General features: G+C 39.6%; 1 protein-coding gene across 1 annotated transcript; it reads right to left on the reverse strand.

The window, feature by feature from the left end:
* Positions 1 to 11059: 11059 nt before the first annotated feature.
* Positions 11060 to 42177, reverse strand: LOC137287840 (uncharacterized). Its single transcript, XM_067820254.1, has 7 exons — positions 42149 to 42177; positions 18397 to 18694; positions 16183 to 16196; positions 13049 to 13350; positions 12637 to 12758; positions 12057 to 12131; positions 11060 to 11149 (listed from the first exon to the last, which is right to left on the reverse strand). Exons 1-7 carry the CDS (start codon positions 42175 to 42177, stop codon positions 11060 to 11062), a joined length of 930 nt encoding a protein of 309 aa, XP_067676355.1.
* Between the last annotated feature and the right edge of the window lie 12415 nt (positions 42178 to 54592).

Consider the following 54592-nt stretch of genomic DNA (forward strand, 5'->3'; position numbering starts at 1 on the left):
TATTCGTTCAGTGGCCATCCTCACAATTTGCCTCATATTCTGACGTATCCCTTTTGAATACAACAGTGAAACGGTGAAATCCTCTGTTTGACTCAAGTGATGTCTAACCAGTGTATGCGTACCCAACCGACGTCTTTCGAGAGACCCTACCAACGTTGCGAGATGGTGTCAAATGTAAAACATTGAACTGCTTCCCTGTTCAAGTCATGCTCACATCTGAGTTGCAACAAACATGAACATAATGGCGGAAGGGAGGTAACTCTTCGGAATAGAGCATGTTACAGAAATACAGCTATTTTTTGAAGGGGTAACGGATTCTAAAGTACAGAATACAATCAACTGAATCAATCAGTACCGCTCATGATTTGTCTCCCATATCAATACAATTTTATGCCTTGCACGAAGAGCAACTGTTGCGAGTGTGTGCACCTGCAGTCTTGTGCAAAGTACACCCTTAAACTTGCCACCAAGTCATCACCTAAATGAATAGCCAGATTGGTGGATTGGACACGACAGAGAAAGTTTGCAAATTATCCCTCAATGAAACGCCCAAACACAATAACGTTTCACTCCGAAACCGGCACTTCGCAATAAAGTGTTGATATCTGCCCCTATAATCAATGCATAATTTATTACTCTAGCATGAGTTGGAATTTCGTCGCATAGCCGTACATACAGTCTCTGTGGCTTGCTTGGCAACACCCTTAGAAGACACGTGTCAATTACATTACATCATGATTACGGATTACTTTGCCCCAAATGAAAATGGCTACTTTGGTCACGTTTGTAGCATTCAGTCGTAGTGTAATGTGGATCACAGAGGCATCTTGCCCCCTCACAGTCATGCGAAGTTTTCAGAAACGCGCAATTAACTACCGGAAACGCTATCCACGAATATTTCACTTGACTAATAAAATCTACCATAAGCTGAAAAAACTAACACCAATAATGGGAGACGTATAATTATTGACAGGCTTCTACATCCGTTATGAGCAAAACGTACTGTACTCTCAGTTTTGAATTTCAAAATTAAATTACTTATATGGTTACACCGATCCTCATAATGTGACAAAAACGGATCCAGAATAAAATTGAGCTCTTTGTCTATGTTGTGATAAGAAAAGCATCATTGGCTGACAAGAGGCATGTAAATGCTGCATGAATAATGATTGCGTGATTTCTGTCAAGGCAGCAGAAATCCGGCAAGCGACTGCAACACGCCACACCTGCTGTGTTAATGCATGCGTATGCCAAACGCCAACTGAAGCGTTAGCCTCCAACCCTATTGAATTTCTGAAAACTATCATCCATGCAGGTAGCAAAAGCAATGTAAGTCCCCATGGTCCCTAGTATGGTGATCTACCCTCACTCTGGTGACCTATAGCCCGTGTTCTACATTGTCTTGTCTTCTCTGATTACTGTGTTTTAGTTTTACGTGCTAGTTTTATGTTGATATCTGTGATAGTCTAGTACTTTACTGTCCTTCGATGGCAGGTTTTTATGTTCCAAATTTATTACTTCTAATCTTGATATAAATGAAATTGGTCTCGTCACGATATGGCTGCAATATTACCAATGGGACGCTAAATATTAACTCACTCATTCACTCACTACTGAAAACTATCAAATATATGTTAGAAGTTAAAAGCTGAACAATACAGTTTTATGCAAATCATAAAAAAATCTCAAAAACATCCTCCTTGAGGTGACGTACACCTTTTTCAGAAGTGTTAAATTGTCCTATTTTCAGGGTATCGTTTCTTCTTGGCGTTTAGTGAATATGAATTAATATAACGATTGAATGTTGTTTCTTTCAGTGAATGCCGTAAAGTGCTATTCCATACAACACTTAAACAATTGTACTTGCAGTATTGCAATACAATAATTTGCATCTCACATTTTTATAATTCAGGGATTGTCACCATGCCATACGATGAAAGAGTATGTGTTCATGATGTTGCCAGTGTGTATTTCCTGTATGTTTTATTATTAATTCAGTAATACTTATTATTGGGTCACAATGTTTAGTGTTTTGAATAGTAAATATTATGGTTCACATTTCGTGAACACTTTTAGCATTCTGGTTTTTCGGAATTTATCTGCTCCTAGTTTTCGATGATCACTTCCGGGATACTGTTTGAGAGTGTTCTACAGTGTTGACGACGTTTGTGCCCGAACATTCGGGAAATGACTTTGTAAATATATAGAAAGGCTCGCTGCCGTGCGGAGGGGAACACTCACACTTATTTACATCACTGCCACGCTTGATAATCGAAACCCATCAACGCCAGACCTACATTATCTGCTGTCACACCGATCGCTGTGTTGACGTTCTGCCATAGTTGATTCTCTCTCACACCAAGACTTTGGTGAGTTTCCTATATTTTGTGACCCACTGACTTAGATTTTGTCTCTCTTAAATTGTATTTGTAATCAGCATTCTTATATTGACATGTGACTTTGTATACCTTGCTCTCGTTGTATAACAATATAGAATTTGAAAGTAAACTGCTTGTCTTTGTTCTGTTTTGCTGGTTCACAGGGGATTTTTTACATAGTTTGTCATGGGAAATTCTTAACCGTAACAAAATTGGGGGCTCGTCTGGGATAGAATTCATTTGACATTTGAGAATTTTTTGTGAAATATATTCCAAATTTCTGCAATTTTGCAACAAGTTAATTGTGAAACCAGCAAAATGGTGTTTGAACTTGAGACGTTTGTATTGTCCCCTGACTCTGAGACAATTAGCCAGTTGAGGAAGTCAGATTTATGGTGCCAGAGGCAGGTTCAAACAGTTGGAAATGAAAAAAATAGAAATAGAACTCAAAAGGATGGAAATAGAAAAAAGAAAGGAAATAGAAAAAGAAATAGAAAGACACAGAAATAGAAAGGAATTAGAACTGAAGAAATTGCAAATTGATAAAGAAATTGCTCTGAAAAGACCTCACATTCGTCCTCATTTGACATTGCAAAGCATGCTAGGCTTGTACCTCCTAAAAAATTTTAATGAGAAAGAAGTTGACAAATATTTTCTACATTTTGAGAAAGTTGCTGAAAATTTCAAGTGGCCTAGGGAGTCATGGACTGTGCTATTGCAAACTGTTTTGAAGGGTAAAGCTCAGGATGCTTATTCAAGTTTGTCAGTACAGCAAAGCTCAGATTATGATCTTGTCAAGAAAACACTTTTGAAGCTTATGAGTTATTGCCTGAGGCTTATCGTCTGAAATTCCGAAATGCTCACAAAAGGGACAATGAGACTTTTGTAGAATTTGCCAGAGAAAAAGAAACGTTGTTTAATAGGTGGTGTGGGTCTAAGGAGGTCACAGATTTTGATGCGTTGAGACAGTTAGTGTTGATGGAAAATTTCAAGCAGAGTGTTCATGCTGACCTTAAGACTTATTTGGATGAACAAAAGGTAGATGACGTACGTAAGGCAGCAATGTTGGCAGATGATTATTGTTTGACTCACTGAGGTCTTTTAAGTCTCAGGGTAATACAAAGGTTTCTGTCCAAAAGGGCTTTTCCCCGCTTAAGACTTCAGACCATGCAGGTTACAGTGGTGTTAAAACAGGTTGAAATTCTAGTAGGAAGCAGTCACATACTTTTCAATCTAAGCCTAAGACGACCGGTGGTTCTGATCCTGTTTGTGCGTCACATACTTTTCAATCTAAGCCTAAGACGACCGGTGGTTCTGATCCTGTTTGTGCGTATTGTAAGAAGCCAGGTCATTTGGTGTTTGCATGTTACAAACTCCAGTTTAAAAATAAGCCTGCAGGTTTCCCAAATGCTTTTGTGTCCATCGCACCTAAGCCTTTCTTTCCAGGCGGTTCTGAGGAGAGTTTTGTCTTTGAGAGTAAGTCTCCAGATTCTGTTGTTCGGAAGGAGTTTTTGCCCTTTGTGTATAAGGGTTCTGTGTCACTTATGGGATATAATTCTACCCACGACACGTTATTATCTTGAGGGATACTGGAGCTTTTCAATCTCTGATTTTGCAGAATATTTTGCCTTTTTGTGTTGCTTCTTCATCTGACTCAGATGTTTTGCTTCAGGTTATAAGTGGCAATTCTTCTGCTCCCCTCCATTTTGTTAATTTGACCTCAGATCTGATTTCAGGTGAGGTGAAAGTTGGTGTTCTTGACTCTCTCGCAGTTCCGGGTGTCGATTTATTTATCGGTAATGATCTTACAGGGTACAAAGTTGACTCTGATCCTATTGTCACTGTTTTTCCGGAGAGTTCAGTTAGTACAGAAAAAGTGGAGGATGAATTTCTGGGTATTTTTCCCTCTTGTGCAGTGACTCAATCAATGTCGAAACTCAGTTTCTTCCAAGACTTCTTTGCAGAATGATACCATTTATGATTTGTCAGGTACATTCATGGATCATTCTTTGTGTGAGGTGGAGATGTATGACTTATCTTCAGAGAGTAGTAGCTCTTCAGGACTTCTTGATCAGTAAGATAGTTTGTCAGGTGGTGAACATGTTCTTTGCAGAGAGCAGCTTATTAGTGCACAGGGTGAGGATGTTGACGTGAAGAAGTTGGCTAGTAAGGCTGTTTCTTTTGAAGAGGTTAGCAAGGTTCCAGTTTGTTATTACTACAAGGATGGTGTTCTGATTAGGAAATATAGGTCGCCGGATGTTCATGGGAGGATGAATGGAAATTGTACCATCAAATATTTCAAAAACATGTACTTTCACTGGCACTTGAAAATCCCATGTCAGGTCATTTGGGTGCAAACAAAACTTGTGAGAAACTTTGGCACATTTCTTTTGGTCCAGTTTGAGACAAGATGTGGCTGAATTTTGTAAGACCTGTGATGCATGCCAAATTGTTGGAAAACCAAATCAGAAAATTTCGACTGCTCCCTTGAAACCTATACCAGCTTTTGAGGAACCTTTCAGTAGAGTTTTAATTGATTGTGTTGGTCCACTACCTAAGACTAAGTCTGGTAATCAGTATTTGCTCACTGTTATTACGAGTGTGTATTTCCTGTTAATTAATTCAGTATTAATTATTATTGGGTCACAATGTTTAGTGTTTTGAATAGTAAATATTATGGGTCACATTTCGTTTTAATATCTGGTCAACACTTTTAGTATTCTGGCATTCCGGAATTTACCTGCTCCTAGTTTTCAATGTTTCACTTCCGGAATACTGCTTCGAGACCATTCTACAGTGTTGACGATGTTAGATTGTGCCCGAACTTTCGGGAAGTGGCTTAGTTTATGTATAAATAGGCTGGATGCCTTGTAGATTGCGACACTCTCATTGATATTCATATCTGCTGGATTTACACCTCTGCCACGCTTGAAATCCTGTCTACATTATCTGCTGTCGCACCGATCGCTTTGTTTACATTTTGCCATAGCTGTTCCCTCTCACATCAAGACTTTGGTGAGTTTGATACATTGTATTTTTGTGACCCACTGACTTAGATTTTGTCTCCCTTGAAATGTATTTGTAATCAGTATTGATATATTGACTTGTGACTCTGTATATCTCGCTCTCGTGGTTTAACAATATATTATTTGAACGTAAACAACTTGTCTTTGTTCTGTTTTGCTGGTTTACAAGGGGATTTCGTAAATAGTTTGTCACGGTAAATTCTTCACCGTAACACTATCATGTGTGCTTCTACCACGTTTACTGAAGCAATTCCGCTTTGTAGGATTGTTGCTCCTGAGATTGTCAAGGCTTTGATCAAGTTTTTCACCTTAGTTGGTTTGCTAGATGTTGTTCAGTCTGATCAGGGCTCAAATTTTATGTCTAAGGTATTTCAACAAGCTATGTACCAGTTAGGTATTAAGCAAGTTAAGTCTAGTGCTTATCATCCAGAGTCACAGGGAGCTTTCGAGAGGTTTCATAAAACTTTGAAAAATATGATCAAGACTTATTGTTTTGAGACAGAGAGAGATTGGGATGAGGGTGTGCATTTGTTGTTGTTTGCTGTCAGAGAGTCAGTTCAGGAAAGTCTAGGGTTTAGCCCCTTTGAACTTATTTGGTCACAGTGTGCATGGGCCACTAAAACACTTAAAAGACTATGTGTCTACATTTAGGGACAGACTATCAAATGCACGGAGTTGGCTAGAAGAAACTTGAAAGTTTCACAAGGTAAATGAAGCTAAACTATGACAAAAAGAGGTGAGAAAGTGTCAGTTTTGCTTCCCATACCTGGTCAACCAGATATCAAGGTCCATATGTTGCTGACAAAGAGGTTTGTGACACAGACTATGTCGTCTTGATGCCTGGTCGTAAGCAAAAGAGATTATGTCATGTCAACATGATTAAAAAATATCATGACAGGTTAGAAACCAAACATTGTATTGCCACACTCTCCCCAGTTGCTGATTGTACTAAAGACAATTGTGAAAATGTTGACAACATTGATGATTGTGTTAACAATGTGAAGTTTGATGATCTTAGTGAAAATGTTTCACCAAAGCAGAGAAATTCTGATGTGTTAGCTCACCTTGATGAGAAACTATCACATTTATCTCCTGAACAGAAAGTTCAAATGTCAGATTTGTCAGAGTTCTCTCACTTATTTCCTGATGTGGCTGGCCGAACTGATGTTGTTAGCCATGATATAGATGTAGGCGATGCTGTGCCTGTAAAACAGCACCCTTATCGAATGAATCCAGTGAAGCATGAAATTCTACGGAAAGAGGTGAAATACATGCTGGACAATGACATTATTGAACCCAGTGACAGTCCGTGGAGTTTACCATGTATTCTTGTGCCGAAGAGAGAAGGAAAGCTGTCAATGCGCTCTCACGAACTGACTGGTATCCTATTCCGAGAGTGGACGATTGCATTGATCGCATTGGTCAAGCCAAGTACATAAGTAAGTTTGAATAACTGAAGGGCTTCTCGCAGATTCACTCACAGACCCTGCAAAGAAAATATTGGCATTCGCTATAGCCAGAGGGACTGTATCAGTACAAGGTGATGCCGTTTGGTCTGAAGAATGCTCCAGCTGCGCTCCAGTGACTCGTCAACAATGTCACATCAGGCCTTGATCATGTCGAGGCACGGCCAGGTACAACCAGTTCATGGTGAAGTTCAAGCAATTGTACATTTTCCAGTACCTCAATCTAAGAGAGAATTCATGAGATTCTTGGGTATGGCTGGCACAAAGTTTTGTCAAAACTTCTCAGATGTTGTATTTCCACTTACCAAAATCTTGGGGAAAAAGGTAAAATTTCAGTGGGATAGCAGTTGTCAGACTGCATTTGAAAAAGTCAAAGCGATACTCATGAATTCTCCAGTATTACAGGCACCAAATTTTGAGACAGCATTTAAAATGCAAATAGATGCAAGTGATGTTGGTGCAGGTGCTGTCCTTATTCAAGAGGATGATTCAGGGATTCAACATCCAGTTTGTTACTTTTCAAAGAAATTTGACAAGCACCAAAGAAATTATTCAACAATTGAGAAAGAGACATTAGGTCTTTTGTTAGCTTTACATTTTGAAGTGTACCTTGGTACTACCACTTTGCCAATAGAAGTTTTTACTGATCACAATCCCTTGACTTTTCTTCACAACATGAAGAACCAAAATCAAAGACTTATGAGGTGGAGTTTGACGTTGCAAGGTCAAACACATTAAAGGCAAAGACAATGTTTGTGCTGATGCACTTTCCAGGGTATAAATGTATGATGACTTGATGATGCTGTATGTACGAGGGGGATGTCAATAAGTTTTGAGCCTTGCATAGAACAACACAAAATATTTGTATGAACCATATTTATTTTTCAACATAGTCCCCTTATGAGTCAAGACATTTGTTCCATCATTTCTGCCAGGCGCTGATGCCATCTCTGTAGAAGGCGCCATTTTGGTCCTCAAACCAAGCCTCAGTAGCAGCAATAAGCTCATTATCATCCTGAAATCTACGACCACGCAAGTAGTCTCTTGAGATTTGGGAACAGATGGTAATCACAGGTCTGGAGAGTAGGGGGATGCGTCAAGATTTCGTACCCGCATTCCTGGACAGCAGCAGCTGCAACGCGAGGTGTTTGTACTGGAGCACTGTCTTGATGCAGAAGCGTACCACGTTTGACCTTGCCCCGGCGCTTCTTGATTGACTGTCGCACTTCCCTCAACAAGCTGATTCTCTCCCTCTCTCTCTCTCTCTCTCTGAGTTTGCTATATTGTATTTTGTGACCCACTCACTTAGATTTTGGCTCTCGTGAATTGTATTTGTAATCAGCATTCTTATATTGACTTGTGACTTTGTATACCTTGCTCTCGTTACATAACAATAACATAATTTGAACGTAAACAGCTTGTCTTTGTTCTGTTTTGCTGGTTCACAGGGGATTTCTTAAATTATTGTGACAGCAAATTCTTAACCATAACAATAGGACAAGTACTTAATATAAAAGATGCTTTGTAAATGGCATGCCTGTTTGCAAATGGCACAGGTATTTGGTCATGCACACTGTAGGTCCTAAATGGAAATTCCGTTGTGCGTGTATAATGGCAAAAAAGTGGCAGTAGTAGGACACGTTTCTTTATCAGGTATGGTTAGATACCAGCACACGGGCACTTACTGAAGTTGGCAATGTCAGATTATATACTGCTTACTCCATAAAGCGCAGCAAATTTGAATGTTAACTATAAAAACAACTGATTTAAAAGTGAGGCGTCGTTTTCAAGGGGAAGGTTTTATTTTCGCCGTTTAATGTAGGAAATGCTGGGTAACCATCATATTGATAGAGGTCCGTCAAAACGTCCAAGAAAATATACTGTCATTTGATCCAGAACAATATCTTCTAGATTACCAGACAACAGTTCTATTTTTACAGCTGAAGCTAATGCCATGCTAACGGCTCTTAAATATGTTCAAAGACACCCTAAACATAAACAGTATATAATCTATTCAGACTCTCTTTCTTGCCTTCAGGCTATTTCTTGTAAACATCCAATTTTAATTGAAATTATTGAATTATATAATAATCTTGCTACTGGCCAGTACGACATCGTCTTTTGTTGCTTACCCAGCCATGTAGGCATTTCTGGTAACGCAATGGCCGATCTTGTTGCTAAGGCAGCACTCAACAAATCTGTGAAACCACTTCTTATTCCCTACACTGATTATAAAGCTACCATTAGATCTTATGTCCGTGATCTGATGCAGAAGAAGTGGGACACCTAAGTGGGTGTAAATAAATTACATGAAATGAAACCATATATCGGGTATATCCACTTGGGTTGTCAGTCCAGATTTGAAGAGGTAATTTTGCGGCGATGTCGTATTGGCCATACACGATATACTTTTGAAAGGTGAGGATCCTCCGTTCTGCATCCCTTGTGATGAAAGAATCACAGTCAAGCATATCCTGCATGACTGTGTTGAGTATTCCATCACAAGGGATCAGTATTTTAATTCACGAACTATGAAGGATCCTTTTCCTAATACCAGCTCTCATTTAATTATTGCATTTTTAAAAAGAATTACATTTGTTTTCAGAAATGTAAAGAGATAAATATTTTATTATTGGTAGTCTAGATTAATAAGTGAGATTGTTAGTGGCTGTGCCCTTGAGGGGGTTGAAGTATTGTAAATCTATTGTCCTCCTGAGAGGATACGTAAGTCCAAAACATTCTATGTAAATTAAGTACGACCAAACTTTTAATCGTAGTATATTCGGTGTTCTTAATAATGGCTAACTTTCAGTATAATAGCCAATGGCTGAGGGGATGGTGTAAATCCATCTGGGGTCCATGCAGGTAGCAAAGGTAACAATGGTCCCTAGTATGGTGATCTACATTCAGTTGTTGGCGATCTACAGCCCGTATTTTATGTTGTATTGTCCAAATAGTGGTATTTGTTTTAACTCTCCACACTAGTTTTAATTGTAAATGTGATCTCCTGGTGGTTTTACTGTCCTTTGACGACAGGTTTTTATATTGTATTCATATTTCATTTCAGTATCAAAAATGGTCTCGTCGCGATATGGCTGAAATACTGCCAATGTGACGTTAAATATTAACTCACTCACTCACTCCAAGAAAATATCAATTATATTCTAAATATAGGTATTTCAAATCAGTCACCACGTCACAGTGCATCTACTATCATTATATAACGTATTTAGACTAATTTGAAAATACACAGTCAATATGCAGTATTTTAGGGCATAGACACAACTCTTCCTGCAACTTGAATGTGAGACTGATATCAAGCAAAGGAGCGAAACTGAAGAGGCACTGGATTGACAGAATCACGAACGAAACTGCAATGCAAATATACTTTCGGAGTACAACAGGATTAAACCGATGATTGTGGTTTCTATTTGATTTACCTAAACAGTGCATACTATGCTGATCCTGAGAAAGAGGACAGAAAGCGCCTCGTACATAGTAATGTGCAGTGTGTCTAGTGTGAGGATCATTTCCTCATGCAGTGTAAGCGTCCCTGTGTCCTTGACACTGGTGACATCGCACCAGGGATTCTTCGAACTTTTCCACGTCAAAACTTCTGTCAAAGCAAACAAGAACTTTTTAAGTTTCTGAGAGCAAGTAATTAAAAAACAACACTCGACAGGGACAAGATGTGTATTGGCCGGGTAGTCAAACTAGGAGTGGTCATATTGGGAACAAACCGATGTCACGACACACCTAGCAAGGGAAAGCTTAAGATATCGACTTTTCGCACGTTTAATTTTTCAGGGAAACACTCGGAGTATATACCTCATGTGTATTTACTTCTGTATTGAATGGGCTTCGTACACATACGCATGCTTGTCCAACAATAAAAGGTGGTCACGTGATCTGATATACATTTGTCGAACAAAGTACTGTTGTAACACACTGGAGGTTTTCACCCTTGTCTACTGCACATTATATCGTTTCAGTATGGTCTTTGTTTTACATATTATATTGTAATTATTATTGATTTTGGTAATAAGTCTAAATCGCAATGTTTTTCAAGATGTTTGTAATGTTTTTCGCACAAAGGCGAGAATGTGTTCATATGCAAAGTCAAATTGCAGTATATGGTGTCCTCGTAGACTTTTAACGCTTCACATATTGGATGTCTGTTCGTATGTTGTCAGAGGTTCGTATATGTTTGAAGGTTGGACAGCACTTCTATCCAGAGCCGTATATTATCCCCCAGCTTCAGGATGCAGGTAATCACCGCCTGAAACAGTTAATGAAATTAGCAAAGTCTATTTGTTTCTGAAAATCTAATATTAGCACATAGACTCAAGACGAACGACTGACTGAGTTAAAATATATGGTCACATTGGCAATATTTTAGCCATATCGTCACTTGACAAGACAAACGAATGAAGTGATAAAACCAAGCTGAAATTATGTGATTCATATATTCATCTACGATGTATTTCAGGTAGAACGAAATGGCTGATATGAATGGTGTGGTGTCCTAGAACAACGGAGCGATTGTAGAACAAAACCATTTTGGACAAAAAACCCTTAAGGCAAAACCAATTAGGAAACATGTACCCCCAAAATAAATAAGAACCTTTGGGCAAAATCCCCAAACATTGAGATATGTACACAGAAGAGTGATATACAGCATGTGAAGTGATAATTAGATTTACTGGAAACCCTGTATGTATATAATCAGTCAATGAGGCCAGATAAAAAGAACTTGTAAAACCAATTATGATGTGAACACAACAGTGTGATATAAACCTTCATTAGTGACAATATAGGTGGCTTTTGTGATATTCCAGGAACTAGAGAGGCATACCCCTTGATACCATAACGTAAAGGTTGTCATCTGTCTGTGTGTCTGTCTCGTATTGAATTACAAATCCAAGTTTTGCTATTGTTCATTGGAAGTGTGATGCCGGCTAAATAGTTTTTTCCTTCATTATTAATTCGGTTTTGTTGTTCTACGTGTTGTTTTTTTTGTCCTAAGGGGGTCCAAGGTTGTTTTTCCCAGGGATGATTTTGTCAACAGGGGATTTGTCTGCAGACCGATTGAACATATATATTTCTGTGACCTATCGCGTGTGATGATTCTACAATACTACAATACCCAAAACGAACATGCAGTGCATGGACGCATTGGCCATTACCAGAGGCAGATCCTCCCGAGTTGACTGCAACATTGTGCACAGGTTGCTGCTCACTTCCTCCAGAAGGGGGGCGTACTGTTAATTCAGATACCTGTTAACCCAACAAGAAACAAGAATAGAAACATTCAGCTTCCTGAAGTTGCTAATTTATGCACATTTAAGGAGTGATACCATTATATGGATAAACAGTGAGCGTCAGTTGTCATTTACAAAACAACTAATTTATACACCCACACCTACCACCTGCACCGAAAATTGTGGTTTGCACCAATTTTAGTGTAAGCAGCAGCAAGTGCAGGTTATGGATATATTCCCATGTCACATATTCAGCGTGTAATTACAAAGCAATCCTACAGAGTCGTTATCATTCAAATTAGGATCAACATGTGTATGGAAAGTTTCATATCTCATAGTGACATTTTAATATTAGGTATTTTCGGATATATCCTTCCTCATTAAATGTTGTAAACATGTGACCGCTCATTCGCTTGCATTGTCGCACATGTGTTGTGGCATACCCCACACTCTCAAATGCATATTAGGATGATAAGAAGAGTGACTCTTGTTCAAATCAGTTTACCTTTCTTTTGTCGACAAGGAAAATGATGATGGCGAGGACGAGGAGACACAATGCGGCACCAACAACTCCAGCAATAATAACTGTACTTGAGCTTGTGGCTATTTGTCCAATTGCTTTAATTTCTGCAAATGAAGTATTCAGACAAGGTCAGACAATACTTCAGAAAACAGACATATGTTGGTTTACTTTGAACAAAACAAACAGAACGAAGACTCAGCTGCAATGCAGTGTGGAACGTCAGTGTAAAAGAAAACTCAATACTGATCCAAACTGCACGCAGTCTAAAAGGCGTAATAGGGTGAAAAACATTCCCTGCATTATAGGTTGTACTGCTACGTATTGCGGATCGCAATCAAAGAAGTACTTGTGATAACATACTCCTCGTTAGCATTTGAGTTTTAATGTAACTCACTGTTGTTGAGTCGGGTCACACCGCCGCAGCTGAGATTCCAGTGTTGCACTTGACAGTTGAATACCAGCCTTACCCCACCCAAGTGTGTTTCAGTCATATTGAATGTTATTGGTGAAAGTCCTTGATCTCCAACATGTAATAATTGCGAGGCGTCACCTGTCTGCAGAGTGAAGTTTGAATCTGCAGAACAGTGGGAGCTCCGGATATCGTAATACGCAGTAATGTCCACGGTCAGTGTCACCGCTTCATGCAGGGTTAGAATCTCTGTGTCCTTGTCACCGGTGATGTTGCATGCTGGTGTCCTGGGAACTGAAAGGACTGCATTTATATTTTTTATTTATTTATTATTATTATTTTTTACCAGAAGGGTGTCAGTATGTTCGAAATTGTTTAAGTGTACTCACTCTGATGTCAAGTTTAGAAATGCATATACATCTAATCGTTAATCGATAATCTGTTTAACTTTCGTTACATAACGCAGTCTAGGGTTAGTATCAGAATTCAAGCATTCTCAGTTGTAAAAATAGGAACAAAGCATTAGGGCTGAAATATAAGTTTACCACAACATATGAATGACCGTGTGTGTTTTCATGCCTAACCTCACCTCAAAGAAAATATCACATACGCATAACATTGTTGACGGGTTTATATAAATTCCCAATTTTGACAGTGAAATTTCACATGTCTGTAATTAGTCAAGTCAATTCAAACAGTGAGCTAAATGGTCCTCCCAATTTTGAAAGTCCACGGCTCACACATGTTAATTAGTCCTACTATCTACTGGTAAAATTGTGCCTTTCACAGTGGATTACATTACCAGTCTCCCTAGCTTTCACTGTAATCATCTTACAACCACGTCAAATAATCACTAGACCCTTATTTTATCATCCCCAAGCGTTATTAGTGTTAAAAAATGCTACTTGTCCTGTATTTCACTCACCTGATTTCATTCACCTCATTATTCTAAATTACTACAACTAGTTTCTGTTAGTCCCAGTATTGACAGCGAAACTTCATAAAGTAACGGATTCGACACATGAGCCTTGTGTGAGTTTATTGTGAACACAGAACTCTTGGTTAATGTGGAAAATTCGAATCTAAATAACGCAAAGTATATAGTTTTACGTACTTAGCAAACACTTTTAATAATGAAAATACAAAAACTAAAAGGCCAATTCCTAATAACAGTAGATATATGCGATGACCAGAAAACAAGACTAGATAGGAGACATGTTAAGTTTCAAGAAATCTTGACAAAGCTACTTTTTTCTAAAGCTGTGTGTCATGTTGTCGCATTTTCATCCCTATGTTACCACTGGCTTCTTAGAGAGGGGGGCCAAGCGTGATCGTATGGTCTGCGCTACATACGTGCACCAAGACCCATCATGAGATAAAGGAGGAAATACATGTAGTGATTCGACAGGTATAGAACAATTCACTCCCTATGCGTATGCGCCATTCCGTCTTGGTTTGAGAGTGACAAACAGTTATATTGAATGTTACACGATGAGAGGTCAGTGTTGGACTTAGGTCGATGTTGACAATCAGAAGAGGAAGTATACATATGCAGATAGGCTGAATGATGACAACTCAAGTAAATCCCTGTGTCCGTGTGTGTGTCGTCAACACAGTAACTTGTCTTATATGCCAGCCACTTAAACTGTGCACTGTCACAATATTATCCCAGTTGATAAGTAGGGTAACTATGTCAAAAGTACATATACACTTTAATGGAGGGATAATGTGACCATAACAAGTAGGGAGAATTTCAATTGAAAAGTCAATCATAACGAGTCCACAAGCGAGAAAGGGGTCAAACGACCATGTCACATGCTCAATAATGCCTCCATCGGCGTTGAGAACTGCAGTGCATCGACGACGCACAGAGCCTATCAAACGTGCAAGGAAGGCTTTTCGGGATGTAACGCCAAACTATGCTAAAGGTCAAGGACGTTATCTGAGGTAGACAGCGTAGACGTCGATACAGCTCATCCCAAACATGCTCTATCAGGGAGGAATCAGGTGAATTTGCAGGGTACGACAGTAGGTCAACGTTGTGGTGTTGCAAGAAATACATGCAAACCCTTGCTGTATGAGGGAGGATGAAGAAGTTGGTGTAGACGTCGATCTGTCTCGTCCCAAACATGCTGGGCAACGTCAGCGTTGTGGTGTTGTAAGAAATCCATAGCAACCTTTACCGTATGAGGGTGGGCATTGTCCTGTTGGAATGTTAACCCACGGTCATGACGTTGCAGAAAAGGAATTGCCACAGGTCAAGTAATCTGATCCCTTTAGCCCACACCGATTACGTTGCCCTGAAAAATCACAAAAGGGGTTCTTTGACATGTTGTTATTCCACCCCAAATCATCATGGAATCATCGCAAAAGCGATTGATATCCAAGACACAGGCTTGTGCATTACGTTCTCGCACCCTTCTACAGGCACGTTGACGTCCATCACTAATGGTAATGTTAAACCTGCACTCATCTGTAAAAACGACACTTCCCCACCAAACCACAGTTGCAGACATGATTTAGACACCACAATCGGCGAGCTTGTCGACGACGTTCTGTCAGGATAGTTCTGACGTAACACATTTACACCCTGGAACGTGCCTCAGGACACACTTTGTCTTTGCCTTTAACGTGTCTAATAAAAAAATTGAACCCTGGCAAGGTTAAACTCCATTCCGTAAGTCTTTGATTCTTAATGAAGAAAAGTCAATGGATTGTGATCTGTAAACGCTGCAGTTGATAATGCAGTGGTACCTAGATACACTTCAAAATACTGTAAAACTATGAAAAGACCTAATGTCTCTTTCTCAATGGAAGAATAATTCCTTTGCTGCTTGTCAAATGTCTTGGAAAAGAATTTAAAAATGACGTTCAATTCCTGAGTCTTCCTCTTGAATCGGGACAGCACCTGCACCTACATCACTGGCATCAACTATATCAAATTTTGGTGCCTGCAATATTGCTAAATTCATAAGCATGGCTTTGACTTTTTCAAGAGCAATCTGACAACTGATATCCCCTGCAATTTTACCTTTACCTCAAAAAGGTTTGTAAGTGGTGATACAACATCTGAGAAATTTTATGTTAAGTTATGTTTCGTCTTAGTTTCTTTTTTTCACTTTATATGTGTTACCTAGATCTGGTTCGTGGCCACAGTTCAAGAAATTTTGGTTTCAGGTTTTGTATTTGATAAAAAGAAACACGTCGTGAAAACGCGGTTACTAAAGTAATTATTGGACGAGATTTTTGGTGTGCATTTCATGAAAATGACAATGCACTTGCATCATGAGATGTCATCCCTATAAGTAGAGTCACCGAACATACACCGACTCATTCACTTTTCGACAGTAGCAACAGGCCACCATTATCAAGGAAGCAGAGAGACCAAACTTGAATACTGAATGCTGACCAGATTGAAAGACACGTTGGAAATCATAGTTCTGTTCATGTTCGAACAATATACCGCCTGCAGCAACGAGTCCAATCCACTGAATGCACAGCCGACCGTCCTCGCAGTGGAAGACCGCCCGTGACAATGCTGAGGCAAAACCAGCAGATTATCTATCCTCACCTGCAAAATGGTTCTACTAGGTTTATGGAAACTGCACAGACAAGCACTGGAAATCACCATAGACCAAACACTACCGACACAGTGCAGAGGCGTTTGAGGCAGAGAAACGTCAGATGTGACAGGCCTTACTTGGGTCCGATCCTGACTGTTCGACATTGCCGCAAGCGACTCGCACATCACTGGAATTTTTCGTCCCCGGGAGTGTCGAACTGTAATCTTCTCCGCCGAAAGCCGGTATTGCCTCTCGACGGCTGATAGCAGAGTGAGGGTATGGCGATGACGCGGGAGCGTTTTGCAGATAATTGTGTCCTGGAAAGAGACTCGTGGTGAGGTCTGAACACAACTGCGTGGGATGCTATTGCTCTCAGTCCCAAACTAGGCCCTTTTGTGCTCCAGAATATTAGTCCCGGTAGAGGAAATGGTGTAACACCTGCCCCCTATATTGTTCAAGCTCTGAGACCTTCCTCGTGCCATAATTTGGTGACCCGTGAAGGTCCCGGGGTAGAAGAGGCCTTCAGCAACCCATGCTTGCCATAAACGGTGACTGTGCTTGTTGTAAGAGGCGACTAACGGGATCGGGTGGTCAGGCTTGCTGTCTTGGTTGACACATGTCATCGACTCCCAATTGCACAGATCGATGCTCATGTTGTTGGTCACTGAATTGCCTGGTCCAGACTCGATTATTTACAGACCGCCGCCATATGGCTGGAATATTGCTGAGTGCTGCGTAAAACTTCACTCACTCACTCACTCATTCACTCCACCATACTTTGGTCATCGTTGAAACCATGTCTTCCAGCAGGACAACTCGCGTCCCCATACTGCCAGAGCAACTAGAGACTTTCTGAGTCAACATAGCATACACAGTCTTCAATGGCCTACTCTCAGTGCAGACTTAAACCCGATAGCACACACGTGGAACGAGATCCAGAGGAGACTCAGAGATGTGCGACCAAGGTCGACAACTTGCACTGAACACTCTCAGGCGTACCACCAAGTCTGGGCCCGATGTTCACGTCGTCTTCATCAGCCGTCTCATCCACTCCATATACAGACGAGGCAACGCTCAAGGAGGCCATACACGATATTACCTTTCGGACTGCACTGTCGCGCCACCTGCCGTCATTTTGACTTGTAATTGTCTTCATGATGAAATTCGTCTTGATGATCACACATGTTAATTTTGAAAATTGTCCGACACTTAGTACGTTAAACACATGTGTTTGAATTAAACTGATTACCAGTTTCCAAAAAGAGTGACGTTTCTTTGCGGTTCAGTGTGTGTGTACATATATATATAAAGAGAGAGAGAGATATGATTACATCGAAAATAAATTTCTCCAAAATTAAGTGCAAATTTTAGTAAGATGAACTACACGAGGATGGTCCATCAAACTGCTAAAACACATGCGCAGATATTGTGCATGTGAACAACTGTGTTTGGGTCTACAGTTTTGGGAAACGTTTCACTAATTTTCATCATTTACTGAACTCATGACAATAATCTTTTCACCCTTCCGAATTTGTTTTGCAATACACCAGTCCATGCTTTAACAGTACCTTTAAACAGTATGGACTGTTTTGCACAATCTAGTATAGAACAGTTGACTGGAGTTAGAGGCTGGTAACTTTCGATGGGTACTGTATTATTTTCCAACGATATTCTATTTTATATATCATATTTGGAGGCTACATCAACATCAGCTTGTACACTTGGTATGTGCTTCATTTGGATGCGGTAAAACTAACCGAATTTAGTCACACCAGCACACTCTATATTCCACTGATTGCTGTCACATCTAAACACCAGTCCTACTTTGCCAAGATGGGAGTCCGTCACATTTAGTGTTACTGATGAGCTGTTATCTGTGACGCTTGGTACAGAGTCGGCTTCCGTCAGCAGGGTTGTCACATTTCCGGTCTGGATGGAGATGCTGTGGGCGGTGGAGCAGTAGTAGTCTCGTACGTCCACCGTGAGGGACAGATAATGGTACTGGACAAGTGAGTTAGTGTCCTGCTTACTGGTGATGCTACATGTTGGTGTCTCTGAAGCATTCAGACTTTAGAATCAAACCAAAAGTCAGTGAGAGAGCGATGTGAGGAGAGAAGGAAGAAGAACATAGTTTGAATTAATGAGAGTAGAGTAAACAAATCAAATCTTTCATTGACATTTCTCACCGACGATGTATATGAACTATGCATTCAGAAGTATTTAAATATATGCTTTGCAAAACCCATGCTCCAACTTTCGCTTGTTCAGTTGTATGACGCCATAGGCAATAACATTTATGTTAAAAGAACGCAAGTTTTTTGGTTTTTTAATATTAGTTTGGGAAAGGTAGATCAGTGATTTACACAAGTAGCGTCATCAATCAAGACATGTCGGGTAGTGTCGGGTACGTCACAGAGTTTAACGAATCGATTCGGTTGGTCGGGATCGTCTGTTCAGACAAGAAACTATGTTCCTGAGGACTTACCGAGTACATGGATGAATGTTTTAAACCCTAACGTCGGATTCATGTACATGTATTTGAGTTCATTTCAAATTCACTAAACCTTATACTAAACAATCGACTTCGGAACAAGAATAGATATATGCGATGGCCTGCTCTTTTAATAAAAGACAGACTATATGACTTGACAGGCCACAACTTAAGCTTTAAGAAATTCTGACAACGCTACTTTTCTTAAAAGCTGTCGTGGTTTCGCATTTTCATCCCTATGCTTCCTGCTTCCCCGAGAAAGGAGCACATGATCGTATGGTTATTGCGTCACAGAACAGCGCCAGGAGCTATCATTAGATGAGGGAGTGAGTGAGTTAAGATTTATAGTCACATAGGCAGTATTCCAGCCATATCGTACCTCAAACTAGTTCTAAAATACGAATAGATATATATCATACATAAAATCCTGTCAGCGAAGGGCAGTACAACTACTAGAGTATCACACCTTGATTAAAACTTAGCTAGCGTATGTCTGGAGATTAGAATAGAACCCTATTTTTAAGCATTTCAAAGTAGAAATGGGCTAGTATTCGCCACCAGCTGAACGCAGATCACCATACCAGGGTCCAGGGGGATTACTTTACTTTAGCTAACTGCATGGACCCTAGCTGGATTTACACCATCCCCTCTGCCATTGACTTTTATGCAGAATATTAGCAATACATTAACATGACAAAATACTACGATTAAAAGCGTGGAAAACTTAAATTTACATCAAATGGTTTGGGACTTATGTACCATACTACTTGTACCCTTTCAGGAGGACACTAATTTCACAGTTGTATAACCATCGTTGAGGATACAGCCACTAATGATTTGAGATAACTAATTTAAACTCCCAATAATAAAATATTATCTATTTACAAATCAGTTAACAAATCTAATGCTTTTCGGAATGCAACAATGAAATGAGAACTGGTATTGTTAAAAAGATCCTTCATAGGTCATGATTTGAAATAGTTGTCAACTTTGATGGAAATACTCAACTCAGTCAAGCAAGATATAATTGACCGTGATTCTTTATTCACAAGGGATACAAAACGGAGGATCCTCACCTTTTAGTATATATCATCTTACGCGTATGGGTCGTTTGTGGCCAATGTGGCGTCATCGCATAATGGCCGCCTTGAATCTGGACTGACAACCCAAGTAAGTGTAACCAATATTGGGTTTTATTGCATGCAATTTATTGATACTCGCTTGAGTGTCCCACTTCTTTTGCATCAGATCACCAATATAAGACCCAATGGTAGCTTTATAATCAGCGTATGGAATAAGAAGTGGTGTCACAGATTTGTTGAGTGCTGCCTTAGCAGTAAAATCAGCCATTATGCTCAGAGAAATGCCAAGGTGGTTGGGCAATCAACAAAAGACGACGTAGAATTGGCCAGTAGCAAGATCATTACTGAACGATTTCTATTAAACGTGGATGTTTACAATAAGGTTTTTAATAGCCTGAAGGCACGAAAGAAAGTCCTAACAGACAAACATATACTGTTTGTACTTAGGGTGTTGTTAAACATAATTAAAGGCAGTTAGGATAGAATGTGTTTCTGCTGTGAAAAGATCTGTTATGTGGTTATCGAGACGATATTGTTTACCAATACCAATGGCCCAAGTCACTGAGCCACCATCCTTGCACCCATCTTTAAACAGGCATTTATATGCATTAAATTGACTGTTCAAATTATTATATTCTTGCTTATACTGTAATTCATTGGCTCCTGATATTCTTTAAAATATTGTGAGAGTTATGTCGACTTGTGGAAGAGCCAGTCGCCAAGGCGCAGAAGAAAAAAAAAACACTACAGAAGTATATTTTCCAGCACAATGCCGGTAGTAGAAAAGAATGCATTTATGTGCCCAATAGGGGGACCAATAGATTTCCTGTTGTATAAATCGTCCTGAAGGGGATTGAAGACACAGTTATAAGCAGGGTTAGATTCATTGGAGATTCGAGTAAAGTTTGTTAATATAAATAATATAAATATTAACTAAGATTGGTAATGTTAAGATAAATATACAGCGGTTTGTAAAAGATGGTTCGTCGGCCTCGAAGGAGAGACTATCTTCAGGAGAGGTTCTCAAGGACCGAAGACAATGTCTTAGACATTGATACTGGACAGAATCAAGTAGTTGTAGGCTGCTTTTGCGGGCTCCACCATATAAGATGGAGCCATATCAAGTTTCGAGAGGACCAGTGACATAGGTGGAGGGCGGAGGTGGCATGATCCCCTCGCTACTTTTGAGTTGAAAATAACTTTCAACAAACCTAGTGCATTCAGGAATTTCGCTTTAAGGGATTTAATTTTTGGCAGAAAGGTTAATGGGAGGCTTCCTTTGTAGCCTTGATATGGTGCCATTTAACAGTTCAGGGTCCTTTTGTCGTATGTATTTATGATTAAACGTATACAATTTGTTTTTAATTTGGAAACTTTAAAACCTTTTTCAAGACACCATTCCTTCCGCTATTTAAACACAACTGCATTTGCCGTTCAGTGGTATCCATAATTTTGCCACGACAAAAGAATATTAACATCATCAAGAAATAACGAACCATCAATTAAATCGTTTAAAACCTTTAATAAACTATTAATCTTTACACTAAACAATGTGACAGGGATAAAAGAAAATGAAATACGCGTGGTAATTCGACAGGCATAAAACAATTGACTTCCTGTGCGTATCCGCTACTGGTGAAAATGGGACGTTAATAATACATCACACAATCTCACTGGTGTGCATCTTTAACAACTGATCGTGCTACATCATTGATGGAGGGTAATGCAAGAATGAGACAATGATAATTACAAGACAATGACTGTGTGTTCATAATAACTAGCCTGGCCTCATAACACACAGCTCCATACAAACCGTTGGCATCTTTTGAAATTATATCTCTTCTGTGGGAAATATGAAACTGAAATATACTCACGCACAACGGTCAGAATACACTTGCCGCCACCATCAAGTCCAGAAGTACATAACCATTCTCCAGCATCTGTTGTTTCTACACGAGAAATGTTGAGGACTGAGTGAGTGCTGTTGATGACAGAGGCCGATACGTTCCGAGTCGTACATGATCCATTTGACAATTTACAATGTGCAACGGCAATTTCACTGGGGTTGTTATACACGTGTAGCAGACTTGCCCCGACACAGATCAGCTGTCCAGACGACCCCAGACAATTGGAATGTGAGCAGATGAGTACAGCAGAAACTGTGGAGAATATTTCAGAAGTGTGAAGTGCTGTTTTTTTGTTTCTCAACTCTTTTGGAATTTCTCAAGTATTACATTATCGTAAATACAAAATAACCTTTGCATCGATTTTCATTTAAAATGAGTCGTTAGTATGTCATTTACTGAAATGATTTCCCTAAATGTGTTGAACTGACCGCAAAGTGATTGTGTCAGCAACAGTAACGTCTTGTGTACGGCTGTGTTGGTTGCCATCCTGGAAATGGAAAATTCACAAATTATTCAAATGAACTATTAAATAAGGGGGCGTATCATATATGCCCGTTATGAAAGTAAATGCGTATCATATAGGAACGTTGTGAGTGAGTGAGTGATTGAGTGAGTTAATATTTAATGTCACATCGGCAATATCTCAGCCATATCGTGACAAGAACATTTAATACTGAAATGAAATATGTAACTATTATAAAACCTGTCAACGAAGGACAGTAAAACAACTAGAATATCAAGATGAGAATATAAAACTAGTAACTATACCTGAAACAATTTATCTATAGAGGACAATACAAGATAAAAATGGGCTATAGATTGCTAACAACTGAAGGTAGATCGGCATACTAGGGACCATGGGGACTTACCGTACCTTTGCTATCTGCATGGACCCTAGCTGGATTTACACCATCCCCTCAGCCGTCAGCAATTTGGGAAATCTAGCAGTGCAAATAAAAAGACATTTATGCTACGATTAAAAACGTGGAAAGTTTGAATTTACTTTGAATGTTTGTGAACTTACGCACCCTCTCAGGAGGACAATAGTTTTACAGTACTTCAACCCCCTTTGCGGATACAGCCACTAACAAGCACAGTTATGAATTTAAACTTCCAATAATAAAATATTTAAAAGCCTGAAGGCAAGAAAGAGAGTCTGAATAGATTATATACTGTTTACGTTTCGGGTGTCTTTGAATATATTTAAGAGCTGTTAATATGGCATTAGCTTCGGCTGCAAAAATAGAACTATTGTCCGGTAATCTAGAAGATATTGTACTGGATCCAATGACAGTGGCACAAGCAACTGCGCCAGCGTCCTTGGACCCATCTGTAAATAAGGATTTTTATTTTTTTATGTATTTTCAATTGATTATATTCTTGTTTATACTGTAATTCATTCGTTTCTGATGTTTTAAATGTAGTTAATGTTAGGTCAACCTGTGGTCTAACCAACTGCCAAGATGGAGAGGAAAGAAGACGGAAGGGAGCTATATTGTTCAGCTCAATACCAGCTGCAGCAATAAACGGCTTTATTCTGAGCCCAAGAGGTAGAACAAGAGAAGACTTTTTGCTATATAAATCCTCATAAGGAGGATTGAAGACACAGTTATATGCAGGGTTAGATTCCTTAGAGTATAGTTTTGCGATATATTGTAAAGATAGTTTGATACGGCATTGTGCAAGAGATGGTTCATCAGCCTCAACGTACAGACTGTCAGTTGGTGAGGTTCTGAAGGACCCAAGACAAAGTCTTAGACCGTGGCGATGGACAGGATCAAGAATTTTAAGATTGCTTTTGCAGGCTCCACCATAGACGATAGAACCATAATCAAGTTTAGAACGAACCAGTGATCGATATAGATGTAGAAGGGTAGCTTGATCCCCTCCCCATTTTGAATTTGAGACAACTTCAAGTGCTGTCAAGTACTTTCAGACATTTAGTTTTAAGTGATTTAATATGTGGTAAATACGTTAAATGTGAATCAAAGATTATACCCAAGAATTTGGCTTCCTTCACAACTTTAATCCGCGTCCCATCTAGAGATAGTTCAGGGTCTTTATGTGGCTTGTATTTACGACAAAAATCTATGCAGTTAGTTTTCGATTTGGAAAATTTAAAGCCGTTTTCAAGACACCATTTATTCATCCTGTTTAAACACAACTACATTTGCCGTTCAATGGTATGCATATTTTTACCACGACAAGAAATATTAAAATCATCCACAAATAACGATCCATCAATTGAATCATTTAAAACTTTTGATAAACTGTTGATCTTGATGCTAAAAATAGGGACAGACAAAATACTGCCTTGTGGAACACCCTGATCCTGATTGTAATGATCAGACAGGGTAGAACCCATGCGGACCTGGAAATGTCTGTCATTTAAAATGTTGGCAATAAATTAAGGCAAACGACCTCGCAAGCGAAAGTCATGTAAATCTCTCAGAATGCCATATTTCCAGGTTGTGTCATATGCTTTTTCGAGATCAAAAAAGATAGACACAGCGTGTTGTTTATTAATTAGTGCGTTTTTCACAAATGATTCTAAACGCATTAAGTGGTCGACAGTACTTCTGTTTTTACGGAAACCACACTGTATATCTGTTATGAGATTATTTGTTTCCAAGTACCAAACAAGTCGATTATTTAACATGCGTTCCATGGTCTTGCAAACACAGCTAGTCAATGAAATCGGACGATAATTGGAGGGATCCCTATGATCACGTCCAGGTTTAGGTATTGGTACTACTATGGCGTCACACCATGAAGAAGGAAAGGTACCCGATGTCCAAATATCATCAAAAATATTTAGGAGAGTTTCCAGGCAGGATTCTTGTAAATGTTTCAGGAGTTGATAATGTATGTTATTAGCTCCTGTAGCAGTGTCATGAGCTTGATCAAGAGCAGTACGGAGTTCATGAATAGAAAACGTTTCATTATAATCTTCCCCATTATCAGAATTGAAATTAATAGTTTTCTTTTCTTCTTGTTTTTGATATTGCTGGAATTTTGCTACATAATTTGAAGAGGAAGAATGTTTAGCAAGGGTTTCACCCAGTTTATCATCAATATCTGATTTATCAGTAAGCAATTGATCTCAATGTTTAAGATGATGGACGGTAGATTTAGTACCCTTACCTTTAATTTTCTGGACCATGTTCCATACCTTGGACATGGGTGTCCGAGAATTTATTTTGGATACATAATTTTGCCAAGATTGGCGTTTGTTCTGTTTAAAAGTACGCCGTGCTTTAGCATTTAAAATTTATTTAAATTATGCACCATGGGATGGCGACGGAAATAATGTTCTGCTTTTTTCCTTGCCTTCCTAGCCTGTTTGCACTCATCGTTGAACCACGGTTTTCTTAGGTGTGGAACTGCAGAGGACTTTGGTATACACTCATCAGCTATGGAATTGAGTTGATCAGAAAAGCATTTAATAGCACCAGGAACGTCAATAAAACGTTCAGGTTTAAGTTTTTCAGCACACAGTGTTTCATATAAAGCCCAGTTAGCCTTTTTAAAATTACGCCTTGATGATGGAGGAACATCAGATGGAGTTACAGCTTTTAATACAGTAGGAAAATGGTCACTTCCACAGAGGTCATTGTGGACTGACCATTCAAATTCATTTAGTAGTTCTGAATTTGTCAATGACAAGTCAAGAGCAGAATAGGTCCCTGTACCAGGGTGTAAATATGTGCTGGAACCATCATTATAAATACATAAATCATTGTCAGAACAAAAGTCCTCCAACAACTTACCTTTAGTGTTTGCAGTTACACTACCCCAGTGTGGGTTGTGCCCATTTAAATCTCCCATTATAATACAGGGCTTCGGGAGTTGGTCATATAAAGCTTGAAAATCAGTTTTGGTAAACGTCGAAGACGGCGAAATATACAGCGAGCATAGCGTAAACGCTACATGTAAACGCTAAGTGAAACAGGGCTTTGAATAACGTTTTGTCTGACCAGAATGGATGACCCGCCAGTGGCCCTATCACCCGGAGGTGCAAAACAATGATATGCATTAAAATGACGCAGGTCAAATGTATCTATTTGTTTTACATATGTCTCTTGGAGACATATCGCTGAAGGTGTGAAATCTTGGACTAATAGCTGTAATTCATGTAAATTAGTCCTCAATCCTTTGCAGTTCCACTGTACAATATTATTGAATAAACTATCTTTTGGGGGGATTTATTGGGGATCTACCCCGCACTCTTTTAGAGGGCGACAAGCCATGTGCCCTAGAATGGACGTTTTCAGAAATGTTCATGTCTTCAAGAGACCCAATTTTATCAAACAGTTGAATTTTGTTCTGTGACCCTTTAGGAGCTCTGCCACTCTGTTGCCTTGAAGCATCAGGCTTTGGCTTAGGTTTACTTTTCATAATTTGTTGACTATCAGCTGTCGATTGAGACTTTGAGTGTGACTGAGATGATGATGATTTGTGATCAGAAGAAGACTTTGATGTACTAGGAAGTGATTCCTCAGCCTGAGATGATATAGCAGGGTACAAAAGCTGTGGAGAATCACAATTTACCCAAGTCAAGGTAGTTTGGCAGCCTGTGGATGATTTTGTTATTTTAGGGGTTGAGTCCAATGATGTTTTTGCTACTGTAACATAACTTTCTGGAAGATCAGACCTCTTTACAATTTTTTTTGCCTCAGAAAAGGAGATATTTTGAGTAAACTTTATTCTGTTTATCTCCATTTGCTCTTTCCAAATATGACACTGTTTTGAAAATGAGGAGTGGTCGCCTGAGCAGTTGGTGCATTTTTTGACGTTACTGTCACAATCTTCTGTTGTGTGTGTCTTTTCACTGCAGTGAGCACACACAACAGACAATGTGCAAGTATTGACACCGTGGCCGAACTTTTGGCATTTGAAACACCGAAGGGGATTCGGTATGTACTTTTCCACACTGATATTACAGTATCCAGCTTTAAGTGATGTTGGAGCAGTAGGTGATGAGAAAGAAAACAGATAGGTATTAGTTTGAATGGTTGTGTTGTTTTTACGGATTCACATATAATACACCCTGATCTTTCATTTCAGAAGCGATATCAAGTTCAGACATGTCTGCCAGTAAGCGATCTCGATCACGTACGCTTCCCTTACTCGTGTTCAGTGTTTTGTGACAGTAACCGGAGTGCCAACGAAAGTGTCAGTGTTCAAAAGGTTCGTTGACTGTTGCCTTTTGGCGGACTCGATCAACAGTGCACCAGAACGTAATTTCCTAATGTTCTTTACATCACCGGCAATGCCTTGGATACCCTTAGACACCGCAAAAGGGTTTAACTTTAAAGGTGCATTATCTTTGGTCTCAATGACAATAAAACGTGGCCAGTAGTCAACGTGTTTAGACGGTCTGAGGTCATCAACAGGGTCATTTTCAAGAGGACATTTGCTCTTTTTAGTCGGGGTTTCGTAAGCCATGGTGAGTTATTTAGGTTTCATCATCCGAGCTCCCCACCCACCACGGAGTATCACAAGGACAATGCTAAAGCAAGCGGGCCTCCAGCCTGCAGCACCAAGGATACCTGGATGATATACTCCAACAGAAGAATTATGAATAATTGATCCACCAGACTGGCCCATGAGCCATCGCCTTCTGGGCATAAGACTCTAGGCAAAGTTTTAAATTTCAGAATTCAAATCAAACACGTTTATAAAAATAAAACCAAGACCAAAATTACATCAATTTCAAATTATACTTGTGCAAATATATATAGATTCCATGCACAGGGCTTGGCATGACCAGCCGATTGGTCGAACCGGGCCCATTCGACCACCCGTCTAGGCGAAGTCAGGGCCAAAGTGGTGTATTGAGCAACAGGAACACGGTTGCAAGCTCCTATTGCCCTCAACAACCAGGATCCCTTCCTCCGCCGACACGGGCCGCAACCCACGGCAAACGGGTTGGTGGACCAAATATCCCCCCGGGTCCACTACGGGGGTGTCGGCGAGCTCTTGGCGTTACCCAGCACCCACCACGAGGAGGTGGCTCGCCACGGGTGCCATATGGCCGTGGACATGAAATACGTAGTGGCAAGCAAATCCACGTTGGACAAAGGGCGAACGTCGCATGTGCAAGGAATAACAATTGATGCAAGATAGCATTCAGAGAGTGCGTCCCAAATCCACGTTGACAAACGGCACAGCTTTATGTTAATCATTGGATTTACTTGTTGGATTACTATTCCTTCTTAACCAAGAACAGGAATTACATTTGCAGTACAAGCTGTCCAGGCCGCACACTTGAAGTCCACCTTTGCAATTGGTCAGACACAACGTTGGAGTTCTTACAACATTTTCATAAGTATATATAACCAGTGATAATGTACAACAGAGTCTCCCTAATAAAGCTTATCGAATACATTCAACACCAATTAAAATGTTGATAAAATCCATAATAATAGTAAACACTTCAATAAAGCAATCCTACACGCGATTGGTGCATATTTAGCATCAATATGGCTCACCACCTGCAACAATGTGTACGTAATGGCTACTGGAAGGAATGTGTGTTCACTCTGCAAGTCGAGTGGTCCTACGAATATTCTTAGCTTACTTTAGTTAGAAAATCAAAAATCCTAAAGTGAATCGAATCCCATTTGTGCCATGAAGTTGATAACTTGTGGCAGAGTGTATGGGGGCAGTAATTTGTAGTAAACTGTTCCTGTGTAATGGGCTATTTTTAACGGTCAGCTGTGAAAAGAATGGTCTTTTCAACACATGATGTTACGGCTATGAATTTGCCTTGACAAACGATGTAAGAAACCCACTGTGAACAAGTCTAAAGCATTCAAATATTATTATTATCAAAGAGAGGAAGTTATACAAAGTCAAAAGTCAATTTCACAATAACGATTTCAAATACAATGCAAATGAGACAAAATCTTAGGCCATGGATCACAAAATATACTATAGCAAACTCACCAAAGTCTCAGCGCGAGAGAAAAACAGTTATGCAGAATGTAACACAGCGAGAGGTCAGGCAACAGTAGATCAGGCGTTGACAGATGCAGAAAGATATTACTCCAGTTAAACTCTGTGCCCGAGTCTCAACACGGCAACTATAACTATATATTCAGTGTTTTCCCGAAAGTTCGGGCACATACGACCATCGCCAACACTGTAGAAATCTCTAGCAGTCTCCCGGAAATAAGAAATAGAAAACCAATGGCAGATAATTTCCAGTCTGCCTGCTACCAAAATCTTTAAAATGCTGACCATCTATTACACGGAATGTGACCCATCTCATAATGATTTTTCCAAACACTAAACGTTGTGACCCAATAACAGTAATTATTACTTAATTAATAACAAAATATACAGAAAATACACTCTCGTAAAAGTGAGCACATTAGTTTGTAAAAAACCTCTGAATGAATACATTTGAAAAAGGAAATATCGTCTAGATTTTTCTTTAAGTTCTGGCGACACGTGTGCCAAGTGAACAACGTTCAAGTTCGTGAGACGGCATGTGTAATTGTTCTGTGTGGTATGAAGGTATCATGAAATAAGGATAAAATGGTTGGACGAATACCTTCTGTATTAACCCGTGAAGGTCCCGGGTTAGAATAAGCCTTCACCAACCAATGCTTGCCATAAAAGGCGACTATGCTTGTCGTAAGAGGAGACTAACGGGATCGGGTGGTCAGGCTGACTTGGTTGACACGTCATCGGCTCCCAATTATGCAGATCGATGCTCATGTTGTTGATCACTGGATTGTCTGGTCCAGACTCGATTATTTACAGACCGCCGCCATATAGCTGGAATATTGCTGAGTGCGGCGTAAAACTAAACTCACTCACTCACCTTCTTTATTTATCCTGAAAGATTCTCCTTCTCTGACTAATAATCTTAAGGAATATTGGGGTATTGGGCTTATATGAATACCGCTACGGTCATAATCATGTGAAGTAGCCTGTTCCAATACTTAACACGTGTTGTATGATGTACTGTTAAGTGTTTCATACTGGATTATGTTTTGCAGTGTTTGTGTCCATAACTGGACAAAGTAATAATTTATATGATGAAAACTATATTTACTCAAAAGGAAACCATGTGGATTTCAAAGAAATATCTATCCAAGATTATCCGAGCCATACACAAAGTAGTCTTCCATATAACCTAGCAAGAAGAATATGTGCAATAGTTTCAAACAAGGACAATTAAAGACTGAATGACCTTAGAATACTTTTACTATTACGGGAATATCCACAATCTCTTGAAGAAGATTTACAGCTTAACAGAGATCTTTAGACAGGAACGATGAAACAAACTAATGAGCAAAATGTAACTGCTTTTTGCATCAACTTAAAATCCGTTGAACCCAAATGTGTTCTATACGATTAAAGAAACATGTGCGAATGTGTTCCATACGATTAAAGAAACAAGGTGACAGACAATGCTAAAATCTGTAAACATAATTAGTAGCAAAAAGGCAAGCTCAGAATCTTAAAAAGATCCTAGCAAAGCAAAATTTACTTCTAAAAACAGAATGTACTAACTCCTACTGTGTCCAGATGTAAGAGAAGTAACTGTGGAACGTGTCAACATATTGTTGGTGGACACTCTGTAACTTTCACGAGAAACTGTGATTTCTTTGTAAAACAGAACTTTGACTGTTCTTCCATAAATATCATATATGTCACACCATGCAGAAGCAGCAATGAACAGTGTATTGGTCAATCAGAAAATCCGAGAGCCCGGGTTTGTGTCCATAAACAACTAATACAGTGTCCTGAAACCGATGTATCCCACTAAGTGAGCATCAAAATATAGATAAGTTCACAATATCGTTAACAAGTACAATACTCGGACAAACTAAAAAGAATTTTAAAAGAGCCCTACTTGATAGATAAGTTCAAACCAATGTTAAACCACTGTAACCTTGATCTTGCCACTCTAGAACTTTGTTCAGTTGGTCGGGATCTATAGCCTAAAATGTTTCAGATTTAAGTACGAGAGAGAGAGAGAGAGAGAGAGAGAGAGAGAGAGAGAGAGAGAGAGAGAGGTCTGGAAAAATACTACGGTGATTGTAAATATTGCCACATTATAAAAAGTTAACATACTCTAGTTTTGTAACGGGCATAGACACATGTACATGAAATCTAAATAACTGTGTTATTTCAGAAGATAAGTCAAGGGTCCAGAAGGAAAGAAAATATATGCAAGCAAGAATCTATCGAAACAGAGGTATGTTAGAGGGTATTTATAAATGCGCAACCATCAATAAAGACCAACCAATAATGCAACGCAAGCTTTCTACCATTTGATCATATATTAAGTAAGTAAATACTCACTTTCTTAATTATCACTGAAATTTTGTTCAAGTAAAATATACATTTTAACCCACAGTGCTCAGTTAGATGTTGAAAATAAAATAAATAGTGTTTTACTTACACTGTGTTAGTAAAATTGTCAAAATAGTTACTTCATGCCACCATGCTGACCGGAACGTGTTATAGGTGCTGTTGTGGTTTAGGTTATTTCATCCTCATACCTACTTAATAGCTGACAACCTGCGGGGTATTACAGCAGACGCACGTTTGAGTACATGTGACCATTCGTGTTACATTGTTTTTTTTCAACAGACATGTTGGAAAAGTCGAGGAGAACGACAAATGATAGTTTGTTTCTTACTTTATTTCTGAATCGCATCGCTTGTCTTCATGCTGTCAGATATGTGTCTAGAAGCGAAAACGCCAGACTTTTATTTCTTACAAGGGCAAACTCACTGCTGTCTAGACATTTAAACAATACTCAAGATCATTTACTCAGAAATGATTATCATGATATTCGTCCATGGGTGTGTAATTGTAGGCGATGTCATTTGAGACACATCACATTTTATTGTTTTCTGGTGAAGGTATTTTATTAGTTAAAATTATGCAAATACAACTACTAAACACCAAAAATTTATTTAAGGCTTTCATTGGTGAAGGGTTATTTGATGAACATCGCGGTTGTCTGAAATGTGATCTACGAAGTTCATAGAAGGTTTTGATGAGGGTTTGGTGTTAAAATTATATATGGTTGAGGGGCATCTGAATTATGCTTCTTTGTGGAATATTTACATCACTAAGGAAGTGAGGTGGTTCATTCTGGTCTCATTTTCATATTAGGTGTAATGTGAAAAGAGATAAAGTCTCTGATTGGGTACAAGTTCTTTGAGGCATATTAAATACCCTGGGTGTCCAAGCACATGGCACTTATCACCCGGCCTTGTACAGAACAGCATAACACAACAGTAGCATTATTACTTGCCACAGGTTAGTTTTAATTGATAGTTTCTTTTGTTTAAATACAGCCAAGTTAGACATTATTGTTGATACTATGCTTAAACAGAATTTTTTAAAAACATCACTACGAATAAATAATAAGCAAGTTCTTTCAACAAAACATGTAACTGAAGTGTATGCACTTGTGCATACCTTTGAAATGGTGTTTTGCAGGTGCCAAATGGTAGAAATTGTAAACACCCATTTCATTGCATAGATGGGTAAGGTGTATATTTCTTCAATAGACTGTTATTCCTCAGTACATTGTGTGAATGTTTTTACTGTGTATTTGTGTATCATGTCTTTATTTTAACTGACTTAATGCAACCTGCACAATGTTAAGCTATTTGTTATACACAACATTTTCCTAGAATGATATATTTTATGTGTATTTGATGTTTTGTGAAATGTTGCGGGATGGTTTCTTGTGGAATCTAATGTGGATTAGATTCTACCCTAGACAACTGCCCTAGAAATAAAATGTCCTCACCACTACCATCTTGTTTTGATGAAGAGTGCTGGTCACAGGTGGAGACGATATTTGAAAAAAATAATATACTTACCCTAGTCACGCCATGCACAATATTTATCCTCTCTGATAACTATCCCTTCAGTGGCCACCCGCACATTTTGCCTCATGCCTTGTATTCGTTTTGTATACACCCTCGAAACTGTCTTATTCTCTTTTCACCTCACTTGACGTCACACCAGCGTATAGCAAATGTATCCTGCTTCCTCTTTCAGTTCATGACTTGTCACAAACACAAAAAATATAAGATACTAGAAGGGAGATAACTCTTCGGGTCTAGTATGGGACGTAAATACGATTCCATCAGATGCTTAACAATATCGTTTGGGAAGGGGTTGCGGATTTAAAATGTATAATAAGATCAACTGAATCAATCAGGAATACTCACAATTTGTCAATTTGTTTGACTATGTACTATCAGGAACACATCATCTAAAGAAAGTCCGTAATAAGGTATCCAAAGATGCTCTCTAATTATATTAAATTAAAATAATTCTGGTAGTGAAATTACAAATTTTGCGAGGAAAAACATTCTGCCAGAAATTTCTACAGAAATGCAATTTCAGAGCCAGTTTGTGAGGTTATTAACCCGTGAACACACTGGCGCATGAACGTTTTGGGTTCATCTCCTCGAGATCTTTCCAGTGATATAAAATATGTCCTTGTAGCTTGCTCCCTTCTGTGTGTCAAGATAGGACTTGCTGGCCATTCCTAAGTTGTTCAACCCGGCCTTGTGGTTACAGTATGTTGATAATCTGGCCCTCAATCAGCTACAGACCACAGTCAGTAGAAGCTGAGTGTTATAAGAACGTACATCTAAAAACTAAAAGCTAATACTATAAACTGTCAGTGTCCAATCGTTTCTGTACCAATCATGCTATCTTTTAATGAAAACTTGTAAAACGTAAAACGTAAAACGCAAAGTGGTGGCAATCAGCTGAGATCTCAACAAGGTCTTGAAGTAGGAAGTAAGAATGAAGTGTCCGGATAGCTTCTGAAACTACTACAGATATTGCCCTTGAAAATGCTGAATCAAATGTCATGCATTGCAAGGTAAGTTGATAAGGGCTTAACTGCGAACGTGTTAAATATTTCCTCATTTACATATTGACGTGACTGCACGCTGATTTATTGCGTCTATAGCTGAAGGGAAGTAACTCATAGGACATCGGACAATATATCCGTATGTATACTTGAATTCTAATTTCTTCAACATCGACTGTTTCAGTACAAGTATATTGAAGGTTCCGACTCATTTCTGATGACAAATACATGAGCCCATAGACAAGATATTGTGCTCACATTTTGTGAGCAAGATGTTGGTGGGCTGTTCTCGAGTTCACATGGATGTCAAAAACTGTGCCTATTGTCATGCCACCTGGATAGTTGCTCTACGTTTGGGAAAACCGACAACTGGTCTGACCATAATACACCTTTCATCTCACACTCCAGTGACCATTTCTTAGACAATAGCTGACAGTGAAAGTATTTTGCAATGTAGAACAGCATTGTATTGTATTGCATTTCCATATTCACTTTAAAAAAAATCTGAAACTAGCAAATCATCCACTGCTGACATCTACTGCATAAACAATAAATGTAGCAATGTCTTTTCATACTTATTTTTATACTCCCTCTCCCTACATTACAGTATAGCATAAAACTAACAAGAATAAGGGCAAGAGTTTGGTTTTACGCCGCATTCAGGAATAGTCCAGCAGGGGGGCACCTGACAACTGGTCTGATTCAGATTCTCACAATGTCGAACTGCGGCCTCCTACTCTTGTCTGTCCTTCCGTAACCTCAATACTAAGCCTCCTACTCTTGTCTGTCCTTGAGTCACCTCAACACTAAGCCTCCTACTCTTCTCTGTCCTCGAGTCACCTCAATACTAAGCCTCCTACTCTTGTCTGTCTTTGAGTCACCTCATTACTAAGCCTCCTACTCTTGTCTGTCCTTGAGTAACCTCAGTACTAAGCCTCCTACTCTTGTCTGTCCTTGAGTAACCTCAATACTAAACCTCAGTACTAAGCCTCCTACTCTTGTTTGTCCTTGGGTCACCTCAGTACTAAGCCTCCTACTCTTGTCTGTCCTTGAGTCACCTCAATACTAAGCCTCCTACTCTTGTTATCCTTGCGGCACCTCAATACTTCGTATTTTTGTATATAAGTTGGAGAAAACCATGTCCTTCCTCAGTCATGGCCAATGCACAAGTACAGTATCGTTTCATAGCTTCTCGTAAAGGTGGCAAGCTGTTGTGCCTGCATGGTTTCCGATTAGAGCCAACAAGAAAAAGGAAAAGTGGATTGTGCATCGTCACCAATGGAACCATCACTCGACATCGGGGTCGCGAACGAACATCCACCTGGAAGGGGGGCACCTCAAGCTGAGGACTGTCGTGTCCAAGGCGTATCTCTCACTCTTTCAGTTCCTTGATTTTCTGAAGAAGGAGCAACACACCAACGAAACGCTGACTGTGCAATATGACGCTGGGCAGCACAGGCCACACAAGAAGAGGAAATATCGTCACATTGACTCCCGGCTGCATGTGCTCAAACAAAGACTGGCGGACAACATAATACACCCGGAAGAGTATGCTGACGAGTGCGTGAAATTGATACGTGTGAGACTGAGTGATGCTTTGTGATATGGTGACAATCAATTTAATAGCTGCCAGTCATTGAGGTGTGAACACTGCTAATTTTATTGTTGATTTAACTTACCTGAGTCTGTGTATCGCTAAATAAAAATTCTCACTATGTCGAACTGAGATTTCCAGTTTTCTCTTATTATTATCAAAAGGTCGACATAGTGAGAAGTAACCGACCAAACAGCCCTTTAAATTACACTCCAGTGACCACTTCACCGACCTCGACGTCGCCAGCCACTGTCAACATTGGATCACCTTACGAATGCTCTCTGAGTTGTTTCTGACAATATTCAGCAGCGAGTATTGGTATTATAGTTACCTGATTTAGTCCATGGTTACTTGTGATCTATGGTGTATATCCGACGAGGGTCCATGCAGGTAGCATGAAGAGCCACTTCCTCGTGGTGGGTGCTGGGTAACGCTAAGTGCTCTTCTCCAGTGTGGACCCGGGACAGAATGTGTCCACAGCACCCCATTGCTTGTCGTAAGAGGCGACTAAATTGGGCAACCTGTTTGCCGTGGGTTGCGTCCCGTGTCGGTGGAGGACGGGAACCTGGTGGTTGAGGGCATTTGGGCTTTAAACTGTTTTCCATTTACCCAACACACCACTTTGGCCCTTACTTCACCTAGACGGGTGGTAGAACTGGCCCAGTTCTATCAATCGGCTGGTCACGCCATGCCCAGAGCTGCAACTGTGTATGCTCACAATTTTTGAAATTGTTAATTTAATGTTTAATGCTTAGTCCTTGAGACTGCTATTTCAAATGCATCATGTTATGTATGTTTTTGCCTAGAGTCGTAAGCCCAGAAGGCGGTGGCTCATGGGCCAATCAGGTCGAATAATTACTTTTATATTATTCTGCTTGAGTATATCATCCGGGTATCCTTGGTGCTGCAAGCTGGAGATCCGCTTGTTTTTAGCATTGACCTTGTCATACTCCGTGGTGGGTGGGGAGCTCGGATGATGAAATCTCAACCCTAAACATGGCTTATGAAATCCCCACCAAAAAAAACAAACGTCCTCTTGAAAGTGATGTTGATGATGATGACCTTCGACTGTCCAGAGCAATTGACTTTTGGCCACGTTTTCTTGTGATTGAAACTGTTGACAAAACACCTCTAAAACTGATCCCGTTTGCAGTTGCCAAAGGTATTCAAGGTATTGCCGGGGAAGTTAAGAACATTAAACGGTTACGTTCAGGTGCACTGCAGGTTGAGTGCGGGAAACGGCAGCAATCAGTCAATTTGTTGAGTACAGAATCGTTCGTTTGTTGGCATTCCAGTTACTGTTTCTGCTCACAAGACGTTAAACACGAGCAAAGGTATCATCAGAGACCGTGACCGGTTGTTTTCTGACATGACATAACTTGACATCGCGACTGAAATGAAAGACCAAGGTGTACTCTATGTAAAACGCTTTTCAACACGTAAAAACAATGAAACTGTTCCAACAAATACCTACCTGTTTTCCTTTTCGTCACCAGCTGCTCCCAAGTTCTTGAAGGCAGGTTACTGTAATATCACTGTTGACACCTACATTCCCAATCCGCTGAGATGCTTTAAATGTCAGAAGTATGGCCATGGTGTGAATACGTGTACATTGTCTGTTGTGTGTGCTCACTGTGGTGAGAAGACACACACAACTGAAGATTGTACAAGTATTTTTAAGAAATGCACCAACTGTTCAGGTGATCATTCTTCTTTCTCTAAAGAATGTCCAATTTGGAAAGAACAAATGCAGATCAACAAGATCAAATTTACTCAGAACATAAGTTTCTCTGATGCCAAGAAACTTGTACAGAGATCTGAGCTGACAGAAAGTTATGCTTCAGTAACCAAAACACCAATCGAGCTAAGCCCTAAAGTATCTAAATCAACCACAAGCTGCCAAACAAACTTGACTTGGATAAAAAGCAACTCTCCACAGAATCTATATCCTGCTACATCATCTCAAACTGCGGAATCAATACCTAGTACATCAGAGGAAGTTTCCCAACCGTCATCTAATCATACGTCGTCTTCTCAATCACGTTCACAGTCTCAGTCATCATCTGATAGTCAGCAAGCTGTGAAAAGCAAAACTAAACTGAAGTACGATGCTCCCAAAAAGCAAAGTGGCAGAGCCCCAAAAGGCTCGGAAAATAGAATTCAGCTATATAACAAATATGGATCCCTCGAGGACATGGACGTCTCTAAAAACGTCCATTCTAGGGCTCACAATTTGTCGCCCTCAAAAAAAGTTCGGGGTAGATCCCCAATCAACCCACCTAAAGATAATGTCTTCTAACAATATAGTACAGTGGAATTGTAGAGGATTAAGGAATTGTTTTCATGAATTACAGCTATTAGTCCAAGACTTTGCACCATCAGCTGTCTGTCTACAGGAAACGTACCTCAAACAGACAGATACTTTTACTTTACGTCAGTTTGATGCATATCATTCCTTCTCACCTCCGGGTGATCGAGCCACCGGTGGATCATCGATTATTGTTAAGCAGAATGTTATTCACAGCCCAGTAACACTAAAAACTAACCTCCAAGCCGTTGCAGTGAGACTAACTCATCATATTGCTTTTACAATATGCTCACTGTATATTCCACCTTCTTCCACACTTCATTTGTCTGATCTTCAAGCTCAGTATGATCAACTTCCGAAACCCTGCATTATAATGGGTGATCTTAATGGCCATAATCCACTTTGGGGTGGTACAAATACCAACATTAAAGGTAAAACACTGGAAGATTTTATCTCCAATAACGATTTGTGTATATACAACGATGGTTCGAGTACTTACCTGCATCCTGCAACCGGCACCTGCTCTTTGTCTCTTGCAGACTCTATTGTACTTAATGAATTTGAATAGTCAGTCCACAATGACCTTTGTGGAAGTGATCACTTTCCTACGATACTATCAGGAACTTCTCCAACTGATTCTGTATCTTACACACGATGGAATTTTTCCAAAGCAGATTGGTCCTTATTTCAAACCTTATGCACATCTAGACTAAGACCCGAATGTTTCTTGGATATTACTGATCCTATTCAGGTGTTTTCTGATGCCTTAAATATAATTGCTGATGAGTGTATACCAAGGTCCTCTACAGCTCCACATGTACGGAACCCATGGTTTAATGCAGACTGCAAAAATGCTAGGAAAGCAAGGAAAAAGGCAGAGAAATATTTTCGTCATCATCCAACTGTCCATAACTTAAATAAATTTAAAATACTAAATGCGAAGGCACGTCGTACCTTCAAGCAAAACAAACGGCAATCCTGGAGGAACTATATTTCCAAAATTAATTCACGCACGCCTATGTCCAAAGTATGGAACATGATTCAGAGAATAAAAGGCAAATGCACAAAATCGGCTGTTCACCATCTTAAAGACGGTGAGAATTTAATTACGGATAAACGTAAAATTGCAATTACAATTGGCGAAACACCAGCAAATTATGTTCCTGAGTTTCAGAGATATCAGAAACAACAGGAAAAAACAAAACTTAATTTTGAATCAAATAACAGTGAAGATTATAATGAAGTGTTTTCATTACATGAGCTACATACTGCTCTTGAGCAAGCTCATGACACTGCAACGGGTGATGATAATATACATTACCAGTTACTAAAACACTTACCTGAGCCATGCCTGGTCACACTTTTAAACATATTTGATAAAATATGGACGTCTGGAAAATTTCCTCCTTCATGGCGTAATGCCATTGTAGTCCCAATACCCAAACCTGGCCGGGATCATGCAGATCCATCGAATTATAGACCGATATCTCTCACTAGCTGTGTCTGTAAAACCATGGAACGTATGGTTAATAATAGACTAACTTGGTATCTTGAAACCAATAACCTGATCACAAATATTCAATGTGGTTTCAGAAAAAATCGAAGTACCATTGATCATTTGGTACGTTAAGAATCCTTCGTGACAAATGCTATGGTTAATAAACAACATGCAGTATCGATTTTCTTTGATCTCGAAAAAGCTTATGATACGACCTGGAAACGTGGTATTTTGAAGGATTTACATGACTTTGGGTTGAGAGGCCGTCTGCCTCTTTTTATATCAGAGTTTTTAAAAGACAGGCAATTTCAAGTCCGAGTAGGTTCAACCCTGTCTGACCATTATAATCAGGATCAGGGTGTTCCACAAGGCAGCATTTTGTCTGTTACATTATTTAGTATTAAGATCAACAGTTTGTCGAGGGTTTTAAACGATTCCATTGATGGATCACTTTTTGTGGATGATTTTAATATTTCTTGTCGCGGTAAAAATATGCATACTATTGAACGGCAACTACAGTTGTGTCTAAATAAAATAAACAAATGGTGTCTTGAAAATGGCTTTAAATTTTCGAAGTCCAAAACAAATTGTATACATTTTTGTAGAAAATATAAGCCGCATAAGGACCCTGAATTATCTTTAAATGGCTCTCTCATCAGAGTTGTCAAGGAGGCCAGGTTCTTTCGATTCTCATTTAACCTTCTTACCGCACATTAAATCCCTCAAAGCTAAATGCCTGAAGGCACTAGATTTGTTGAAAGTTGTTTCCAACTCAAAGTGGGGAGGGGATCAAACTACCCTCTTACACCTGTATCGATCACTGGTCCGTTCAAAACTCGACTATGGCTCAATCGTATATGGTGGAGCCTGCAAAAGCAACCTTAAACTTCTTGATTCTGTCCACCATCAAGGCTTAAGACTTTGTCTGGGGTCTTTCAGATCTTCACCTATTGAAAGTCTTTACAATACATTACTAAATTATATTCTAATGAATCTAATCCTGCGTATAACTGTGTGTTCAATCCCCTTTATGAGGATTTGTATCACAAAATGTCTTCTGTTGTTCCGTCTCTCGGGCACAGAATTATACCCTTTCTTTCTTCTGCGGGCGTTGAGCTGGAAAGTATATCGCCTTCCCGTCTTCTTTCTTCTCCTCCTTGGCAATTGGTTAGGCCACAAGTTGACCTAACATTAACATCATTTAAAAAATCAGAAACAAACGACTTACAATATAAACAAGAATATCATGAGTTAAAAAACAAACATGACAATTACAAATCCTTATTATCAGACGGGTCCAAGAACGGTGACGCAGTATCTTGTGCCACGGTAATTGGATCCAGAACAATATCTTCTAGACTACCGGATAGTAGCTCTATTTTCACAGCAGAAGCGAACGCCATATTAACGGCTCTTAAATATATTGAAACACACCCTAAATATAAACAGTGCATCAGGCGATTAAAAATTTATCTTGTAAACATCCACTTTTAATTGAAATTATTGAACTGTATACTGATCTTGCTACTCGCCAATACGACATCGTTTTTTGTTGGTTACCAAGCCACGTAGGCATTTCTGGTAACATGATGGCCGATCTTGCTGCCAAGGCAGCACTCAACAAATCTGTGACACCACTTCTTCTTCCATACTCTGATTACAAAGCGAACATTAGAACTTACATCCGTGATCTGATGCAAAAGAAGTGGGACACCCAAGTAGGTATCAATAAACTACATGAAATAAAACCCTACATTGGTTATACCCACTTGGGTTGTCAGTCCAGATTTGAAGAGGTAATCATGCGACGATGTCGTATTGGCCATACAAGATATACCCATAAGTATCTGTTAAAAGGTGAGGATCCTCCGTTTCGTATCCCTTGTGATGACAGAGTTACGGTCAAGCATATTCTGCTTGACTGTGTTGAATTCTCCATCACAAGGGATAAGTATTTCAATGTCAAAACTATCAAGGATCTTTTTACAACTGCTAGTTCTCATTTAATCATTGGTTTTTTAAAGGAAATTGATTTCATGGTAGAAATTTGAGCACTGCGATTCTGTAGATATATGTATTTTAATAATTGGTAGTTTAGATTAGTAACTAGAATTGTTAGTGGCTGTATCATCAAAGGGGGTTGAAGTACTGTAAAATTATTGTCCTCCTGAGAGGGTACGTAAGTCCACAAACGTTCAAAGTAAATTCTAAATTTCCAGGTTTTTAATCGTAGTATAATTGTTTTTTTGTTTTATGGCTAGATTTCCCAAATTGCTGACGGTTGAGGGGATGATGTAAATCCAGCTAGGGTCCATGAAGGTAGCAAAGGTACTGTAAGTCCCCATGGTCCCTAGTATGGCGATCAACCTTCAGTTGTTAGGAATCTATAGCCCATTTTTATGTTGTATTGTCCTCTATAGATAAATTGTTTTAGGCATAGGTACTAGTTTTACATTCTTTTCTGTGATGTTCTAGTTGTTTTACTGTCCTTCGTCGACAGGTTTTTATAATACTCATATATATCATTTTAATGTTACGTTCCCATCACGATATGGCTGAAATATTGCCGATGTGACGTTAAATTTTAACTCACTCACTCACTCCATGCAGGTAGCAAAGGTAGTCCCATGGTCCCTAGTACGGTGATCTACCGTCAGCTGTTTTATCTGTCTGTAGCCAGTTTTATTACACTTTCTTGTATAGTACTAATTCTAGCACATTTTTGGTTCAGTCCCATACAGCGTCAGGCATCTAATCGCCATCTCACAAAGTCAGCTGCCTAGCCCGCTCAGCCATCGTGACTTCAACAAAGATGGAAGTCGGACAACTGGTAGTCTAGACTGCGTACTTTGTGTTACTCATCTGATAAGTATAAATTGCCACGGCTCCCACGACCGAAAGCTGTCATTACACAATGCCATTTAGAAAGTGGTCAAATGTAAGATATGTCTTCTTTTGGACTACACTTGGACACTAAAGTATTCTAGTACTTGAAGGTGTGTTCTCTCCTGATGAAGGAGTAAAATTTCCCCCCAAACGTCCTGTTCCTAACAAACATAGTTTTAGATGCGAAAATTACAGACCTAGCATTGCAGCTAGAAGGCCAGCCGGTCAGTGCCATCATGTGCAATTGGTACTGAGGAGTATTGCATGTGAGTTTCACTCATTCATTGATGCACGGTGACTACATATACACTATACACCGACGTATGAAGATCCATTCATTGTGGATCCATTAACGGACCGTTATCGGGAAAATTGTCAGTCTACTGTTGCTGGCATAGATTGTCCTGGGTATGTTCATATTCAAATAAGACCGTACTCACTGCATCAGTCGTGTTATGGAAAAGACACGAGGATTCAGAAACAGTTCTGCTATTACTGCAACGAGTTCTGGGACGGCCGTATTAATACCAATAGTGGGTACTTCACACATTTTCTCTCCTATCTGATTTGCTATAATTGTTCTTTTCCAAATACTGAAATGCTGTTATCGTGGCTTTCTGACCGATGTCCAGTCGGCGTGGTTTCTTAATCTAAACCTTGTGTATCATTCAAAGAAGGTTTGGCAAATGAATACCACTGCAAGTTTCATTTTACCGCATTAATGAAAGTAGATAGACAGACAGACAGACATTTCTTGTAATGGAATTACATGAACTGCAAAGTAAGATGGATTTCGTATCTGCCCAGTAATTTTGACAACAGAATATCTACAGGGTCTCATATTACCGTGTTAATAGAATTAGACAGATAGCTAGCTAGATAGATATTAATTAATGGAATCCTGTCAAATGCAAAGTAAGATGGATTTAATATTTGCCCGGTGGACTATATAATCCATTTTTTTTCTTTTTATATTTTGACTTGTGCATTTTTATATATTATTTTGTTGTTGCTTATTAATGACAAACACACGTTCTGTTTATGATTACAGGAAGTAACACAACATTTGGTTGTTACACGGAAACACTATATTAAAACCCGGGGCATGATGAGCGAAATACCAGGCCCAAGGCTGACGATACACTGAGCCCGCTGTGAGTATTTAACCTGAACAATCCGCTTCACATTTAGATATAAATGCTTATTTAATGTTGATGTGGATATTAGAATGTCGATTTCTACGGTTGTTCAGCTGTTACCAATGAGCGAGCTACTACTGCATAATGTTTACGGACTGCGTAAATGTTTCACATGTACAACTACGAGTAATATATTAAAATATGTCCCATTCCTGTTTTAATGCAAACTTCTAGTGTGTATACTAGGCTAGGACGTTTCGGTGTCAGAGTGTTTGTTGCAGTTCTACAGAAAGTGACGATGAAATTGGCATTTGGTTTTGGACTCATTGTCTGGACATGCCGCTTCCTCATAGGAGTTGATACAGTTGATGGTAAGAAACTGCCGATGTTTATATATCGGCTGTATTTTATCCCGGATCCTTTACCACCATAATATTAAGTTCAAGAAATGATTACACGATGCCATTTTGAAAGTGGCCATAAGTAGTATGTCATATTTGGGGTTACACATTCCTAGTAAAGTACAAATTCTAGTACGTTTGCCGTTGAATCCCATCCGGGAATCGAACCCGCACCCTCAGAGCCGCATGCGCAGTTGCATGAGCTGTAAATGGAAAGTTATACCGGAGGCATTTTATCTAATCAAGTGCACGCTTACGTGTTCAACAATTATGAAACGCACACACTTGTTTTGCATTCGATCTGTCATTTCGCGTAGTTAGTTCATAGATGATACATTGAAATGTGTCGAAAGTATGGAATACTGTAAGGGACATTCTCGCGATCTCGCATTCTCGCGATCTCGACCTTTGGAAGCAAGCCTAAAAAGCCAAAAGTGCGAGAATGCGAGATCGCGAGAACGCGAGAAAAGGAAATGTCGCATTCTAATGTTCTCGCGATTTCGTGTTTTTGTGGCCTTATTTGACAAGTCGAGATTGCGAGATTGCGAGATTTGACAGCATGTTTAAAAGTCGCATTCTCGTGTCGTCGACTTTTGACAAAAACATGATCTGTACCAAAAACACGAGAATGCGAGATCGCGAGAACGCGACATTTTGGCGATCTCGAAAGACTGTTTCCTATCGCTGACTACTTTTATGATATGTGACAACCATCAATGAGCTTATGCCTGACTACCTTTATGCTGTGACAGCCATCAATGAGCTTATGCCTGACTACCTTTATGATATGTGACAACATCAATGAGCTTATGTTTGACTACTTTTATGGTGAGTGGCAACCATCAATGAGCTTATGAAATAATTTTACTTGTTAAATCAGCTTTGAAATCAAAAGTCGTGGTTTAACGTCTAAAGACGTTTCCGACCGTATTCCCATATGACCCTGCACAGGAATTGGGGGTGTATCGTAAGCATAGATCTGGTAAGCACTGAAAGAAGTAATTCAAGCTCTTAATAGATCAAATTACGAAAACGTGATTGTATTTCAGCCAAGACAACTGTTTACGCTCAACATGGAAGCACTGTCACTCTCTCGTGGACCTTGCCCAAACCAGAAATCAGGGAATTTACTGTGAGCCATTCATCTGGCTATCTCTTTCACCTTACGGATTATAACAAAGTGAAAGTGAACAATGCCTCAACTCTGAAGGCTGTGTTCACTGGAAACATCAATGACTCAGGGTCTGGAGTGTTCAGTTTCCGACTGTTGGATGTAGGGATCTGGTCAGCCGGAGGCAGCTATTCATGTTTCAGCGGTTCACCTCGTTCCAGAGGAAAGGTTATTCCTAAATGTGGCCAGAAGATTGTTGTAATACGTGAGTATCGCCTAATAACCAAAGGGAACATCAATCGAATTCCTAACCATGGTCAGAAGCTTGTTGTAATACGTGAGCATCGCCTAGTACCAAAAGGAAGATCATTCGAATTCCTAACCATGGTCAGAGGCTTGTTGTAATACGTGAGTATCACCCAGTACCAAAGACAAGATCATTCGAATTCCTAACCATGGTCAGAAGCTTGTTGTAATACGTGAGTATCGCCTAATAACCAAACGCAACATCATTTGAATTCCTAACCATGGTCAGAAGCTTGTTGTAATACGTGAGTATCACCTAGTACCAAAGGGAAGATCATTCGAATTGCTAACCATGGTCAGAAGCTTGTTGTAATACGTGAGTATCACCTAATAACCAAAGGGAACATCAATCGAATTCCTAACCATGGTCAGAAGCTTGTTGTAATACGTGAGTATCGCCTAGTACCAAAAGGAAGATCATTCGAATTCCTAACCATGGTCAGAGGCTTGTTGTAATACGTGAGTATCACCTAGTACCAAAGACAAGATCATTCGAATTCCTAACCATGGCCAGAAGCTTGTTGTAATACATGAGTATCACCTAGTACCAAAGGGAAGATAATTCGAATTCCTAACCATGGTCAGAAGCTTGTTGTAATACGTGAGTATCACCTAGTACCAAAGGGAAGATCATTCGAATTCCTAACCATGGCCAGAAGCTTGTTGTAATACGTGAGTATCGCCTAATAACCAAAGGCAACATCATTTGAATTCCTAACCATGGTCAGAAGCTTGTTGTAATACGTGAGTATCGCCTAGTACCAAAAGGAAGATCATTCGAATTCCTAACCATGGTCAGAGGCTTGTTGTAATACGTGAGTATCGCCTAGTACCAAAAGGAAGATCATTCGAATTCCTAACCATGGCCAGAAGCTTGTTGTAATACATGAGTATCACCTAGTACCAAAGGGAAGATCATTCGAATTCCTAACCATGGCCAGAAGCTTGTTGTAATACATGAGTATCACCTAGTACCAAAGGGAAGATCATTCGAATTCCTAACCATGGCCAGAAGCTTGTTGTAATACGTGAGTATCACCTAGTACCAAAGGCAACATCATTTGAATTCCTAACCATGGTCAGAAGCTTGTTGTAATACGTGAGTATCACCTAGTACCAAAGGGAAGATCATTCGAATTCCTAACCATGGTCAGAAGCTTGTTGTAATACGTGAGTATCACCCAGTACCAAAGGGAAGATCATTCGAATTCCTAACCATGGCCAGAAGCTTGTTGTAATACGTGAGTATCGCCTAATAACCAAAGGCAACATCATTTGAATTCCTAACCATGGTCAGAAGCTTGTTGTAATACGTGAGTATCACCTAGTACCAAAGGGAAGATAATTCGAATTCCTAACCATGGTCAGAAGCTTGTTGTAATACGTGAGTATCACCTAGTACCAAAGACAAGGTCATTCGAATTCCTAACCATGTTCAGAAGCTTGTTGTAATACGTGAGTATCACCTAGTACCAAAGACAAGATCATTCGAATTCCTAACCATGTTCAGAAGCTTGTTGTAATACGTGAGTATCACCTAGTACCAAAGACAAGATCATTCGAATTCCTAACCATGTTCAGAAGCTTGTTGTAATACGTGAGTATCACCTAGTTCCAAAGGGAACATCATTCGAATTCCTAACCATGTTCAGAAACTTCTTATAATATATGAGAAACATACATGCCAGAAATAATTACATTAAATCAGTCCTATTTCAATAACAGCTGAAAATGTGTTCGACATCCTATCAAGGGGCATTGGCTCATTTCCAAATGTGTAATCTGGTAAAAATCTATAGCATATCTAAAAATGACAGATATACCACAGTTGACGGCAAAGCAATCATCGTTCGTAAGATTCAGAATCTGAACAAAGGTGAATATGTTCCAACAAGATAGAAACCTGTAATATCATTTGTCATAAAACAGTTCATGCTTGCAGATCTCCAAGATCCCTACATAGTGACAAAGGAGTTAGTTGGGTCAAGCCGCATTGCCAGTCTAACATGTTGCTCAATCATCAGATCCTCGCCAGCTTCTCATGTTATGGCGTCAGTCACCTGGAAAAGAAACGGCGTGAACCTAACTATTGCAGGGAAATATAATCTTTCCGAAGATTATAGTTGGTTTTCCAATGATGGTATCTTTTACCACAATACTTTGGCTGTAAGTGAAGACGGGGCAGACGAAAATGCCATATACACTTGTCAGGTTCATGTGAAGGACCATCTGTTTCATTCCAATTGGAGCTGGGGCTACATGCTCAACAATGAACGTGAGTTATACATCATGTCTTTGTACATGTACAAATGACAAATGCTGAAGTAGATAATACTTGTCTGAGACCTTTTTTACTTAACCGTCTTCCTTTCTTTTTATCGATCTTACAAATTGAAGTAACTGTATAGTAAATGGTAACTGACACTATCTCTCTACAACAGCACGGGCGGACACGGGCACCAACTATACAATCCTGTGCGTTGGCGACAGTGCAACGGTAACCTGGAAACTACCTCGATATCGTGGTTTAGTTCATGTGAAGTCCGATTCTGGTAGGCACATGTTTCGACTGGAGACTGCTGCAATATACGTAGAGTATTACTACTGGCCACGAGTTACCATCATCGAAGTAAGCACCTCATCTGATGTGAATGTCGTTCGGTTTCGATTGTACGACGTGACAGAGCGTGATGCTGGTAGATACTACTGTGATGGTATTACATGGGGACATGTCCTGATTGTCTCACGTAAGTATCAGGATTACAAGGTGAGAGAGTGAAACTTTGTGGGGAGATATATTTGAACACATAAATGCCATGGATGAGACATCAAAGTACACATTTAGCTATTGTCGACAATAGAGCTATATGATCACCCCAAAGACATTTCAACTGACACACAAAGGAATGCATATATTCAAACATCGTTGAGTTCTTACGGTAGGTAAAATTTATTTCTTGCATCACTTTGAAATAGGTGTACCAGCAAAACCACGCATCACATCTTCCGCCAAGCCACAAGTCGGTGAAAACATAACCCTAACATGCTCCTCTGCGTCACGGAGTCTTCCCCAGGACCACAATCTGATCATGTTCTACAGCTGGAGAAGAGACAACACGAGACTGGTGAATGGAGGGCGACATCAGATATCAGGTTCCAGTTTGTCTATCTGGAGATTCAATAGGCAGGATACTGGTAACTATTCATGTCAAGCTACGGAAGAAATGGGGCTGACGTCGGCATGGAGCAACACAAGCGTCATAGAAGAGTCATGTAAGTACCCCGTTCTCTGCACTTGATCTTCACTTTCTTTCTACTAACTTTATTGAGAGATAAATGCTGAAATGTTTGCCTGAGCACAAATTGATAAACGACAGTAGTACCACACTGCCCAGAAGATCGCATGCAAAAGAGAAGGTAGCAGTTCTAAAATCTGCGAGTTACGACGTAAACTGTCATTAAACGGTTAAATGTAGTAAACTGCTGCAAAATATAATAACGCTCTGATAAAGTGTAATAACTGCTCTGCGGTGAATTGCAATGAAAACTGCGGCAAACTGCAACAATTTTAACTGTGTCGTAACAGAGTTCCATACGTAATGCTGTAAATCAGGTAAAGTAATAATTAGTTCTGTTATTGTTTGTTTATGCGACAGGCTCTATTGAATACATACTTTAAAGGGGTTTCCACAAAACAAAATTGAGTATAGCCACCGTCATCTCCCTTTCATATCTGTAATTGTCTATATTTTTCTTTTGTTCTCATTCTACAGTTAAACCCGAAATCCTGAACCTGACAGTAAACGGGACATCCGCTGTAACTGTCAGTGTAAATCAAACTGTCGCGTTTATGTGTGAGGTAGAGGGTAATCCCCCACCCCACGTGTACGTTGTCCAGGTTGGTAGCAGAAAGCCGGTCGTCAGCATGCTGAGAATACAAGGGCCTGTATATCAGCATCTCACACTCGTCCAGAGTTGTTCCCAGTTTGGACAGTACGTCTGTAGAGCCAATAACAGCATAGGTACATCCGAGGGACACGTGGCTACGCTACAGAGTAACTATGATTATTGTGGTTGTTTCTTCCTCCGAGGGCATCGACATTCTCTAATGTTTCAAAGCTAAAAAAAGCCCCAACTCTGCATGACAACAGCAGTGTTATCCATCTCTCTGTTTCCGGGTTTGTTTCCCCTTAGGCAACTTTCAGTTTTCATTTTCTGCATAAGCTTAAACAAACGCGGAAATGATATAATGTATTATTAACTTGAAGCAAAATAGAGGTGGATGGGTTATCCTTGTGGTTAAAGTGTTTGAGAATCGCACCGAAGACCTGGGTTCGATTCCCCACATGGGTGCAATGTGTGGAGTCCATTTCTGCTGATGACCGACGTGATATTGCTGAGTGTAATATCGCTAGTAGCGACGTAAATTGAACGCACTCACTCAAAACCAATGTTCATGTACATTTCAGCTATGCCACGGAAACAGGATTCAAAGGATTTCGAGATTGAAACAGTTACTGAAAGCGATGGTACACTGCCTTCTGGAAAAATCGAGTTCATCCTTTGTGCATACCCAGCACCTGTAGTGACGAAGTGGTACTTTACCAAATATGCTAGTCCCAGAGACATCACAGCAAATAACAAGTATAAACTGGCAAAGAAGGCATCAACAGATAATTTGTATACCTATACGTTCATAATTACAAACATGACCGAAAACGAATTTGGAGCATATATATTTCGTTTCCAACATACTGAAGAGGCAGCCGATGTAATCATCATTGCTTCACGTCCTAAAGGTACATGTGTTTTTGTTTGCAAAATTGGTTTTCTTTGCCGACGGGTGCCGTCATTCATAACTGTGCAAGACCTTTCAAACACAGCGTGAGAAGTATACGAAAATGCACAACAAACTTATAACAGCAAACAGCATTGACAAAACAGAGTGGAACAGAATGGAATTGTTTGGGAATGTGACACACAAATCATGCTTCCCCTAAGCTTTATTATTCAAACGTTGTCCGCATGCCCCCGCGCGGATAACAGTATAATTATTTAACGCGTAACATCTTGGTGCTAACTTTCAGTCTTATATATCGTAGACGTGGTTACCAGGTGAACATAGCTACACGCCAGATATGACTCTTGAATAAACGTCGATACCCTTTTCAGTTTCAGCTCCTTCTAACAGGCCTGCTGTCATCGGATGGTCAGGTCTATCTCTTGCCTTGGTCGTCACTGTCTTTGTTTTTCTCTGCCAAGTTAAGAAAATCAGAGGTGAGATGAAATCATGTTTCTAAGATATTAACTTTTAACTTAATGGACAAACGATTTCAATGTTTCAGTGTGAATTCCAATAACCATGTCGTTACAAGTTCGTCATGTTTCATCTTGTCTTATTGCAGATTACTGGAATAAAAGGTAAGCTGCAAACTTTGACTCTGAATCTGGCTGACGTAGACTTCGAGGCTGAAATAGATAATGCTAATGTCTTAATTGACTTTAAGAGCTTCCAGATTGTGAACTTGTATCACAATAGTACGATATGTTATTATTGAGGTATGGATACTATAAATGTTTCGTTAACAATGATAAATGCATGCTATGTATATTTGCAGGTTTCCGGAGATAGAGGCGGAGAACGTAACGGAGCGAGAATATGAGGTCATAGAGGATTCACATTTGTCGGCCTCGATCGCTCTCCCTGAGAACAGGCCAATGGACAGAGACTTTGACGATCAGGAAGCGAGAACGGTGTCTCTCAGCTCCGAGTCAAATAAAGATGATTTAGATTGTCATGATACGGGAAACAATGAACGGAAAAACGAATCAGAAAAGGAAGGCACGACATTGAAAAATGATACACCCGATGAGGAAAAGAATGCATGTACTGAAACTGAAATTAAGTCTGTTTTAGATGATGACGGTTTCCCGTTAACAATTGCTGATGATTTTAACCCTTGTCTCGTAGACATAAGGTTTACTGTCGGGGAAACAATTGCGCCTTGTGTTAAGCAAGCAGACAGAAATGATCACGAGGAGGTTATGCATGAACCAGTTGCTGCCACACCGTTGGATGCCATACTGTTTCAAAGAAGCAACTGATTAATAAGTCTGACATTTTGGTGTTGTCCTCTGCTGAGAAAGAGCAGGCAAAATATAGCTTTACTAGAACCGAGTATGAGCATATTACAAGACAAGAACTGTCTGATGAATATACTTCATTGAAACATGACCATACTCCACCCGTTAGCTTGCAGCACTGAATACCCAGGCACAACCACAGCCATAGCGATCAGTTGAAAAGGAGAGGAATGTCTATTCAGCTTCGAGATAATTCACCATTTTGAGCATGATACTAATTTGAACATTTACCTCGACGTGTTTTTCTGTTTCCGCTCAAGAAGTACAATAACATTTTTGATGACCCTATCATATTTGTCTCCCCGCACAGCAACACTGATATTTGCAGAATGTATGTTCAGATGTATTCGTTTTAAACGCTTAATTACACCTTTTGCAGGGGAAGAGGAAATTGCCATTTTACCATAACAGTTTCTCTTTCTCGTGTTTGTGGAATAGATGTACCCGATTTTGTAAATATCTGTTTGGCTTATGCTCTATTTTCCATTGTCCTTGTCTTTGTAATACTGTTATGAAGTGATGACACCATGCTATTTTTATTAACAATGTTATTGTTTCCGTAAACAGTTTTGTTCACATTTCCAATTTTTGTAACGAATGAAACTTTAAAGTAACTGCGGAGTTTATATTTCCTGATCAGTCATACATGGATGATAATGAATCAGTCTTATGACTAAAGCTCACTAAAGGTTTTCTATCCCACAATTCCTGTTTCAGTGGACAATGAAGCGCTCGTCGTGTGATACTCAGTGGGAGAGATATACAACAATGTTGATATGAATATGTTTGAGACTTTCATGTCATCACCTGCACTGAGTGGGTTAGTGAGTGAGCTTAGTTTTTCACACACCCAGTCATATTCCAGCTACATGGCATATAGTCTGTAAATAATCGAATCTGGACAAGGCTATCCAATGATCAATAGCATGGACATCGACCTACGCAATTGAGATACGACGACATGTGTCAACCAAGTCAGTAACCTTGAACACTTAATCCTGTTATTTGCCTCTTGCCACGTCAGTTCTAACCCGGATTTCCGCGGGTCCATTACCACCTAGACAGTCGAAGACAACGCCTAACAATAGATCTTCCGACATTTTAGAAGCATTTATCACTGTTATAAAGGATATATCTGTATATATCTGTATATATCTGTATCCAACGTGATTGACTCCATCAAATACTTTCGAATGATACAGTGTTAAGCAGCAACCTAAAATAGACACGATACGGCAACTCTTTGGTTAAACAAAATGGGTCGGAAAATCCATTCTTATGAACAGTAAAACAAGGCGATAACTCATTTGAACGACTCTGCTAACGTACTAGGTCGAGGGCTACGTGTATGTATGTATATATAATAACAATTTATTAAGGAGCATATTTGTGTCGATCTAAAATGTATGTGTTGTAAGTAAGAGCTTGTAGTGGCCACCTGTAGCATGTTTAGTTTTACTGTAAAATGCAAACACTACCACAACGCCCCACGCCGATGTTTGTACATGCATACTTACACACCGCCATTAAGGGAAACGATAGTGAGTTTGAGGTGCGTGTGAAAATGGTTGATTGAAACATTTAGCAGCTGTCACCCATACATCCATCAAAACTTGTTTAATGTGTGAGCCGTGATTTGTATTCGTAGCATGGAAATATATACAGTGGCAGAGAACAACTCGGCCATGGAAACGATCCACTGTCAGTGATATGTCGCTGTCTTTCGCCCCTTGTCTGGGTACAACCATCTAGTTAATTCGTTTCAGTTCTATATCTTCTGTTTTAATCAAAAATGGATAATTCTCTTATAGTCATGTTACTACCCTGCTTGACAAAGGTAAAGAATAGAAATCTTCACACTAAATAAAATAAGATGTTATCCAGATTTGTCCCTCTTGCACCCTCCAACTTCTAACATGCCATTCAAAGAAGTGCATGTGCCTTTATATACACGCCACCCAATTAATCCGTGAACGATTAGTACATAATAATATATAAAGATACTTTTAGTTTCAAATTCAGCAGGTAGCAGGACTCATACCAATTGTCATATCAGATTAGATATCTTGTCATCTATTATACATCTTGGAAATGCGATTGTGACTTTTAATTTAGCAGTTATGACTGCGGTTTCAATAAATGCAGACCGTAGCCCATGTTATATATAGATAAATATTTGCATAGGGTGTTCTTAAAAGGGAAACCGCACATCTTTCACCGGGTTTCGTTATCTGTTCTAGGTCTTCTGAAAACCCCAGCGGAATCGTGCGGCACTCTTTCAAGATGTGATGATGTCATTATGGGAGCATTATTTCTCTTTAAACTTATGTTTTGGGTTGGCTATTCTGTAAATGAATGACCTGAATGTAACCGTCAAATTCACGTATACCAGCCCGTGGTGTATTTCACGGGAAGCTGTTCTGATGGCTATAAACGTCGGATTGTTTGGTGAAATGTAACGGCGTGTTTTGAGTTAGACACAGCTCTACATAGCCAGGAGGCGAAAAACGAAATGCTCATCTCCCCCTTGGATGAAACCTTGTCCTTTCTTGGATATATCTATATGAACCAGACAATCAGCTGGGTTCGCGTGCACGTTCAAAGTGAGCTTTCAAAGATTTTATGCACGTTTCTTTTGTTCCAAAGTTCCGATCTCACTCACATATTTTAAGGAGTGTCATCTGCCGTCGTCATGGAAAAGGAACAGTCTTGAGTGGGTTGCACATCCGCGCCTGCACTATTACTTTGTTCTGATCGTGACGTCATCAGCAGCGCTCTGCCCAAGACCTCGGTGCAATGTATGATTCTACTTACAAACAAAGTATGAATTTCGCATATTTGACTCATTTGTTGACAGCTACATCAACAGAATATGACTCAAGGCTCTATTGCATCTCTCGTTTTATTGTTCTAAATATTCAGTAAACTAGTTCGCGATGTTCAGAATGTACTTTGACAATTCGTACAATAATATTTCCCTCACTTTGCTTCGAGCAAATACAACCCGTCTGATTGCATATCTTGGTTATCTGGTTTGGCTACCAGTTTAGATCCTCTGGTCAGGTCACCTTGATCTGGTCACCCTGTCTTGGCCACTCTTCCAAGGTCCCACTTACACATTGCGTAACATTCATTGTACATTCATCGTATCGTGTCCACCCTATCGAGGTCAACGCCCTTGGTCACGTGTATTGTAACAAGTTTTTGTAACTATGTCACCTACA

Source organism: Haliotis asinina, chromosome 1, assembly GCF_037392515.1.
Source record: "Haliotis asinina isolate JCU_RB_2024 chromosome 1, JCU_Hal_asi_v2, whole genome shotgun sequence".
Classification (NCBI taxonomy): domain Eukaryota; kingdom Metazoa; phylum Mollusca; class Gastropoda; order Lepetellida; family Haliotidae; genus Haliotis; species Haliotis asinina.

Bases quoted from the DNA above. Each gene is read 5' to 3' on its own strand.
- LOC137287840 (XM_067820254.1), bottom strand. From the start codon at position 42,177: ATGGCTGAGCGGGCTAGGCAGCTGACTTT. The intron at 12,759-13,048 runs GTGAGTTACATT...CTTCATTTGCAG, and splicing joins TGTGACCCGACTCAACAACA to AAATTAAAGCAATTGGACAA. The intron at 12,132-12,636 runs GTAAACTGATTT...CTGAATTAACAG, and splicing joins TCCTTGTCGACAAAAGAAAG to TACGCCCCCCTTCTGGAGGA.